We start from the raw sequence: 56,134 nt of genomic DNA on the forward strand, positions 1-56,134 counted from the left end.
AGCAGAGGGGTTCCAGCCCTCGGAGCATTTTTGTGCCTCTTCTGACCCTGTTCCAAGAGGTTTTAATTGTGGAGGGAGAAGTGCAGGGCCAGGCAGGGCTTTCACCCTGTACCCCTTGGTTTGAGGCCGGAATAAAGCCCCAGTTTGCCTACACCAATTATATTTTATATATATTTATATCCATATATACACTCATACCGAACACCAGGCTGAGCTTTCCACCTTTCACACCAGAGGCTGTGATACTTCCAGAGAAATATCTCAAGAGGAGAAGGAAAAGGAGGAGGAAGATGAGGAGGATGTAGGACTGCTCTGGATTGCAGCCACATCATGTAATCCCTTCTCATGGGTTAATCAGGTACCGTGGCATTTTAGCTTTGTGGGCAGCCAGTGCAATCAAAGTCACACCAGAATTACCTCGGCCTTGTTGGGACTTGTCTCCCTGGGCTCACTCAGGTCAAAAAAAAAAAGCTGCTGTGAAACTGCAAAGTGGAAAGCATTTATAGCTGCCTTTCCCAATTATTTTCAGCAGAGCAGCTGAAATTCTGGGCAAAGCTCACCTGTGGCCTCTGAAATTAATGCTGAACAATTTAAGAAGCCCAAAGGTGGGGGATAGGGAGTAGAGGAATGCTGGAATTTGCAGTAGCACTCACTGCACAGAGAATCATTAGGGCCTGAAAGGAGGTGTGATTTTCTAGGCGTAAAAACTACCACATACTCAGCGCAGGAAATACGTCTGCAGAAGTGAGGTAGAAAAAAAAAATTTCAAATGGATGCCAGATGTAGGAGTCTCTGGTGTCCGGCATTGGTTGTTTCAGAACAGATTCTGCTTCTTTGGCAGCCACACAGCCCAGGCAGGTCCAATGTAATGACAGTGTAGCCAGGCACTGATCCTGGGTTTAAAATGGAGCCTGGCTTTTGAACTTGCTCTTGGATTTAGAAATCCCACATGTAGTACCTGACAGAGTGGTGTGGATTGCATAAGATTTTCCTTCAAACCACAGGCTCCAATAGCAGAATTCATTAGGATCTGTGGTGCTTTAGGTTAAACTCAAAGGCAATGTGTGTAGACTCCTGGGAATTGCATAGTGGCCTTTGGGTTTATTGGGATTTATTTATGGGCTCGTTTGGGCTGCAAAATGTAACCTGCCCCCCCTTCCAGGAACAGGAGAGCTCAGGGCTGCTCACTTAAAGAGATTCCCATTTAATTTCCCCTTGTACTCTCCAAGCCTTCTGCATCCTGTACGTCCTTTCCAACATAAATACCTAAGTTTTCCTGAACCCCCAACAAATAACAAACTATTTACCCTTTAGAGAAGTTGTATTTCCTCAAGTGAGTTTTAACAAAGCAATTACCTCTCCCCTCATAAATCAGCTTCCTGTGCTCCCGATAGGGAGCTATTTGTGTCCTTTTTCTTTCCCCTTCCTCAGCTGAAGGGTTTGGATGCTGCTTTTCACTTTGCTGACTTGCTGCTCCTGACAAACCATCAGATGACAGCACAGCAAGAAGGACATTTCATTTTCCAGTGGCAGATGGTGCCTTAAGACTTGGCCTCCTACAACATCTCTTAGATCTGAGGGGCTGCAGTTCACTGCAAAAGCTGCTGTGTTTAGTCCTTGCTGGGTTAAGTTTCACTTCCCAGCTGGAGGTGCAGTTTCTTATCCCATCTTGCCAGTGGTGGAGAGTGAGTTCTCATTGCCCATCTCGTGTTCTGAGCTTTAATCCACCTTTCCCAGCTGGAAAAGCACATCTGGGAGGTGTCCATAGATAAAAGCAGCACTGGGACTGTATTTATTGTTACCATTTCATCATTAGGAAAATGGAGGAAACTGCCTGAAATTGCGCCAGGAGAGGTTGAGGTTGGATATTAGGGAATATTTCTTCAGGGAAAGGGTGGTCAGGCATTGTTTGCCCAGGGCAGTGGTGCTCAGGCACCATCCCCGGATGGTTTTCAGAGCAGTGTGGATGTGGCACTCGGGGACATGAGTCAGTGACAACCACGGCAGTGCTGTGTTAAGGGTTGGGCTCAATGGTCTTCGAGGACTTTTCCAACCTTAATGATTTAATTAATGATTCTAATGAGTTGTGCAGAGTTTTCAGTGCAAGACATGGCCCCTGTACATACCAGGCCTGTACTCCTGAGCACACACTGCATTTTCCACCCCAGACCACGCTGCTCTTCTGGTCAAGCATGTTCAGGAATGTGCTTTTATGCTGCATCTTCCATGTGAACGGGTCCCAGCCTCAAAAGGAATGTTAAGTGGTTTTACATAAGGCATTACGTGGGTTTGGAGAATGTGATCTGTTTGTGCTGTAGTCTGAGCAGGAAGAACAGCCATGGTTATTTTAACAAGGCACTGAGGTTCACCAGGTAATGGTGGATGCAGAGCTGGAGAAATTCCTAACTGAACGAGATAATAAAGGTGGTTTTAAAAGCAGTGAAAATACCTCAGCCCTAGTTTTTTACCTGACTGCTGAAATATCTTTAATTTTACACAGTCTAACAAACTCACATGGAAGGTATTCATAACTGCTGCAGCACCTTCAAGAAGATTTGAATTTTTTTTTTTTTTTTAAAGTTTGTGGTTTGTGTTTTTCAGGCTGGTTTTCCTCCTCAGTGGAACACACACTTGCTTCACCATAGCTACAAGTGAAAGGCCTGCATTGGAGCCATTCCCAGGCTTTCTGTGGGCACCTTTCCACCCCTGAGTCCAGTTCAGGATGCTGAACCTCCTAAAGCTCCTTGGCAGCTTTCAGTGCTGTTTGTGATGCTTTACCTGCTCTGTTATCAGAATCCAGAATGAGAAGGATAGGGAAGATTCTGTGGGATCCTGAATGGTTTCTCACTGCTGGAATGGCCCCTTTGGGGGACAGTTGGGATGGCAGCAGATGTGGGCACATGATGACAAGTACAAAAAAAAAGCCTTGGAAAAAAAATAAAGAGCAGAAAGAGAGAGAAGTCCTAGCAAGATGGATGGAGAGAACACAGCTGAGGGCAAGAGAAGGAGGAAACATCCAGACCTGTTGGATGTTTCTTATGTCCAGCTTGAAAATTCGCTTGCTCAAGGAAGCATCAGTCTGCTGTAGACTGAGGATCTCTCCAGGGATTGTGCTGAGATGCTCTGGGAAAAGAGAAAAGACACTAAAGGGAGAGAAAAGCCTTTTGTCCCTTGCAGGAGCAGGAGGATTGAACACAGCTCTCTGTGCAAGGATTTGTTTTTCACGGAAGGAAGAGGGGCACTGTGGCTATACATTATGTTTGTGTCACCCCATTTACGTAGATGCATCTCAGGAGACCTTGCAGCTGATTGTGCTCTTTGCATTCAAAGGAAGGAAACCAGCTGGATGCCCTTCCCTCCCACGAGCACGCACAGGAGGGCAGAGGTGAGAGCAGACAGACACTGCTCAGCACAAAGATGCAGGAAAACGTGGCCATTTCCACGAAAAACAGCATTAAAAAGGGAAATTCAGAGCGCTGCCTGGAAACCCGGATGCTTCCCCCATTTCCAGGTGCACAAACCTGGCTGGAAGGTTTTGCAAGTATCCTGCTGAATCATCCAGGCAGGTGGATTCAGTTGGTTCTGCCAAGAGGAGCTGGAAGCTTTTTCTGGCTGAGGTGTATCTTCAGGGGGAAGTCCTGGAAACAAACTTGGCACACACAGATTTTGGCTTAGGCTCACTGAAGCCACATTGCAAACAAATAAAGAGGCTGGTGAGGAAGGGTGTTTTCAATAGTGTCCATGTGCCTGTCAGTGCAGGAGAGAGGGGGCAAATCAAAAACAGTATCGGAAATAGATGGGAAGTTTGGCTTAGGAGAGATCCTCTGCTCTTGCTGACCTCTAAATTGTAGAATCATGGAATTATCCTGAGGATCATCCAGTTCAACTCTTAGCCCTGCACAGACATCCCAACAGCCCCACCCTTGTGCCTGAGAGATCTCCTGGAGTTCTGGCAGCCTTGGGAACATGACCATTCCCTAGGGAGCTTCACCACGCTCTGGGAAAAGAACCTTTTCCTCATAAAGAGAAATAAGAGGATCACAGTTAGATGGTGCCAAGGCAGCCACTGAAGTAAAACCAGGCCTGGGCTGATGATTCTTTATCTCCATGGCTTTTTTTATTCTTAAGTATCTCATTAGTTTAAGGAGCATCTTCCAGAAGGAAGAACTTCCACACTGATTGATTAAACAATTAATTTAATTAACTGCTGGAATTCTGTCTCCTCCATGGTGAAATACCTCCATGCAGCCCTGGTGTGCAATCGTGTTTACAGGAGCAGCAAAGATAATTCCTTTGGCTGCAAAACCCATGTAAATGTAGGCGGTCACAGCACAATTCGGGGTGAGAAATGGGAGCTGCAGGAATAGCAGGATTTCCTAAGCAACAAAGATCTGCTTCACTTAAAATATTTCAGGAAGAAAAGAAAAAAAAAAACAACAAACCAAAAAACCACAACAGAAAGATGTTAGGAAGGTTTTAGCTTCAGGACCGGGGGAAAAGCTGATTCCGTTTTATCCCTTTTTGGTATTTCCAAGGAACTGAGGCCTCCTAACCTTAGAATACGGGTACAGAAATGAAAGCAGTGATGAGGAATCCCTGCCAGGCAGGGTAACATCCCCTTGCAGCACTCTTCAGACACATTTCACATCTCAATCCCTTTGACTTTCCCATGCAATTCAGCAGAAGCAGTGAAAGAGCAAAGCCCCAGAAAGGCAGAAGTGATAATAAAAACTAACACGTCCCAGAACCTCGGCTAAGCACTGCAAGAACAGATCTGTCACCTGGGGGCTCAGGCAGCTCCTTCTCCAAGGAAAACTCGTGTGGATGGCAGTGTTTCCCTCAGCAGCAAGTCCCAGTGAGCCCGTGGTGGCACCTGAGCAAGAGCAGAGCCTTGGCAGCGTCCCTTTGGCACCTCTTACATAAGCGTTGCACAACGCGCCCGGCTTCTGTTTGCGAAGGGCCAGGGATATGAAAAGCAACTGGAAATGCTGCCTGGGTAAGTGGGACACTAGAATCAAGGTAAATTATGAAACAACTCCTGCCAGTGGAATGCAGGATGGATTTAAATCCGGGTTTTCTCCCAAATCTGGGGCCTTTTCTGCGCCGTGGCTCGCGGTGTTGAGCACCAGCTCTGCTCTCCCTTTATGGGGTATTTTCTCTTTTTGTCTTTCCTCCATTTAACATAGTTTTTCCTCAAGAATCCTTCCAGTCCGTGACCATTCAGCACATCTACTGTAAAATCAGCTCTTTGTGATCTGGCAACTTGGGCAGCAAGAATGTGAAGATGCTTCCCAAGAAGGGCTGTTGGCAAATGGGAAAATAAAGGAAGGATGAATCGGTGGAGAGAAGAGATGGATGAAAAGGAACAAATGCTGAGTCACTCTCTGGAAAAAAAGATCATGCCCCTGACTTGGGATCATAGGAAATAATGCAGGAAAAGGCCTTGGGAGTTGATGCAGAGAATCCCCACAGCACAGGATCAAACCTCTTTCTGGGATACCACGTGCTATAATGGCCAGAGAAAAGGAGAAAATGCCAGTAAATGGGGCAGTACAAGCTTGACCTTAGCAGAAATTCTCAGAGGGAATGAGGAAAACAAGACCTGAACCCATCTCTGTTTAATTAGACTTTCAAATTAACAAATTTCCTTTTCCATTTTTTTTTTTTTTCCCTCCCCTGTCCATTTCCCAGCTGCTTTTCTTTTAATCTCTCCTTTCAACCTGAACCCCTCTGACAGTGTCCAGTGTAAGAAATCCCTCCTGACACCACCTGTTCTCTTCTCTGCTGCATCAAAGCATCAACAGGCCCATGCAATCTGAGGGATTATTTATAAAAACCCTAATGCAGCTTCTGCAGAGCCCAGTGAGCTCCTCGTGGTCGCAGTGCCCAGCAGGGGTGGGCAGGATTCAGCTGCCTGCCATGTGAGAGAGCCAAAATTATATGTTTCCTTCTGATGCTGTAAACACAGGGAAGAGGCCAACGGGAGGCAGTCACAGAGTGTTGGAGGAGGCACTCAGGAATTAAGTATCAGCATATCAATGGGAGCACAACAACACGTGGCTTTGGGAGATATCAGATGCCTGGAACTGAAAATTGGTTCATTTTTGAGTGTTCTTCCCACTGTCAGGAGTGAAGGGCAGATCCTGCTGCCGCCTGTGAATCCAGCAAAGCTGGATGACCACTGGCTGTCCCTGACTGCTGGGGGCCAGAGTGGAGAAATGATCAGCACTCTCCCAAAATCTCTTGCAGATACAATCTGGGGCTCATTTCCCTTCCCATCCCAGATCCTGTCCCTCTGGTGACCACATTTCCAGTTTCATCAGCTCATCTTTGAGTGCTGTGCCAGGTGTCTTCCAGAGAGCAGCACTGGCCTGTGGCTTCAGACTCGGGTGTGGCTCGATTCCAGCAGCTCGTTGGCATCACAAGTGTGGGCAAACAGTAAGGACAAGTGTGTTCACTCCCATGCTGCTCCACATGGAGTGGCTGGGAGTGGGGAGGCTCCCTGTGGAGCCCAGAAAGTCAAACACAGCATGGGCTGCGTGCCCAGCAGGGTGGGCAGGAGGCTGAGGGAGGGAATTATTTCTTTTTACTCTGTTTTTGTGACATACCCCACCTGCAGTGCTGCCTTCAGCTCTGGGGCCCCCAACATAAGAAGGGAGAAGTCCAGAGGAGGCCACAGAGATGCTTTGAGGGCTGGAGCCCCTCTGGAGCCAGGCTGGGAGAGCTGGGAATGTTCATCTGGAGAAGAAAAGCACCCCAGGAGAGCTCAGAGCCCCTTGCAAGGCCTAAAGGGGCTCCAGGAGAGCTGGAGAGGGACTGGGGACAAGAGATGGAGGGACAGGACACAGAGAATGGCTTCCCACTGCCAGAGGACAGGGATGGATGGGATATTGGGAAGGAATTCCTGGCTGGGAGGGTGGTGAGGCCCTGGCACAGGGTGCCCAGAGAAGCTGTGGCTGCCCCATCCCTGGAATGTTCCAGGTTGAACAGAGTTTGGAGCAGCCAGGAATAGCAGAAGGTGTTCCTGCCCATGGCAGAGGGTGAAATTACATGAGCTTTAAGGTCCCTTCCAACCCAGACCATTCTGGGATTCTGTGTTATCAACTGTGCTGCACCTAAGTCCTCCCCAGAAGTGTCCAAGTCCAGCACCTTTTGTGCTACATCTGCATGTGCACAGTTAATATCTCCTGCTGCCTGTGGATGCTGCCAGAGCACAGGTGAAATTGGGGGAACAGGGCCTGGCTGACCCCACCCTAGGGCAGGATCCCTGTGGTTATTTCTCAGCTCAAGTGTTCCCACATCTCCTGGTTGTGCTGGGTCCCCCAGCCATGGCCCCTTGTCCCAGATGAGCCTGGGCTGGACGTCTGCAGGGTGTGGATGCCTACAAGGTGTATCCAGTGCCCCCAGGTTTGGATCCTCCAGGTGTGGGTGCCTGTAAGTGTACCCAGTGCCCCCAGGTTTGGATACTCGGGGTGTGGGTGCCTACCGGTGTACCCAGTGCCCTCAGGTTTGGACACTCCAGGTGTGGGTTCCCCAATGATCCCGATGCTCTGGCAGGAATAACCTGGATGCTGGAGCATCCTCCCTGCTGAGCCCCCCCATCCACATCCCCATGAATGGCCACCGGTTTGAATACCCATCCCAGTGTCCCGGCAGGGCTAAACCTGCCCGTTGGACCCTCCTATTATCATCCCACCACCACCCCCGGCGGGTGGGCATTCAACACCCGGCCGTGCTCCCCCCGAGCGGCGAGCGGTGTCCGGGGCTGGCCCCGCGGGTGCGGTGGGCGGGTGTCCCGGGGGGCCGGGGCCGTGCCGTGCCGTGCCGTGCCGGGCCGTGCCGGGCCGTGCCGTGCCGTGCCGTGCCGTGCCGTGCCGTGCCGTGCCGTGCCGCGGTGCCGTGCCGTGCCGGGCCGGGCCGGGCCGTGCCGTGCCGCGGTGCCGCGCCGAGCGGCGGGCGGGGATGCTGCTGCTGCTGCCGCCGCCGGCTCCCCCGCCCGCCCCGCGCCGCCGCCGCCGCCGCCGCAGCCCCGCCAGACGCAGCGCGGCTCGGAGCGCGCACGGAGCCTCCCGCAGGCGCCGCCATGGCCCGGAACCGCCGGGACAGGAGCAGCTGGGGTAGGGCGGCGGCGGCGGCGGCAGAACCGGGGGAGGAAAGCGCGGACAATGCCGGGCCTGAGGCGGCCGCGGGCCGCGCCGGGGCGGGGCGGGGCTGCGGCGGGGGGAACGCGGGCGGGGGGCTGTCCGGTGCCGAGGGGACACACACGGGTGTTTGGGATCCTTCCCGGGTTATTCCCTGAGGGGGCCGGGGGTCCGCTCGTTCCCCGCCGGCCTGAGGGGGATCGGGGGCGCGGGATGGGGCGCCCCGCGTTCCGCGGCCTCCTGAGGGGAGGTGTCGCTGGTCACCGCCCTCGGCCCGGCTGCAGCGGGACCCCCGGGCTCAGCCGGGGCCAGACAGCCCCGGCAGCTCCCTGGGGAGCCTTTGGGCTGCCCCGGCTTTCCTCCGGCTTGCCCTGACACCCCTTACCCCGGCCCTGCTGTCCCCTCAGCCCCTGAGGGGAGATGCCACCTCAGCCACCACCACCCCACCTCAGCCGGGAGCGGGGATCCCGCTCTCCCCACCTCGGGGCAGGGATCCCGCTCTCCCCACCTCGGGGCAGGGATCCCGCTCTCCCCACCTCAGGGCAGGGATCCCACTCTCCCCACCTCGGGGCAGGGATCCCGCTCTCCCCACCTCGGGTCAGGGATCCCGCTCTCCCCACCTCGGGGCAGGGATCCCGCTCTCCCCACCTCGGGGCAGGGATCCCGCTCTCCCCACCTCCCCCAGGCACAGCCACAAGGCCAGCCCTGGCTTGTCACCCCTCCAGAGGGTTTTTCCCCCGTTTATGGAAGCTGTAGGGTTTAGTTGTCGAGTCACCCTGCAGACAGGGCCCGTTTTACAGCCCCCCGGTCCCGGGGGAGCCGGGGCAGGGAGCGGAGCGGGGTGACAGCAGGAGGAAGTTCTCTGGTGTTTTCCTGCGAGGCTTCGCTTCCCTCCGGAGGATCCTCCAGCAGCTGCTGCTTCCCCTGGAGCCCAGGCTGGTCCCACAGGTGGGCTGCACCCACCCAGGGGCTCCTCTACCTTCAGCGATGCATCGCTTCACCCTCTCCCACCGACACGCTGTTCCGTAGGAAATCGGATTTTTATCCAGCCATTTCCCGTTATTTGGGGAGAGCAATTCGCCCTTTCCTGCGGAGTCCCGATTCCATGTGAGCTCTCTCATGGTACCGGCGGCATCCCCGGCTCCTCAGGCGGGGCGGGTGAGCTGAGCTGTGATGTTTGGATACACAAATTACATTTTAATTTGTGTAGATGAGCCTAGGATTTCCCATGGCAATGATTAACACGCCGGAGGAAGCCTTGGGATAACGGAGTGCCTGAACCACTGATGGGCTTTTTTTTGGGATAGAGAGAGAGAGGGGAGAAAATGGGCAAAGCTCGTTTGGTCGGTGTTTGGCTGGTGACTTAATGAAGGTCCTTGGGTAAAGCGGAGGGAAAAGTTGCCAGGGAATGTGGTGCCGTTCTCAGCTTTGTCTGGCGGAGCGTGTGACAGACGTGTCAGCCCCGGGAATGGCACACACGGCCACACGCCCGTGCCTTCCCCGCACATCCTGGGAGCAGGAGGAGGGAATGCAAATCATGCCGGATGGAAGCGGAGAAAAGCATCATCCTGGCAACTACAGCCTTGGTCCAGCAAGGGAATGAGGCAGTGCTGCTCAGCCCTGCTCCAGGGAAATGTGATGTGTCACTGGTGGGATGAATTCTTCCTGAGCTTCTCTCTCTGCAAGGATCTGGAAGCGTCCATGGATCCGAGTGGATCTCTGTGGGATCGGCTGCCTTCTGCTGCCACCCATGCACAGCTCAAAAATCGTTCCCTGTATCCCATAGACGTTCACCTATTCCTAGAGGATTTCCTGGCTCTTTGCCAGGCTGGTTGATGATGCCAATAAGAAATTAAGAGAGCGAAATGCTTCAATTATTTTTTTTTTCCCTAGGAAAGAAAAAGAAAAAAAAGCTGCCTTTAATAATTTTATTTATTCTATTTATACAACAAAACCTCACTGCCTTGAAAGCTGTGTTTACATCCAGTGACTGCAGCATTGTGTGGTGACATCAGTCCATGGGGTGACTCTTCCACTGCTACATTTTTCAGCTGGCAAAGGAGGAGGCTCAGGCTTTTCCTGAAACTAAGGCAGAAAGGAGAAAGTCCTTGCCTCGTTCTAAAAATGGGCTTATGGGTCATTAAAAATATTAACGCTATTTTGAAACAGATCAAACTTTGCCCTAGTTACTCAGGCCTGGAAACTGGCAGCTGCTTAGTGTGACCCTCCTTTGTTTCACCAAAATAATTTGCTTTTTTAAAGCTCACAGAGCAAATTAAGGTGAGTATGTGGGATTGCCCCTGGTCATAGCTGGGTCGGTGTCACATCCCTGGGAGCTCCTGTAGGGGTGTGTGATGCATCCAGAGTAGGATTTAGCCTTGGGCTAAAGGTCAGCACAGGGTTATGCCTCATTTAAGGCTCTTCCTGAATGTGCCAGGCAGTGCACAGACCTCACAACTGCTGCCAGGTGAATGGTTGAGGATGAAAAAAAAAAAAAAAATCACAAATAATTTCTTGCTGTGAGTAGTGGACCCTGCTTTTCCCAAAATAAGGATTGTTACTCCAAGTTCTGCTTGGCACAGTGAAGTCCAGCCACAGCTCATGGAGGTTTGGAATAGAGTACACTGATTTTTGTCTGAAATTCTTCGTGCTTGGCACTTGGAGATGTTCAGCAGCCTGGTCCCTCTGATCCAGTGAGATCCCTGCTCCCAGTCACTCCTTTAAACAGCACAGACTGGAACAAATCCTGTGAAATCTCATGTTCCCCATCATGGCAAATTTTGTGTTGAAATTGGAATGACCCACCTATCAAGAATTCAGTTTTAAAACCATAAAAGGGATTACAGAGGTTACAGATACTTCTTGGTGAGGGTTTTCAAGCTGCATAGGGGATTTAGGAGAGTTCCTAAAGGGAGCCAGGAAAAGCCAAGGATCTATTTTGAGGAGAAAGGGTCTCCTCTCCATCACAGGCCAGGGATCATCACTGCCACATCTTAGACTGCACACAATGGGTTAAGCTGAGAAGAAAACTATGATTTAGTTAGGTTGTTTTTCATTTTAACCATGTTAACATCCTTTCTGTTTGTTGTTTGATTTCTGCCCTTTTGTGATGGATTTTCAGTTTCCAGTTCCTGGCATGTCTTTGTGACTCTGAATGCTGGGAACCTGAAAAGTGAAAGCTGAGATGTTTCAGACAGAGGGGCCTTCACACAAAAAGCCAGAAATATTTTACACAGAAATATTCACAACCAAATGACTGGCTTGTAAAAGAGAAAAGAAAATAAAATGCTGGGACTTGAAAGAAGAGACAACTCAACATTGCAAGCTGAATGTGATTATAGAATCATGGAATGGGCAGGGACACTTTCCAGTAGATCAGGTTGCTCCAAGTCCCATCCAACCTGGCCTGGAACACTTCCAGAGATCCAGGGGCAGCCACAGCTTCTCTGGACACCCTGTGCCAGGGCCTCCCCACCCTCCCAGCCAAGAATTCCTTCCCAATCTCCCATCCATCCCTGCCCTGTGGCAGTGGGAAGCCATTCCCACTTCATGTCCTTATCCCATGGTTGTTGTGCAGGCAGCAGTGTTGTACAGGGAATTGGGATAACTGGGATCCACAGGATGAGCAGGAGCAAGAGCAGCCTGACTTTCTCTTTTTGGGGAAAAACCAGGATGGCCTGAGCCTGCCTCGGAGTGGTGACATGGTGTCCTTGTCCTGCCTCATGTCACATCCATGCCACGAGTGGCTCTGGCCTTGGCTGTCTCCCTGGTTAATGGAATTGGGAAGCAGCACTTGGCGTTGGTTGTGTCTTGCTGCATTTTCCCTGCTGAGCCCATGGGTGACAAACAGCACATTTAAATTTGTTTAGGGCCTGGGTGATGTCCAGAGGCGGCAGGTTTTATATCAGCTGCCCTGGAGCACTGACTGGAACCTGAAGGAGGCTGGGACAGGTATTTTCATGCTCTGTGAGGCACAAGGCAAAGCACAGGTCACTTCTGAAAGTCACTTCACTCTAGAGACCCCCCAGCTCTTAGAGAAACACTCCCATTTGCCATCAGTTCAGGAAAAGTGAAGTTTTACAGGAAGATAACTGAACACAGATCTCCCAAATAGGGTGGAGGCTCTGGAGAAGGGGCTGAGTTCTGCCAAGCCCATAAAGTGTATTTAAAGCACTTTATAATCATAAGCATTTCATGCAGAGTGTAATTATCTTTCATGTTATATCCTAAAATTTCATGGCATGTTTACCAGACTTTATTTTCAGGCAATTTTAGCAACAAAAGGGTAAAAATAATTTAATGTCAGAAAAAAACTAAATCCAATACTGGTGGTGGAGATGAAGGGAGGCTGTTGGTGACAGACAGAGCAGATGAAGGACCATGCAGAAAATGTGTGCTGGGAGGGAAATGGGAATTGTGATGTATCCCTGGAAGTGTCCAAGGCCAGGCTGGTGGGGCTTGGAGCAACCTGGGATAGAGGAAGGTGTCCCTGCCCTGGACAGGGTGTAGAATGAGATGTTTTTAAAATTCCCTTCCAACTCAAACCATTCTGGGATTGTGTGTTACCCTGGAGCCTGGCTTGGCTGAAATGTGGGAAAGGGAGCAGGCCCAGGGTTTGCACCTGACAAACAGATTATGACTTTTTGCTGGTGCTTTTCCACCAGTGTTCTGACTATGGGAGGTGTCCACCTTGCCTCTGACTCAGCCATTCCTGCTGTGTGAGCTGTCGTGGGCACAGCCACATAACTGTCCAACCTGACCTCAAACTTGCTGAAAAAATTCTACAAAAAAACTCTCTGATTTGCTCCATTCCTGCCTGTGTCTCCAAAGCTCAGCCTGGGAATTAGGAACTGCTCTTGTTTCAGAGCCAGCTAAGCACTGGAGCTTCACGTAGTAGGTGTTGTAATTAAAAAATTCACATTGCACTTTGGCATTTGAGATGTTGTAAGAGGCAGGTTTGGGGGGCAGTTATCATCCAAACTCTTGCTCCTGTCAGCAGTGGTTCATGTGGGAAGGTCCCAAACCACTCCTACTATCAGCAGAATCATCCATCCCCTTGTTCCCTCTGCCAAAGGGAGAAGGGGCTGAGCTGGCCACGCTGGAGCTGAAGCTGTGCTGCTGCCAGCTGGGTGACTCAGGGCTGGCAGGAGGAAGGTGCACTCCACATCTCCACTGCTCCAAAAGAAGCAAAAGGGTGAGGATGAAGCCTGGCAGCAGCAGCAGCAGCCACCCTGCTCAGCTCCCTGCTCCAACCATCCCGCGGTGCAGAGCAGGGTCCCTGCCAGGAGGAGGTGGGAGTGCAGGTTGGATTGGAAGGGTTTGCCCTGGCTTTGGAGAGGACAGCTTGGGATACCAAAGGGGGACTGCCAGGTGTGGCCTTTTACAGAATCACAGAGTCATTTCGGTTGGAAAAGACCTCTGAGATCATCAAGTGCTCAAATACCACCTTGTTAACCAGACTGTGGCACTGAGTGTCACATTCAGTCTTTCCTGAAGCACCTCCAGAGGTGGTGACTCCACCACATCCCTGAACAATCCATTTCTATTCATCTGCCATTCTTGACTGTTGAATGACAGGGCTCCTTTTTCCACAACAGTTTTCTTCACCTGTTTCTGATACGCTGCAGCTCCAGGGGTTGTCATTGATCCATCATTTCCACAGATTCATGGCAGCTGTGATTACATCCAGCCTGAGGAGGTGCTGATGATTTCCTAGTTGGGCACTATAAATTCTGGCTCTGCCATTCCCTTCCTTGCTGCATTTCCCAGATGAGCAGCCTCAAGTGTGAGGGGACAGCACAGCAAGAGATAAATGTGTCACTTACCAGGTCCCAGTAGTCCTGCTTAGTGGATGAGGCAGCATTTAGTGTTTCTCCTGCTTGGATCTGGGGTCCTCTGGCTCTGTAGAGATGTCAAAAATCCCAGCAGAGGTGTGAGCAGAGTGGAGGGAAGGTTGTGATGTCAAAAATCCCAGCAGAGGTGTGAGCAGAGTGGAGGGAAGGTTGTGATGTCAAAAATCCCAGCAGAGGTGTGAGCAGAGTGGAGGGAAGGTTGTGATGTCAAAAATCCCAGCAGAGGTGTGAGCAGAGTACAGGGAAGGTTGGGTGTCTGTGAGATCAACTGTGCCCTGGGTGCAGGAGATGCATAGAGATTTATTTACAAGACTACACAGAACCAAGATAGGGGGAAATGGCTTCCCACTGCCAGAGGGCAGGGTAAGATGGGATATTGGGAAAAAATTCTTCCTTGTGAGGGTGGTAAGGCCTGGCACAGGGTGCCCAGAGAAGCTGTGGCTGTCCCTGCATCCCTGGAAGTGTCCCAGGCCAGGTTGGACCAGGCTTGGAGCAACCTGGGATAGTGGAAGGTGTTACTTGTGTAAGGGTTGAAACTGGATGAGCATTGAAATCCCTTCCAAGCCAAACCACTCTGGGATTGTGTGACACAGCAAAGGGTGGTGAATGTGTGTGTGTGGTTAAACCCAGCTTAGGAGCATTTCTGACCTGCTGGCCAGGAGCCTTTGGAGGGTGTGGTGCAGGCAGGACTCAGAGCAGGGGTGGCTGTAAGACAGGGCTTTGGCCAGCGAGGTTTCCCTGCTCCACCCTCTGCAAGGCCCTGTAGTCTCTGTCTAGACACCTTCTGGCAGCCCCTGCTGAGGGAATTCACCAGCTCTCAGCTGCCCAGGCCAGGCTCAGCTCTTTGAGGTGCGTCCTTTGTGCAGAACCAGGGCAGGTTATTGCTGGACAACACCCTGCTCTGACTCTCAGTGCCCATGCTTTGCTTCCACGCTTCATTCCCCATTTTTTCCTGCTTGGATGAGGTGCTGAGCTCTGTGCCAGCCTGTCATGGAGAGGAGGAGAAGATCCCTGGTGTGTGCTCAGAGCTCCCAGCCCCTCCCAGCCTCCTCAGAATCGTGTGGCACAGAGAGCAGGACTCGTGTGCCAGCAGCAGGCAGGCTGGACGTGCCCAGGGCAGGGGAGATGCTTGGGGAGGGATGGCTGTGTTCCCCAGAGCTGTTGTGGAGGGCAGATAAGCTCCCTGCAAGCTGCAGCTCCCTGGAAAACGTCCAGAGAGATGGAGGCTGACTGCGAGCTCTGTTCAGGGCTTGGCTCGGGGTGCTGTTGGTGGCAGTGTGATACGTTTGGGATGGAAACTCCAGAAAGGACCCACACAGATATCTCTGCTGGTCAAAGTGATCCCCTGAGAGGGGCTGATAAGCAGCCTGACACAGCGATACAGGATACTCTGTTCCAAGGGAATAACGGCAACTTCAAGCTTCCCATCTAAAGTCAATTTTTCTACTCCTTGGTAGTTTGTTTTCCATGCAGGGACTTGGTTTGAATGGCCTCAGAATGGCACTGGGGTTTTTGTGTGTGTGACATCTGAACTGGTGTTGTTTTACTCTCTCCAAGGAGCCCTCACCGTGGCCTTCCAGTACTTGGAAATGGCTTATGAAAAAAGAGAGTTACTTTGTACATGGGCAGATAGTCATAGGACGAGAGGAAATGGATTTAAACTAAAAAAGGAGAAATTAGATTAGATATGAAGAAAAAATTCTTCCCTGTGAGGGTGGTGAGGCCTTGGCACAGGTTGCCCAGAGAAGCCCCTGGATCCCTGGAAATGTCCAGGTTGGACAGGGTTTGGAGCAACCTGGGATAGTAGAAGGTGTCCCTGCCCATGGCAGGGGGGTGGAACAAGATAATTTTTAACCTTCTAACTCAAACTCTTTTAGGATTGTTATTTCAGTGGAGGAATTGGAGCCCAGGCTGCAGCTCTTGCTTTCCACAGGCAGTGCTTGGATAGCTGAGACTTGTGGGATCCAAGAGGCCTTGAGAGCTGGGCTGGCAAATTGGCATCCTCAGGCTCTGGTCAGTGTTTGCACACATGATGGGACATGGCTGTGTTTCATTCTCTGGAATGAAATGTATTTATTGTGCAGGCTCACTGGAGGACAAGGCTGATTCCTTAGTGGGACTCTGGGATGCAGTCAGCATTTCTGTGACCTGTTCTTCCATGGCAAAGGGAGAACAGGCTTCAGCAAGCACTCACCAAACATTGCACAATTAGTGGTGTGTAATTAACTCCTAGAGAAGAATAAATTAAGTGAATTACATTAGGCACGTCTGTCAGTCTACACACAGGCACAACGTGAAATATACTGTTTCAGTTTAATTAATTTAGTCAAAAGCAAGTCTTAGACCAGTTAAAGAATTCTCTGCTTTTTTTATGCTGTCTGACAGCCCAGTAAGTACAAATCCTGCTCTCCTTCCCCTTCCCACTTGGAATCACCATATGGAAAAGAGAACGTGGCTTCCACCCTGCTCCAGAGTCATGGAAATGAGCTGTTATGAAATGGGCAAAAGGAGCTGGATCCTGACAATTTCTGAATGAGCAGCTGGAGAATTGACGTAATTGCAGGGCGCCGGCAGAGAGCTGAGAGAAAGGAGGAGTCAGCTCAGAGGAGGAGTGAAAACAGGAGTGTGTTTAGGAAAGCTGAGCTCTCCTTCCTTTCCTTTTTGGCTGTGTGAGTTTTGGCCACTGCCAGGTACAGCTTCCTTCAAGGCAAATAATTCATTTATGACCAGAAAGACCAGTTAAAATCATTGATTTCCAGTAGTGTGCAGCCATTTTATAAAATAATCTGTAGCTCTGCAGTGAGGTGGATAATCTAAGAAACAGAACCTGGAAGTTGCATCACATGGAAATATGAATATAAATATGAAAAATATAGTTTTGTCTGCAGATGGCCTATGTGAAAGAAGCAGAGATAGGGATGACATTAGCTCAGAGACCTGCTTAATATAATCCCTCTTTCCTGCTGTCTCCAAGGAACTGTGGAATCAACATATCCTGCTCATAGTGCTTTTTGTGGTGCAAACAGCCTGGTTTTCCTGGGGCAGGTGATGGAAACAAGGATGTCCCCTAGGAGACCATGGCCACTCCTGTGTTGGGAGACATTATCCCAAACTCTGTTAATACCTGCTTAAAAAAATTACTCTCCTACAGATTATGATGATTTGAAGGGACTAAACAATCTCTTCTCCTCTGCACTGGTTGTTGGTTCAGCTGCTGGAAAGAGCAGAGGGAGAAGAAGATGTAGAAGATCTGGTCCAGGTGCCAGGAGAGGGGATCTGGCCCCAGGTGTCCCTCTGGCAGAGGGATGGCAGGGGACTCTCCTCAGCCCCCTGTGCTGGGGCTTGGATCCTGGGCCTGGAGCTCCATTCAGTTCTCTGAGCCAGGGACATCCAAGGATTTGTGTCCATCTTGGTACCCACTGCTAGTGCAGGATGAGTTAAAACATAAATCACGGAATCCCACAATGGTTTGGGTTGGAAGGGACCTTAAAATTCATCCAGTCCCAGCCCTGCCATTTGCAGGGACACCTCCCACTATCCCAGGATGCTCCAAGCCCCATTGTCCAACCTTGGACACTTCCAGGGATCCAGGAGCAGCCACAGCTTCTCTGGGCACCCTGTGCCAGGCCCTCCCCACCCTCCCAGCCAGGAATTCCTTCCCAATCTCCCATCTTTGGCAGTGAGAAGCCATTCCCTGTGTCCTGTCCCTCCATCCCTTGTCCCCAGTCTCTCTCCAGCTCTCCTGGAGCCCCTTCAGGCCCTGCCAGGGGCTCTGAGCTCTCCCTGGCTGATTTTCTTCTCCAGGTGAACATTCCCAGCTCTCCCAGGCTGGCTCCAGAGCAGAGGGGCTCCAGCCAAACTGCTGATCCCACTTCCCTCTGTCTCCCTGCCTGGAGATGGGATTTGTCTGGTCTGGGGAGGTGGCACAGCTGTTGCACCCTGATGGCTGAGTTAGAGTCAGAAATATTTAAATTTAATTTGATTTACAAATCTTTTCCTGCCCCCGCCATGAGTCACGTCCTATCCGAGGATCTCTCCACTGTCCTTTCTGTGCAGCTGGAAGAAGAAAATAGAAATAGGGCTTGGATTAGCTGAGGAGAGCTTTGGGAAACACCACAAGAGGCATTTCCTTATCCTTTATATGGCCCTTGGAGCTTAGCAGGGCTTAAAAAGAGCACATGAGTCTGTGGGCCTTTGGCACCTGGCTGTTCTCACCTGCTGGGAATGCCTCAGTGCTGGAAAAGGTGTTTAGTGTGTTCCTGCTCTCAGACACCTTCATTTGGCAATCTCTGCCTGGATCCTGACTCCATGGATTTGAAATAGGAAGGATTTTTTTTTTCCTGGAGGCCCCTAAACAGTGACACGGGGCAGGGGCTGGTGCTCAAAGGGATTTTAGTGCTGCAGCCTGGTGGAGAATCTCGTTTTTCACAGCATTTGGGACTTTTGTTTAGCTAAAAAAAAAAGCCTCCAAGCAATGGAAAGAAAAGATCTTTGTCTTTCAGCTGTGAGCAAAGAAAGCTCATAGTCTATGTCCAAGAGCCACCAGAAATCCCCTGGCAACCAGGCTTAATGATCCTGGTACTTCCTTGTGGGATCTTAGGAAATCACAAAAGTGCTGCTGTTATTTAAAATATGGAGTTACTGCTGGAGGCTTCTTTATAGAGAGGCCCGGAATGGGCAAACCCTATTCCTCCTGATATTTATAACTTCTCTTTTAGCCTGTGCACACACAGTCCTTGTGCTTTGAAACAGCTCAAAACTGGCTCCCCAAGGTCAGGGGCTGAAACAGAGACTGAGGAGGTTGAGCTTGAAGCAAAACTTGGGAAAGTTACAGCCCGAGCCAGCAAAAAGTGGGAAGTTTTTGTTGGAATGTTAGGGGAACTTTCCATCTCCTGCTCCTTTCCCTGTTCCAAGGAGGTTTCATGTGGCTGTAGGTGAGCTCACTGCCACATGAATCACCTTCTGCATCTCTTCCCTGTGCTGGAAGGTTTGGAAAGACCAGGAAAGGAAAATTACTGGAGCCAGCCTGTTCTTTGCAAATCCCAGGGCTGCAGGCCTTAAAATGCATCCAGGTCCTTTGAGATCCTCCTGTGTGATCCCACCAGAGCTCAGGCAGCAGCTCCACAGGGAGCTTTGCCATTTCCAAGCGGCAAAGTGGGCAGTGCTTGTGCTTTGTGTGTGTTTTCCACTGGGGAGCAGAGAAGTGGCTTTTATCAGGATGGGCTTGTGTCTGCATGGCCTCATTCCTGCTGGGAGTGTCCTGGGGGATGCTGGTGATGAGGCTTGATGGCAGGAACAGCAGATTGCACTTGGAGCATCAGCTCAGGCTGCAGCTGGAGCAGGAATGGGTTGCTACAGGAGCAGCAGTGGCACAGGATACACAAAGATAGAGATGTGAGATCCTTGGTCACCTCAGCTGGAGAGCTGCTTCTGTTTTTGAGTCAGCCTTCAGGAAGGACCTGGTGGGGAGTGTCCAGAGGAGAGCAGATCCCTAGGTAATGTGATAGAAGGGATGATGAGAAGGCTTGGACTTTGCTTTTCCAGCTGAGAAAGGGCTAAGGGAGGTGTTATGGTGGGAAATCACAGGGATCTGTTTCCCATGTAGGATAAAATCCAATGGATGTGTTTTACCACGGGAGATTCCAGCAGGGAATGCTCTGCCTGTGTGGAGCAAGGAGTCTCCGTTGAAATGTGTGATCTGCTCTTGATGATGCCATTTTGGGATGGATATTTGAGGTTTTGGATCTCTCACCACCCTGCCCAGCTCCGTTATCACTGACTCCTCGCTGTGCAGAGGAAAGCACCAAACCCCTCTGGTTTTTTTTCCCTGTTCTCACAGGTAGTTTTGCAGACAAGACCTACGAGTGGAGCTCTGAGGAGGAGGAATCTGTGAGGAAGGCAGGGCCAGTGCAGGTCCTCATTGTCAAAGATGATCACTCCTTTGAGCTGGACGAAGCCGCCCTGAACCGCATCCTCCTCTCCGAGGCTGTCAGGGATAAGGAGGTCGTGGCTGTGTCCGTGGCTGGAGCTTTTAGGAAAGGAAAATCATTCCTGATGGACTTCATGCTGCGGTACATGTACAATAAGGTGAGGCTGCAGCTCAGGGGGCCCTTCCCAGGGGGCTTTAGGGGTGCTCAAGCCTCTCATCAGTGTGGGCTTCACAAAATAAAACAGAGCGGATCCTTCCCCAGGCAGAAGTTCCTGGTGGACTCTTGGCTTTGGAGCAGGAATGTTCACATCTGCTGCCCTGAATCACAGAATCATTTAGGCTGGAAAATCCCTCTAAGATCATTGAATCCAGCTGCTAACCCAGCATCACCTTATTCACCACTAAACCATATCCTCAGGTGCCATATCCATGTATTTTGAACACTTCCATGGATGGGGACTCCACCACTGCCCAGGGCAGCAGCCTGTTCCAATGTGTGACCACCCTTCCAGTGAAAAAAAACATTCCTAATATCCAGCCCAAACCTTCCCTGGTGTAACTTCAGATTATTTCCTCTTTCCTGCTGCTTGTTCCCTGGGAGCAGAGCCCCATTCCCACCTGGCTGTCCCCTCCTGTCAGGGAGTTGTGCAGAGCCACAAGGTCCTCCCTGAGCCTCCTTTTCTCCAGGCTCAGCCCCTTCCCAGCTCCCTCAGCCCCTCCTGGGGCTCCAGACCCTTCCATGTCTTTGTTGTGAGGAGCCCAAAACTGACCCCAGGATTTGAGATGCCTTGATGTTAAAAGGAAGGAAAACTCTCCTTTATGGGGTTCTTAAACTCTTGCTCATTTTGTCACCTCCTTGTGTTCCTCCCTGCAGGAAGCAGTGGACTGGGTTGGGGATTACAACGAGCCCCTGACTGGTTTCTCCTGGAGGGGCGGCTCCGAGCGGGAGACGACCGGGATTCAGATATGGAGTGAGGTTTTCCTGGTGGACAAGCCCGATGGCACCAAGGTTTGTGTGTCTCTGTTTCTGTCAGCTCACCTTCCTCTTTCAGCTTTTGAGACTCTCCTGCCTTGCCTTAGGCGGCTCTGCAAGTTTAGGGAAGGTTTTCAATATCATGTCTCTATTTTAGAGTGGATGGGTTTAACAAAGTGATGTCCAAGTGTCCCTGATATGTTTTCTAAGTGTCTCAACTCTGAGCATCCCAGAGTTTATTTCTGTACTATTCCCAGAAATATCATGTCCTTGCAAACTACTTCTCTTTCCTAGAGCAGAAGTTGTAAAGTGGAGTTTCTTCATTCAGAGCTGTCACGGTGGATTTGGTGCACTCTGCAAATTCAGCTGATAGCCATGAATATTTGTGTTTATCTGCACTTCAGTGCAGAGCCTGGCACCCAAGTGACACTGAGTCATTCAGGCTGTGATTCCTGACGCTGGCTGAGTGTGTTTGGGCTGGGGAGGTGCAATTTGTGTTTGGTTTCTGGTGCAGGCTCAGGCAGAGCCTCCTCTGCCCTGACAGCAGATGTCTGAGGAGCACAGCAGTTCCCTCACTGCCTTGCAGAGCATTAATCTTGCTGCCTGCTGGAGTCACCCCACTGTCAGGAGTGGCTGGGGATGAGGTTTCCCTTTGTCCCCCAGCACTAAAGAGGCTGAGGCAGAAGCAGTGAGGCCCCAGCACAGGAATTTAGGTGCCATTCCCCTGTGGCACATGAGGGTGGCTTTGCCTGGGGTGCTGACAGGAGTTTTGTGCCCTGCAGGTCGCTGTGCTGCTGATGGACACTCAGGGCACCTTTGACAGCCAGTCCACCCTCAGGGACTCAGCCACAGTGTTTGCCCTCAGCACCATGATCAGCTCCATCCAGGTAAGAAACCTCTGAGCTGGAGGAGGTTAGTCCCCAGGAATTACAGAGCTGTCAGGGCTTCCCTTCCTCCCACTTGTACCTGGGACCTTTCCCATGTCCCCATGGGGATGTTGAAAGCTTTAGTCACACCAAACACGTGTCAGCCCCAAGGACAGGCTGTTCTCAGTGAGCTGAAGTTGTTTTTTTATTTAAATGCAGGTTTATAACTTGTCCCAGAATGTGCAGGAGGATGATCTGCAGCACTTGCAGGTAAGAGAAGCTTTGGGGTAACCTCATTGTGGCTGTTTACAAGGCCCTGCAGTGACAGGACCACGGGGAATGGCTTCCACTCCTGGAGGGCAGGGTTAGATGGAATATTGGGAAGGAATTTCTGCCTGTGGGGCCCTGGCATAGATTTCCCAGAGAGGCTGTGGCTGCCTCACCCCTGGAAGTGCCCAAGGCCAGCTTGGATGAGGGTTGAAGCAACCTGGGATAGTGGAAGGTGTCCCTGCCCATGGCAGGGGTTGGAACTGGATGGGATTTCAGGTCCCTCCCAACCCAAACCATGCTGGGATTTTATTCTGGGACTGGGAATTATCAGCCTGGATGTTGCCATCTGGTGCTGGCTCAGTACAAGTGACCCTCTAAGGGTGATTCCAGCCCTGACTGTTGGAGACAAGCAGCTAATGGGATTTTTGTGGCACAGGTGTCCTGCCCATTTCCTGGAATTACCTCCTGCTTTCTCTTCTGTTCAGCTCATTGATTGATTAGGTAGGCTTTTCCAGGAGCTTAAGGAAAGGAAAGAAAAGCAAAAGTCCAGCTGAAAAAAATCAGCATTTGAAGACTTTGAATTATCTCAGTCCATAAATATTATTAACAATAACACTTCTTTAACACTGAATTTATTCAGCGTAGCTCTGATCTTTCAGTTTGGATTTTAAGCCATGACTGCTTAACAAGTTGACCCATTTTTAGGCATCTGTGAAACACATTATTGTGCCTTCAGTTAGAAACTCGAGTGCAGAGAGACTGGAGAGTCTTCAAATCTTGCTGCTGGGCTGATTTTAGAGTCTTTGCACAGCAGGGGTTTGCAGGGAAAGTATTTACTTCTGAATTCATTTCCGCTCCTGCCCGGAGTGTTTAGAGGGAGCAGGGCTCCAGCAGCCCCCTGGAGCACGAGAAGGTTCTGGTTGGTATGAAACCAGCAGCAAGCAGCTGATCTGAGCCATTTTCCACAGATTTGGCAGCTGAAAGCTCCAGGCTGGGATCTCTCACACGAGAGCTCAGCAGGGTGATGGTTCCATAAGAGCTCCCTGTGCCTCTGGGATGTGAGCTGGGAGCCCAGAGCCGCTTTGTGTCCAGCTCTGCACGTTGTGCTGGGAGTCCCCACTCAGAAATGTCCTTTACTGCTTCAGAGAATCATGGAATTCCCTGCAGGGACCCTCAGGATTATGGAGTTCAGCTCCTGGCCCTGCACAGACACCCCAAAAATCCCACCCTGGGAATTCCTGAATGTCCAAACACTCCTGGAGCTCTGGCAGTTTTGGGAATGTCACCATTCCCTGGGGAGCCTGGGCAGTGCCCAGCACCCTCTGGGGGAAGAACCTTTCCCTGAAATCCAACTAAACCTCCCCTGGCACAGCTCCAGCCCTTCCCTGGGTGCTGTCACTGTCACAGTGATCAGAGCTCGGTGCTGTGCCCGTGTCCCACAGCGCCTGCTGTGACAAACTGTCCTGTCCTTTCCTTCCCCTTCCAGCTTTTCACCGAGTATGGCCGGCTGGCCATGGAGGAGACATTCCAGAAGCCTTTCCAGGTGAGTCCAAGGATCCTCCTCGTTCATCCCGGAGCCCCTTGGCTTCACCACGAGGTGTCACTGCAGTTTGCAGCATGGGAGGAGATAGCACTGCCTGGGATGGGAAGGGCTTTGTGATTCCTGGTTTCCAAATACATCCATCATCCCTCTTTCCTTCGTCTCTCAACCCCTGCCATCCCAACAAAGCTCTGCCCTGTCCTGCCAGGCTTGGAAAGCAGCTGGTTTTGCAGCAGGTTTGTCACTCTGTAGTCAGGAACTCTGCCCAATCTTTGTTCTGAGAGGTTTGAACTCACCTGCCCTGGGAATCCTTGCTCCTGGCAAAGTGAAAGGATAAGGATTAGCAGAGCTGTGGGAAAACTCGGTGTAAGTGGGGTTTTAACTTCAAATGAGGGACATCTGTTCATCCTTCTGCTCCCCAACCTGTGAAAAGCTGGTGTTTAAAAAAAGGGAGAGCATTGGGCTTTCACGGTAGTTCCTGATTTTAAAGACACAGGAGTGTTTTGATTAGTTTTGGATGAGGATTTGTGAGCTTCCTAAAATAAAAGCCAGCAGAGAACAAAGCATGCTGTAAAAGTCCAAAGAGTAATTGGGAATGAGTTACAGTTATTTTACATTCTCTTTCCCACATAAAAAGAGAATTTGTTGTCCTGGAAGGACTAAGGGGCTTAAAAGGTGTCTGTGGTCAGGAAGTGGAAATAAAATTAAAAGGTAAAAAAATATAACAAATGGAAAAATTGAGATTTTTGAGGATTCTGCTGTGGGATGGTGACTGATAAATGGTAAAACTACAAATATATATAGTAAAAATATTGACAGGCAAGAACTTGAAGGATGTTGTAACACGGTACAGCAAAAAGCCAGACGTTAAATAAATATTCCTGCTCCTTATTTAAAAACTGTGGGGATAATGTAGCCAAATATTCCAGTGAAACTGAGATACTTCCTACTCCATCAGTGAAAAGGAGGCTGTGAGGGGAAGCTTAAACATGCTTAAATCATTAGGGCTGGGTAATAGGCTCTGATTTTCTCAAACACAGAGTCGAGTCACAGTTTGTGGATGGTGAGTCTTGTCAAACAATCCCATTATCAATTTTTTGAAAGGCCAGAGTTGGGTTGATAAAGGTAACTCTGGCCATGATCTGTGGCTTTCTGTCAGCCTTATCTCTCCAGGATGCTGATTAAAAGCAAATGAAGTCAGCATTGTCTGGTTTAATCCATTGTTAATGGATTAAAAACTCATTAACTGATAGATGCCAGAGCACGCTGAACTAATTGTAGCGGGGAACCATCATCCTTCAGAAGTGTTTCCTTGGGATCCCCCCAGGCTCTCTCTGATTCAATGTCATCTTCATTAATGATCAGGGGAAAATTATATCAAACGATGCTGGGGACCCCTGTGGGTGTGACAAATGTGGCAGGAGGGTCAGTGGTGCTGTGGCCAGGTGAGAAATTATCTCCTGTCTGCATTCAGAGTGGGCTGGTTCCTGCAGGACACGTTTTTAAATGTGAGAGTGTTGATTAGAAAGCAGGAAAAGTGAGGGTGGGGAGTTTTCCCAGAGGAGCTGTGGCTGCCCCATCCCTGGAAGTGCCCAAGGCCAGCTTGGAGAGGGCTTGGAGCAACCTGGAATACTGGAGAGTGTCCCTGCCCATGGCAGGGGTGACACTGGATGGGAATTAAGGTCCCTTCCAACCCAAACTATTCTGGGATTCTCTGAGTGTGATGGTGAATAAACTGCAGTGGCTTTGATGCTGCTGGAAAGGAAAGGAAGTGAGACTTTTCCCTTTGTCTCCCTCCTCATTTCCCTTTGTCTCTCCTCACTCTGAGGAGCCCTCACCAGAGGCTGGCCCTGAACGTGGGGCTTTCACAAAGGCAGTGGTAAACACAGCCTGTCTGGAACAATTTTACTTCAGAAAAAAAAAAAAAAAAAAATCCCAATTCAAGGCGTGCATAATGTGTTTGTGGAAAAGTCCTAAACATGGACATGTCTCTTAAGCGTCTCCTGGTGTTTGAGAACAGCATGTCCTGAACCAGCTCACTGGGTGCAGTCACTGTGGCTTCTCTTGAAATTCAAAAAGGCCAACTCACTGTTCTCTCCCTTTTTTATATTTTTTTAAACTTTTTTTCTGATGTTTTGTGGAAGAGAAATAGCAGGAATATTTCCCCTCCCTCTGTTAGATTTTTGTTCTAAACATAGATAAATTTTAGGGGAATTCCAGTGAAATGGGTTCCACTTGCTGATTTGCTTATCCATGTGCATGAGAGGAACCCTGGCACCTCTGCCAGACCCTCCTGGGCTTTGACATTCAGGAATTCACCCTCCAAACCCTTTATTTCCTACATGGGATGTTGCTCCCTTCTGCAGATAAGGCAGTGGAGACCTGATTTATTTTTTTTTTTTCTGAAAACTTCTTCTTTTCAAAGATTCAAAGTTGACCGTTCTGGTATTTATTTATTTATTGCCCAGGAACTTTGAATGCCTCAATAAAGATTACAAAAGCCAATGATTTCTTATTCACCCTCATTCCTCTGCAGCTGCTTCTCATTAAAAGTCTGTCTGGAAGGCTGCCCAGTGAGAAAGGCAGAAAAAAAAAATGAGCCTGTAGAATTCCCATAGGATGGAACTAAATGTGGCTGGAATTAGGGAGCTTGCTGCCTTTTGTCCTGGTTAGCAATAATCTCTTTTTCTTGGCCAGTTGAGATGATTGATGTTGTTCTCCCAGCCAGGGATTCAAACTGGTGCAGCCATTTGGGGGGTGCTCCCCTTTTTCCTTGTAGGACAGTGGAGTGTTCTCAGTCCCTGCACACAGGGACCTCTGATTTCCACCAGGAAAGGTGGGAGATGCTGCTGGAGCTGGGAAAAGACTCAGGGGCATGTTTTGGTGTGTGAAATGAAGGTGAAGGTGCAGAAAGTGCTCAGGCACTGCTGTGGGCTCTGAGCAGCAGGTCACTGACCCCCCTGTTGTTTGTTTTCCAGTCCCTCATATTCCTTGTTCGTGACTGGAGCTTCCCTTATGAATTCTCCTATGGATCTGATGGTGGTGCAAAATTTTTGGAGAAGAGGCTGAAGGTATGTTTTGCCTGCTCTTGGATGGTGGAAGTGTCCCTGCCTGTGGTAGGGTGTGGATTGGGATGACCTTTAAGGTCCTTTCCAACCCACTCCATGCTGTGATTCCATTAATCTCCTGTTGAGCCTCAGCACTGCATGTCAGGTGTGAACTGGTTATGGTCACACTCAGTGCCTTAAAATCACAGAGGGTGAATTTCCTTGCCATGTTCAGGCTTCTTCCCATCCCAGCTTCCTGGGACTTTGAGACAGCAATGGGAGTCAGCAGATTCCCAAGAGACTGGGAATGATGTTTTAGTAATTAGGGAGTTGTACAATAAAAATGATGGGCAAGGCCTGCTTGGGATCAGTCAGGAAATTCATGGGTGATCTGGTAGTGGAGAGACCTAATTAAATGTGAGACAAGGAATGCCCCAGTGGGAAATCCCCAATGTTTCTGTATTCCAGTCATCCATGGCCATGTGCATTTTCCAGCTGATAATAACATGCTGCAGGGCATGTGGGCAGAGATACTCCAGTTCCTTCTCTTTGTCCTCATGCCTATGGAATCTTCTGTGTTCCTTTCCCCCAGTGTGAGCAGCCACAGTGTGGAGTATCCTGTGCTCCTGCCAGCTTTATCCCACAGTATTCCTAGCAGAAGGAAACTCACTGACCCCAAACTGGGAAGTTGAGGGCAGCACCAAATTCTTCTCTCTGGTGACCACTGAGAGAACCTGAAGGACCAGCTGGAGCTGTGCCAGGGAGGTTTAGGTTGGATTTCAGGGAAAAGTTCCTCCTCCAGAGGGTGCTGGGCACTGCCCAGGCTCCTCAGGGAATGGTGGCATTCCTGAGACTGCCAGAGCTCCAGGAGTGTTTGGACATCCAGGAATTCCCAGGGTGGGATTGTTGGGGTGTCTGTGCAGGGCCAGGAGCTGGATTTGATGATCCTTGTGGGCACTTCCAGCTCAGGATATTTATTGTGTGATTTATTGTCCCCACAGGTGTCAGGCAACCAGCATGAAGAGCTGCAGAATGTCAGGAAGCACATCCATTCCTGCTTCACCAAAATCTCCTGCTTCCTCTTACCTCACCCCGGCCTCAAAGTCGCCACCAACCCCAATTTTGATGGAAAACTGAAAGGTACAAAAACAAAGCTCTGGTTTCTACCCTGATTCCTTAGAAGCCCTGTCAGACTGTCCTGCTTGTTCCTGAAACCCCCATAAATGTTTTCCATGAAAAAAATAACTTCGGGAAGAGGAGTTGGATCCTCTTCCCAGTGATGTTCACACCCCCATCTGCTTCTTCCCAGTGCAGCAGACAAGATGTGGAGGGAGAAAAAAAGGTGTGGGAGGCTGACAAGGCCTGAGAGCTGCTGGCAATACCCAGGCCACTGATAGGAAAACTGGGAAGGACAGGGATGAGACTGGATGTTTATGGATGTGGTGTTAAGCCTGCAGTAAATTCCTGTGCCTCACCTGCACAGGCAGAGCCTGCTTGCTACAAGGCTGATGCTTGTGGCTGAAAGGCTGGTTCCACAAGCTCTCAGAACGTTATTTCACTTTGAAAAGCTTTCCAGGGAATATTTAATCTCCGTGACTTATCTGATCAGTGGTTTCCCTACAGGGCAGGCTTGGTTCAGCAGGTTAAAAAAAAAAGGGAGAAGGAGAAAAGAGCTGTGGTGAGACTCTGCACCCTGAAAGGAGCCACGTGTTGGGGATATTTTTAGGTGCTTGTTATGAACTCCTCACCAGCGCGGCTGGTTCCAGGCTGCTACATTCTTAGCAATAAAGTGGACCATTAGCTACTTAAAATAAATTAGCAGGCAAAGGATGTGAGTTTTCCCCTGGTTTTGTCTGGCTCAGACTTGCTCTCCTGGCAAACTCCACGCTAAACAGGAGGGACAGGGAGGCAGCAGGAGGGAGATGTGCTGGTGGAAACTGAGCTGATCCCTGGAGCTCCCCCTTAATCTCAGGTGCTGAGGAGCAGGGAACAAGTGCTGTGTGCAGACAGGAGCTGTCAGCAGCTTCTTGACACAATTTTCACAATTGTTGCCTCAGAGCTGTACTCAGCTTTTTCTGCTCTGATGGAAGAAATGTGGAGGATTGTCCTTGCTCTCTGTACCTTCTGAATTCCTGGTTGTTGCACTGTTTTTTTCTGCCTTCAATCCCATACAGTTTAATTTAATGGAAACACCAGAAATCCCACCCTGTGCATCCCTGAGAGCTTTGTCCAAATCCTCCTGGAGCTCTGGGCAGCCTTGGGGCTGTGACAATTCCCTGTGGAGCCTGTTCTTCCCTCTGGGGGAAGAACCTTCCATGGCAGGGCATTGGAACATGATGATCTTTAATGTCCCTTCCAAACTATTCTGGGACTCTGTGATGCCTCTTTTTTCTTTTTTTCCCCCCAGAAATAGACGATGAGTTCATCAAGAACTTGAAGATTTTGATTCCTTGGCTTCTTAGTCCTGAGAACCTGGACATAAAGGAGATCAATGGAAACCACATCACCTGTCGAGGCCTTGTGGAGTATTTTAAGGTATTTATTTGAGAGAAAGTGGATTTATTCCTCTGTGGAATTTTGCTGTAGCTAAAGGGGAAAGCAGCAGCAGCAGCACTGACAGTCCTGACTCACTACAGCAGAGGTCAAACACCTCATGGTCGTGTGTTTGACCACACAGCAAGCCCAGAAAGTGGGAGGAGCTGTTTTCCTTCCCTGGAGAATTGAGGGCTAGAGGGGGATAAGCTGAGGGCTGTATTCCAATTGCCTTTGGAAAAAAAGCTTATTTTTGTTGTCATGGCTACTGGGACATTTCCGTGCAAGACATTGGTGAGTAATTGTCACCACCTACTCTGCAGGGCTACCTTGGCTCCTTCTCCTTCAGGGAAGGGACAGAGGTAGGTGCAGATCCTTTGGGAGGGATATTGGGAATGAGAGCAGGAGGGAGAACCTCCAGTGAGTGACCCAGGCCACCCAAGGAGTGGCATTTTCTGACCAAAGCCAGCTCACGCTGGAACATCCTTCTCTAAATCCTGGCTGGAGCTGGGTGGGGGTGGTTGCTGTTGCTCCTGTGTGCTGCATTCCACATGATTCCCTTCTCCCTGTGCTTTTCCAGGCATACATAAAGATCTACCAAGGGGAGGAGCTGCCACACCCCAAGTCGATGCTGCAGGTAGGTGTTGAGTGGGAATTCCTGCACTGGAATTGCCATGAATTCCCAGGAATTGGCAGAGGTGTGCAGCACAGTGGCTCTGCTGTGACTTTATTCCAAATGCCTCAGTGTAGCCACCCAAGGAGCCTGCCATGGCTGAGGAATCACACCTGGGATGGACTGTGGGGAATTGCTGGCTGCACACAGCACCAGCCAGCTCAGCTGGAATGATTCCCTGCAGGTGAATGACATCCTTGGGGCCACACAGGGAGGTGACACATGGGAAGAAGTGGCTGCTGGAGCCAGCCAGTCCTTGCCAGGGGTTGCAGCTGGAGCTGTTTACTTGTGGCTGAGACTTTTATCTCTTTTCCTTGCTGCTTCCCACAGCTGAAGCCAAAGTTTTCGTAGCTCTGGCTTGGAGGGTAGGAATCCTCTCTTCATGCAGACTTTTGGATGTGTAAATATGGGATGAGCTTATTTAGGATCAGTTTGGGGCTGGGAGAGCCCCTTGGCTAATTCTGGGTGTCACACACGTGTCCTGGCTGTGTGTCCACATGTGGCCCTGCACTTGCACAGCTGAACCCTGTCCTTCTGCACCTAAATTTTGTGTCCCTTTTGCCCTTACAGGCCACAGCAGAAGCCAACAATTTAGCAGCAGTTGCCACTGCCAAAGACACCTACAGCAAGAGGATGGAAGAGGTGGGTGGTGCTGAGCTTCCTGCCCCTTCTTGTCCTTCTTTCTCCTGGCTCTCCTGCCATAGATTCATGGAATCCCTGGATTGTTTGGGTTGGAAGGGACTTTAAAGCTCATCCAGTGCCACCCTCTGCCATTGACAGGGACATCTTTTACTATCTCAGACTGCTCCAAGCCCTGTCCAACCTGGCCTTGGGCACTGCCAGGGATCCAGGGGCAGCCCCAGCTTCTCTGGGCACCCTGTGCCAGGGCCTCCACGTGCCAGGGCCTCCCCACCCTCAGAGCCAGGAATTCCTTCCCAAATCCTAACCCCTAATCCCTAACCCTAATTTCAGATTTCCCCGTGTTAAGAGTGGCATTTCCAGGATGATTTCCCTTTGTCAGGAGTGATTTCCCTGTGTCAGCAGTGCCATTTCTGAGATGATTTCCCTGTGTTAGCAGTGGCATTTCAGGAGTGATGTCCATGTATCAGGAGTGATTTCCCTGTGTCAGGAGTGACGTTTCAGGAATGATTTTCCTGTGTCAGCAGTGCCATTTCAGGGGTGATTTCCCTGTTTCAGGAGTGACCTTACTGTGTCAAGCAGTGTCATTTCAGGAGTGATGTCTGTGTATAAGGAGTGACATTCCAGGGATGATTTCCCATTGTCAGGAATGATTCCCCTGTGTCAGCAGTGATATTCCAGGGATGATTTCCCTGTGTCAGGAATGATTGTCCTGTGTCAGCAGTGATATTCCAGGGATGATTCCCCTTTGTCAGGAATGATTCCCCTGTGTCAGCAGTGATATTCCAGGGATGATTCCCCTGTGTCAGCAGTGACATTTCAGGAGTGATGCCCATGTATAAAGAATGACATTCCAGGGATGATTTCCCTATGTCAGGAATGATTGTCCTGTATCAGCAGTGACATTTCAGGGATGATTTCCCCGTGTCAGGGATGATCCCCCTGTGCCAGCAGTGCCCTCCCACCATCTCTCTTTCCCCCTCAGGTGTGTGGAGGGGACAAACCCTTCCTGGCCCCCAGCGACCTGCAGGCGCGGCACGCGGAGCTGCGGGACGAGGCCGTGCGGCTGTTCCGCGGCGTGAAGAAGATGGGAGGGGAGGAGTTCAGCCGGCGCTACCTGCAGCAGCTGGAGGCCGAGATCGACGAGCTCTACATCCAGTACATCAAACACAACGACAGCAAGAACATCTTCCACGCCGCCCGCACCCCGGCCACGCTCTTCGTCGTCATCTTCATCACCTACGTGCTGGCCGGCGTCACCGGCTTCGTGGGCTTGGACATCATAGCCAGCCTGTGCAACATGATTCTGGGCTTGACACTTATCACACTCTGTACCTGGGCTTATATCAGATACTCTGGGGAGTACAGAGAACTGGGAGCTGTAATAGACCAAGTGGCTGCAGCCTTGTGGGACCAGGTAGGATAAAAGAGATTTTGATTTCCAGACGGCACGTAAAAAACACCCTCCCTGCACCTCACTGGGGTTTCTTAACTTTGAGTTTCCAGAGGGGTTTTCCTCCCCCTTGGAGATGGGTTTGGGTTTTTTAGGGTTGTTAGATCCAGCTGCTTGTGCTGTGATCAGTGCAGGGACACCTTTCCAGTTTTAATTGGAGTTTTTATCCATTCCTTAGACCTTCCCCATTGAGAGAGGAATTGTTTGCAGATGGGTTTGTGGAGTTTGTTGTAAGGGGTGCCCTGTGGCTGGAGCTGTGTCCCTGAACCTCCAGTTCCTGTCCAGTGTGGAAAACAAGCTGTGTAGATCAGAGAAAACTCCCAGCAAGCTCTTTTGTTCTGCCTTTTTCTTGCCTTACCCGTCACCAGGTGTGAGTTTGGGGAGCTTTGTGGGCATGGGCAGCTCTGCCAGGGATGCCCTGGGGAGGATCCTGGTGTGTGTGTTTGGTGTGTTCATGGCTGTGGCTGCCCAAGAGGAGCTGCCATTGCTCTCCCCTGGTTCAGGGCAGGGGTTTTGGCTCTGCCAGAGCTCGTGGCCAGATCTTGGCTCTGCCTGTTTTGGCACCAGACCCTGATTTCCCATTGCAGCCCTTCCCTGTTCCCCCTGCAGAAAAGGGAAAGCCCAGCCCACACAGACTCCCCCTGACCCCTGCACCTCACCCAGGGGCACAATCCATGTGCCCAGAGAGCCAAAAGGGCTGCAGTGAGTGCCCTCCTGCTCTTCCCACAGCAGAGCTGGACGAGCTCATCCCTCAGGAGCCATCCCAGCTCTGATTTCTGGCAGGAAGGGCCCTTCTCCTTCCCTGCTTTTCCTCCACCAGTGAGGTTTTCATGGAGAGCAAGCACATTTCCCTGCCTCCCTGTGCTGCTGCAGCTGCCCATGCAGCTCTGAGGGAAATAAAGACATCCCAGTGGTGCTGCTCAGCAGGGAGGTGTCCCAGGTGGATTCATCCCAGCTGCCCTGTCCCCTGAGCACCCCCAGTAAATCCCCTGCAGTGACTCTTTGCCCAGGGACAATTCCCAGGGGCCTTTGGGATGTGCTGGAATATTTGAGCCCATCCCAGTGCAGGAAGCAGTGGGAGTTCAGCAAGGACAGGACACAGCAGCAGGAAGCCAGAGGTGCTGCCCACTTGGAATGTGTCCAGCTGGGGGGAAAATAAAGAGGGTAAAGTGCTTGGAGAGTTCCTGGCTTTCCAAACAGAGGAAAAGTTCTCCAGGAGGGAGCTGTGGTTGGGTGACTCTGCCCACCCCGAGCCAGCAGCTCTGCCCCATGGGAGTGGTGCAGGAGGGATGGACAGAGCAGGGAGGGCTCCAGTGTGGGCTGAACACCCCAGGGATGAGCTCCCATGGCCACTGAGATCCACAGAGCTGTTTCTCTCTCTTTCTGTCTCCCCTTTGCCAATGCCTCTCCCAGGGAAGCACGAATGAGGTAAGTGCCTCTTGTTCTTCGCATGCTCCGGGGCCAGCCCTGCCCTGGGCTCCTGGGGAATCATCCTGGCCCCAAAAGCACGTTTGGGAGTCACCAGGGCTCTGGGCAGCAGCTGCTGCCTCTGGCTGTTCCCTGGGCTGCCCATGCCTGGGGAAGGGTGTGGATGTGGGCACTGAGCTCCAGGAGCCAAGTGGGACAGAGGGTTGGCTGGGGAATGTCAGGAGACCTGTGGGGATTTTTATTTTTCTCCCATCAGTTCTGTTTAGGGGTTTTTCCTGTTGTGCCAGGAGGTCAAGCCCAAACCCCAGATTGTTTTGGGGCACCAACTGTGCGGGTGCAGGCAGAGGAGCCCCCCATGCCTGGCCAGGCCTCTCAGTGCTGCTGGAATTGCTGTGGGGGTTGTTTTTTGGAAAAAATCACCCCACATTGGATTAAGCTGAATGCAGAGCCCAAGGAGGCACAGTTCATCCCCCAGCATCTTCCTGGGCACCACATGGAACACAATCCTGCTCTCCCAGCATGGCAGGGGAGCTGCTCCAAGGGGAAATGGTCCCTGTTCCTTCCAGGAACAGCAAAACCTGGATGAGAGAGGGAGATTCTGCCCCTCTCAGGTGAGACCCCACCTGCAGAGCTGCCTCCAGCCCGGGGGTGCAGCATCAGAAAGATGTGGAGCTGCTGGAACAAGCCCGGAGAAGCCACAGAAATACCCCAAGGGCTGGAGCCCCTCTGCTCTAGAGCCAGGCTGGGAGAGCTGGGAATGTTCCCCTGGAGAGGAGAAGCTCCAGGGAGAGCTCAGAGCCCCTGGCAGGGCCTGAAGGGGCTCCAGGAGAGCTGGAGAGGGACTGGGGACAAGGGATGGAGGGACAGGACACAGGGAATGGCTTCCCACTGCCAGAGGGAGGGATGGATGGGATTTTGGGAACTGGGAATTCCTGGCTGGGAGGGTGGTGAGGCCCTGGCACAGGGTGCCCAGAGAAGCTGTGGCTGCCCCTGGATCCCTGGAAGTGTTCAGATCAGGTTGGACGGGGCCTGGAGCAGCCTGGGACAGTGAAACATGTCCCTGCTTATTCCAGGGGGATTGGAACTAAATGGTCTGTGGGGGTCCCTTCCAGCCCAGTCCGTTCTGGGGTTCTGGTTTATGGTCACAGCTCTGTGTGTGCCCAGCTCCCTGTGCTCATCCTGCCCAGCACTGCAGGATCCCACTGTGAGCTCCTGGAATGTTCCTTGGGCAAAGCCTCACCAGGATCTGATTAAAGCAAAAAAAAGAGACAAATTTCCTGCACAAGGACATTATTTATTCCAGCATCCTGCAAGGACATTATTTATATCCATGTGCCTCCCCAGCCTGGCCCAGGTGTGGCATGAAACATTCCCATGTTTTCCTGTGTCACCTCCTGAGCCACTGAGTTCTGTGGGGAGTTCCTTCAGAAGAAATTCAAGCTGTTAAAAACCTTCCCATCCTTCATCCCTCCCAGCAGCCCTTTGGTACCTCAGGGATACCAAGAAGCAGAGCACAGGATTTGCTGTGGATGAAGGTGTTGAACAAACCCTGACATGTAAAAATCAGCACTGTGGGACTGGTTTGGCATCACAAAACCCTCTAAAATGGCACAAAATGCTACAAGGTCACCTAGATGGGGCTTGAAGGTGAATTTTCAAGGAAGACAAACAGAGAAGCTGTGAGAAGTCTCCTCCAGCTGTCCATTGTGTTCCCAGACAATCCCAAACACCACTTCTGTTCCCAAAAGCCCATTTGGGATGTGATCAGTACCCTGTAGGACACTGCTGGAGGCACCTCATCCCTCACCCTCCTCCTCCTCATTTCCCCTTCAGCCTCTCCTGCTTCATTCACCCCCTGAGCACACAAGGAACTCATCACCCTGTCAGTGTGTGGGTTCCTGCAGCTCAGCTGCCCCTTCCCACCCCTTCCAGAGCTAATCCTGCCTTGCCAGTGGTTCCCAGCAGGAACTGGTGGGATTTGGGTTGGTTTTTTCCTTGCTCAAGTTCATTTGAAATGGGAATGTCAGAGCTGTGACAATCACACCAAATCCTCTGCAGCCAGAGCTGTGTCCTGGCAGCTCCTGTGCCGTTTGCTCTGGGACAAAGGTGGGGAGGAGGCAGGGAGGGACATGAGGGGTGTTACTGTCTTGGTTTGGAAAGACAAGTGTCTGCTAAGGAAGGCAGGAGTCCCCCTTGGAACAGAGAATGTAAACCCCTCCCTCTGAAATATTATAATTTTGAAATTAAGGGGCTCTCAGGGAAAGAGATGGGAATACGAATAACAGTTCTTTACTAGGAATATTAAAAATAAAAATATAATAGAACAAAAAACAAATAAACAAATTAAAGCAAACCCTGACAGAGTCATAACACAACCTGACCCCCTGTTGTTGATGAGGGTGTTGGTGCCAGCCCAGCCCAGCCCTCCTGCAGGGCCAGATGTGGTTCTGCTGGAGCAGAGATGATCCTGTAGAAGGGCCCAGTGGTGCTGAGCTGGGTCTGCTCTCCCTCTGGGAATCCAGTGCAAACAGGCTGTGCTGCTGTTCCCAATGCCAGGTTTGATCCAGGTGGGAATGCTGGGCTCCTCCCCCTGGGTGGAGCATCTCCCCATGGGCTGATGGAATTGTCTCAGCCCTGCAGTGAGCCTGGATGGGCCATGGACAGCAGAGATCCCCTGGGGGGAGGATGGGCCTGGAGGGATAAAGAACACGGCCCCAGCTGGTTTAACAGCTGGTGACAGAGCTAGGGACACTGCTGGGGACATCCAGGACACTCATCTGTCACCTCCATGGGATCAGAGCCTGCCCCAGCCCTGTGGCTGCTGCGCTGTTGGTTCCATGTAGGATGTGCAGCCCCACAGCCATTCCTGCCTCTTCTGAGCCTCATCTGGCTCCAGGACAAACAGAAAATTATAAAATTGGAAAAAATCCACATCATCTGCAGAAAAATGATGAAGACAATGACCTGTCCCACCCCCAGCCCTCGGGGTGATGCAATTAGAGCTGCCTGAAGGGGTAAAACAAACGCTGAGCCTGAAGGAATCAAAACTGTGTGTGTGAAACAGGCAGGGAAAAACACCCCCCTAATGCTTCATCATAGTCCAAATAATGGTTGGATACAGCTTGAGGGGGGTGAGGTGCTTTAAAAATTGGAATCGTAGAGTCACAGGATGTCCTGAGCTGGAAGGGACCCACAGGGATCAGACAGTGCAGCTCCTGTCCCTGCACAGACCCCCCAACAATCCCACCCTGGGCATCCCTGGCAGTGCTGTCCAAACACTCCTGGAGCTCTGGCAGCCTCGGGAATGTCACCATTCCCTGGGGAGCCTGGGCAGTGCCCAGCACCCTCTGGAGGAGGAACTTTTCCCTGAAATTCAACCTAAACTTCGCCTGGCACATCTCCAGCCATTCCCTGGGTCCTACACAAAGAGCTGGAGCCTTTTGTGTGTTGGACACTTGACCCAACCGCGCTGGTGCCCTGGACACTCAGAGGCGGCGTGGGCTGGAATGGATCGGGATTCCCTGGCTTTGAGATCCCCTGGGATGGGGATTCCCTTGGTTTGGGATTCCCTGGGTTTGGGATCCCCTGGGATGGGGATTCCCGAGGTTTGGGATCCCCTGGGATCAGGATTCCCTTGGTTTGGGATGCCCTGGGCGTGGGAAGGGCTGGGCAGTGACCGTGTGTCTCTCCGCAGGCCTTGTACAAGCTGTACAGCGCGGCCGCCACCCACAGACACCTGTACCAGCACGCCTTCCCCGCGCCGCCCGCCGAGCCCGCCGAGGGCCCCGACAGGAAGAAGGTGTAGGGAGGACGGAGCGATGGACGGCACCGGCAGCGGCCCCGGCTCCCCCCGGATCACTGACCCGTGTCCTCCCGCCGGGAGCAGGGGGAGCGGTCCCGCCGGGACACGGATTGTCCTGTCCCTGTGTTGTACATAGGGCGCTGCCGCAGCCCAGAGCTTTGGTTTGTCATAGCCAGCGACTCCCAGCTCCTTTATGAAGCCTTATTTCCCCCTTCTTAATTAGTCACCACTGAGGAAACGATAATTTACGTGATGATACTAAAAAAGCCGAAGCTTATCCAAAAGCCGATTTATTTCAGGTACTTGAAGAAGTTATAACATGTAACCACGTTTTTTTTTTTTTCCCCCTTCGTTTAACTGTTTAATTACGTAAACATAATTAAAATGTATTAACTTGCTTTATCAGACACTGTAAGGGCACTTCTGCTAATGGTCTGTGAACGGTGCTGTGAGGAACGCGGCCGTTTCTGTTTGTCTGCACAAAGTGTCACTTTGTAGCTGTGCTGGAGGAAGTTTCACTGTATTTCTGTACATATTTATCCATGATAGTGCATAGGACGTGTGGTACAGTTCTATTCTTTTATTGTCAGGACTATTAAAGTTTGCTTTTGGTTCCTAAGAAGTCGGTTCTACAGGGAAAAAGTTCTTTATTACCTGGGCAAGAGCTTCTCCTCTGGGGTTTTTTTAAGGTTTGGTTTGATTTGGGATTTCAGAGTTGGTGTTTTGGGGGTTATTTCCTCAATGACAGACCCAGAGCTCGGTGCCACCGAGAGCTTTGATTATCTCAAACCCGTGGGGCTTTTACTGCTGCTAAGAAAAATTCATTTCATGTTCTAAAAGGCCACAAATCACTCACACAAACCCTTGGTTCATCGAACAAAATGATTTTTATTGAATTCAGAGGATTTACAAGAAATGTACTTTTTTTTTTTGTCTGCAGTGTTTATTGCACTGAAAAGAACCCATAAATAACATATCAGGACAATTAATGAACGAAATGGAATTATTGGAAAGGGTAACAATTAAAAAATTTTCCCCAAGTGAGGAGCTTTGAGACAAAAGCTCATTAATGAAAACAGTAATTGCTGTTGCATCCCTGATTTTCCCCGTGGGGTGACACAGTGGGTCAGACAATGCTACAAATGCCTTGCCACTGGAGCGGGTCAGCTTTTGGGAAATGCAGGATCAAAACCACTTCTGCTTAGAGATCTTGGTCTTTAGGAAGGTACAAATGTACCTCCTGTGAGTAATCTGTGTGAAAACGAGGAGTAAATCTGGAGTACTAACGAGCTAAAGTAAAAAAATAAGGCAACTCAGGCTCGGATCCGGAGGGTGAAATCAGCTCCTGGTGTGAGTGAACAGGCCCGGGGTTGGTTCTGTACATTAAAGCTGTAAACAAAGGGCAGAGCTCCCTCAGGAGAGGGATCCCAAATCCCCAGGGAAACGCCCTGCACGAGGCATCTGCATTTGGACAACGTTTTGGAAAGCCAGGACACGACAGTTGCATCTCTTGCCCTTAGAAAAAAAACCACAATACATAGCCAGCTTTTAATACTGCAGCTGACTGGTGAGGAAAAGAGGTCAAGGACCAAGGGAACTGATGGAACTTGCTGGTTTTTCAGGAATATAACAAACTAATCCCGCCACGGGGCCAAAAAAAAAAAAAAAAAAAAAATTAACAAAACAAATCTCCCCCCTTATTTTTTCTTTTTTTGCCTTTTTTTTCCTTTTTCTTTTTATAAACAACACATAATACACGTAGAAAAATACTCAAAAAAAAAACAACAAAAGAGGATAATAACAAAGGTGCAACGTCAACCAAAAAAAAAAAAAAAAACAAAACAAAAAAAAAAAAACAAACCCAAAAAAAATAAGCTGCCTTTTCTCCAACCCAAACCAAACCAAAAAAAGCACTTTTCCTTTCAGAGTTAGTGTTGTGTGTGTTGTGTTGTGTGCGGTCAGTAGTTGGCGCCGTGCTGCTGCTGCTGCTGCTGGGCGTACCACTGCTGCCGCTGCTGCCGCTGCTCCAGCTCGCCCAGCAGCGCCTGCCGGAACGCCTCGTACAGCTTCACGATCCGCTCCAGCTCCTTCATGAACAGCAGCTTCAGCATCCCCTGGTACGTGTCCAGGTCGGCCAGCTGGAACAGCTCCCACTTCAGGATGTGGTCGTACCTGTGGGGGAGAAAAAAAGAGGGTTTTTCTCTCTGGGTTTGAGGTAAAAACAACGAGGAGTTGGGTTTGGTGAGGTGGTGAAATATCACAGAGAAATGGGATAATCTCTCGTGACACAGGAAAGAACTCCAGGGAGAGTTCTTTTTACAAGGAGATCCCCTTAAGTGACCAGGATAAACCAGAGCAGGAAAACACAGCTGGGAGAGCTGGGAATGTCCCTCTGGAGAGGAAAAAGCTCCAGGGAGAGCTCAAAGCCCCTGGCAGGGGGGACCAGAAGGACTGGGGACAAGGGATGGAGGGACAGGACACAGGGAATGGCTTCCCACTGCCAGAGGGCAGGGATGGATGGGAGATTGGGAATGAATTGTTCCCTGTGAGGGTTCAAGGTTGCCCAGAGAAGCTGTGGCTGCCCCTGGATCCCTGGAAGTGTCCAAGGCCACGTTGGACAGGGCTTGGAGCAGCCTGGGACAGTGAAACATGTCCCTGCTTATTCCAGGGGGATTGGAACTAAATGGTCTGTGGGGGTCCCTTCCAGCCCAGTCCGTTCTGGGGTTCTGGTTTATGGTCACAGCTCTGTGTGTGCCCAGCTCCCTGTGCTCATCCTGCCCAGCACTGCAGGATCCCACTGTGAGCTCCTGGAATGTTCCTTGGGCAAAGCCTCACCAGGATCTGATTAAAGCAAAAAGAGAGACAAAAAATGGATGGGATATTGGGAACTGGGAATTGTTCCCTGTGAGGGCTGAAGGGTGCCCAGAGCAGCTGTGGCTGCCCCAGGAAGTGCCCAAGGCCAGGCTGGACAGGAATTGGAACAACCTGGGACAGTGGGAGGTGTGCCCATGGCAGGGGGGAATGGGATGGATTTAAAGTCCCTTCCACACCAAACCATTCTGGGATTTTATGGAAATGCATTTTGGAAGCACTGAACAGCAATTCCATTCACAACACACCTGGAATATTTACTGTAAAACATCTGTTAAAATCAGCGTAACAGAGAAAAAATGAATGATTTCAGCAGCTCAGGCCCCTCTCAGAAGATGGGACTCTGCTGCCCTCCCTCCCCATCAGCTGTTCCCAATCCAGCTGTGACAAGAGCTCTTGGCTGATTAACCCCTCCAATTAACCCCTCTTGGTTAATTAGCAGCAATAATCCACAATAGATATTTAATGCAAACCACGATGAGGTTCCACCCTCACTGCTGTGCCCTCCTTTCCTGCTTTTCCCTCACACAATCCACCCACAATCTGATTTCCTGAGCCTGGAAACTGCTCTGGGTATTCCAGAACAGGAGAAGGTGGATTCACCTGAGTGGAGACTGAAATATCAGTGAATTTCTGGAAATAAACCCCATTCCCCACTGAAAGGTCACATTCCACAGGCACCAGAGAAGCACCAGGACTTGCAGGTGACTCCCAAAGATGCTCTGAGGGATTTTAAGGTTTTCATTAAAACTTGTCACAGTTTCTATAAATTCCTAAAGAGCAGCTTCTAATCCTGACAGGGCTGCATTGTTAAAAATCATTTTTTCTCCCCCCAAAAAAGGAGAAATAACAAATTGCAGCTGTTTGGAGTTTGAGCTCTGTGTTGATAAAGGAGAGGTTGAAGTTTTCCTCCACCTTTCCCTCTTTCTCCTTTCCCACTCATCAGGAGCCTCCCCACCCTCACAGGAAGGAATTTTTTCCTATAAATAGAGATTATTTTGGTTAACACCTATTGGACACTCTATCAGGGGTTTTTCTAATCCTAATTCTTCTGCTCTGGAGGAATTTGTTAAAACAAAATCTAATATTCCTTATTTTTTCCATAATTATCTACTTCTCTCAACAAAAACAACTGGGTTTTACAGCTAAATTGACAGTGCCAGGGGAAGTATCAAATCATGACAAAATAAATAATTTCAGTGCAAAACTGTGCTGATAATTCAAAATTTAAAAATTTCCCAGCCTGCTTGATATAAAGAAATCCCTGATGAATTGTTTAATTTGTTTCTTTCTCAAGAAAATATCCAAAATAATCCACACAACACAGAGGCTGAACTATTTCAATTTACATTGTCTGGATGTAAATAAAAGATGTAAAAACAAAGACCTAAATAAAGGAATGCAGCCAAAACCTGCCAAGTATTTGTAGGAAACAAATCTACAGGAACTAAGTGTGGAGCCTCAGTGTACTGGGGGATTTTAGGGCAATTTAAATCTTTATGGGCTGCTGGCAAACCCAGCAGTCACAAGAAGTCATAAAACTCACTCAAAAATGTAGTTCCTAGGAGCAGGTAATAAAAAAGGAGAATTTGTTTTAGTGGCAGTCACTGAACACCACAGCTTGAATTTGCAGTTACAGACTGACCTTGCTGCTGTAAAACTGAGTTTCTCCATTTTCTCCTTATGAACAGCACATGATTTAATAATTATTAAACCTTTTTTTTTTTTTTATTTTTATTGCTTTCTATTCAGTGTTACTGTTCTGCAGAGCTGAAGCCATTAGAAAATCTCATTTCCTTATGCTGACTCAAACCCTTTTTTTGGAGGAGACTCCCTGTTCCTGTAGCAGGTTTTTTTTTTTTTTTACAAAATGTTTTTTTATTACCCCTTAGTTTTTAATTTCATTTCTTGAACAGAAATATAGAAATAGAAATATAGATGTCAGTATTTGGTCTAAAGGAGCTGGAAAGGGACTCTGGACAAGGGATGGAGGGAAGGACAAAGGGAATGGCTTTAAGCTGGAAAAAAGATAAATTTTTGTTGGATATTAGGAAGAAATGGTTCTCTGTGAGGGTGGGGAGGCACAGGGTGCCCAGAGAATCTGTGGCTGCCCCAGGATCCCTGGAATTGTCCAAAGCCAGGGCGTGGAGCAGCCTGGGACAGTGGAAGGTGTCCCTGCCCATGGCAGGGGGTTGGAACTGGAAGATTTTAAAGTTTTTTAGTTCCTTTCAACTCAAACCATTTCATGATTCTATGATTTAAAACTCTTAAAGGTGAAGGAAAAGCTGTGCTGTTTATAAAGAAATAAAAAGAGACACGAGGAAGTTCCACCCTAAAAATGTTTCACATATTTTCTGAGCACGTGGTACCACTCTTGTAAATACCCTGAAAGCAAAATACATCCTTCACTCTCTGACAGAGCTTTCTGCCACTTGTGTGAGCTGCAAGAAGTGATCAGAAAGAAAGAAAGCAAATTAATGTGATAAACATTTGCTACAACTCCCTCACGCTGCCAACCTGATGCAGCTAAAAACCAAACGTGGCGCAATTTTTACTGTCAGTCGCAAAAATTGAGTTTTTTTGTTGTTTTCAGTGTGAAAAGAAGCCAAAGCAAAGGCAGAATCTCACTTGACAGGAGCCCTGGCATAGACCTGCAGCCAGTCAGGGATCTCAGCGCTGTGGTAGGGGTTGGCAGGGACCAGCAGGGCCTGGCTCCTCTCCGGGGGCTGCGCCTGGTACGACACGGGGGGCGGCTGATCGTAACGGGGAACGCTGCAACGACAGGACAGGGGTCACCTCATTAATTAATTCATCAATCAATCATTTCTCAACCTTACACAGACATTCAGCACTGCCAAGGCTGGTGGAGCAACCTCAGCAGGGCTGTTGCCCTGCCCTGAGCAATGTGCTGCTGTTAATTCTGGTGAAATTCACCTCAGCCCCACTGACCAGAGCACTCAAAGCACTGGGGCTGGTTTTAAAACACTTTAAAAAGTATTGGTTCATATATTTATCCAGCATTTAACATGTTAGAACAGATGTATTCAGAGTTATTAGATATAAAGATATCCCCATATATTTATCTTTTGTGCCACAAAAGATAACTTTCTCTCCCTGGGTATCAGCAGAACAGGCTGAGCAGCAAAAATTCACAATTAACAACTGGATTTGGTGCATATTGACTAATTAATTATTAAATTTGGTGTGTTTTAAACAATTAACAGTTGGATTTGGTGCATATTGACTAATTAACAGTTAGATTTGGTGTGTATTAACAATGGATTTGGTGCATGTTGACAATTAATTATTAAATTTGGTGTGTATTAACAATCAACAGATGGATTTGGTGCATATTGACTAATTAACTGTTAAGATTTGGTGTGTATTAACAGTTGGATTTGGTGAATATTGACTAATTAACAGATTTGGTGTGTATCAACAATTAACAGTTGCATTTGGTGCATATTGACAATTAACTGTAAATTTGGTGTGCATTAACAATTAACTAGTGTGTATTAATTTTATTTTACTCTAAAATTACCAGTAGCTGCAATACCCGTTATTCATTCCAGATGAGCCTTAATTCACCTTTCAGACATTCAGAGCATCTCCAGGCACATCAGCTCAAGTTTCCTTTCAGTTCAGAGCTGAATTCTGTCCTCACCAACTCTGCTGTTTTTACTGACAAGCTGCAGAGCTGCTTTTTTTCATTTGGGAGCAACATCCTGCTCCTAAACCTCAAAAAACACGAGACAAAACCTGAACTTTTGCTAAAAACCCTACTGAGAACCGGCAAAGCTGAAAATATTTTATTTTAATTTATTTTCTGCCTGTTTTATCTACTCCTAAACAGACTGAGGAGGGAGCAGGGGAGGTTGGAGCTGACCTGGGAGCACAGGGGTGTTTGTACTGAGCCCTTTTGTTGATGTGATCCACGTAGTAGACACCGAACTCGGAGGACTCGACGCGCTCCCAGCCCGGCGGGAGCCCCTCGCGCTCCAGGGGGTGGCTCCAGTGGGTGGTGTTGGTGTTGTGGTCGATGTAATATTTCCTTCCTCGGATAGTCCAGTCCACTGACCAGCCAGGAGGAAGAGGTAAATCTTCAGAACTATGATTTGTTAAGTTTCCTAAAGATGTAGCAGCAACTCTCCCGATGCCTGGAAAAAAAAACAAAAAAAACAAAGGGAGATTGGGGAGGTTTAGGTAAAGATTTATGAAAATTATAATTTTTGTTAAAAAATTCTTATGGCTGCTTCATTTATCAACAACAACAACAAAACTCCACAGCTCTCTTTCAAAAACTCTCCAGAAAAATCACTGAGTCCCAACAAAGCTTTTCAGGTGAACCAGTCAAGACCAGCAAGAGGAGGAGGTAGAACAGGAAAGGAGGGACAAGCAGGGTTGGGGTCCAAGAGCTGCTGAAATTCCCACTTTTTTTCCCTGGAAACAGAACTTTTGGGATTTATCCAGCACTAAATTTAAGAGATTGCTCCTCAGCACTTTGGGATTTGTGATTTGTTGTAACACAGAGAGAGATGACTACAGGAACATCCAGGGATACTTGGGAAATTGGGTGAAATAAAAGCCAGATGAGCAAATAGAGAAAATTCATTTAAAAAATCTACCCCAAATATACCCAACCACAAAAGCCCAGTGACATCAAGAATTTTGCAGTTTTCTTCCATCCCTGGGAATTCTCAACCTCCTGGATGTGCTGGGCTAAATTAAATTTTCTTTTAAAATTCATTTTAAGGAGTTCCCTCCAGTCTCTCACAGTTCTACAGTTAAACACTATCAAGTTTTAATGAAAATTTCAATTATTTTTTCATCCCACAGCCAAAGGCATCTGTTCAATCCCATTATCCCCAGAGTTTGTGTGTTACTATTTCCCAGAGCCTGCAGAAGGGCTTTGGGAGCCACTTTTCCTGCTTTTTTAGAAGTCAGAAATCATCCCTCACACATTTAGTGACAGGAATATATTCCCCTTCCTCCTTTTCTTCAGGAATAATATTTTTGTGGGATTGTTTTTTTGAGAAAAGAGAAAGGCAGAGTCTCTCTCCTCTGAAATCTGAAGCTATATCCTAACAAAACATAATAATAATTGAAAATAAAGTTACAGGAAGGCTCCAAAAGAACAGATACATAAAAAATAAATTAATCCCCTTCACAAACATCCTCTTGAGTACTGACGTTTAAAAATTTGTGCTCATCCATAAATCTTTCTCCAGCCTTGTCATGTTCTGAACTGTTTGGCCTTAAAGGATTTCCTCTTGTGTCAGGACTTACCTATTTGTCAGCATTTTAAAGGGAAGCTGATGGTTGTGTCCATCTTTAATTGGGATTTGACAATCTGGACTTTAATTCCAGAGAAAAGAAACATCCTGGAGGTTTCCTGATTTTTGGGAGGGCTGGGGGAGCAAAGCTGGTTCAGCTCCTCATGCCAGAGACAAAATAAAAACATTTCAGCTACTTGAAAATGCTGGAAAAATCCAGGATTTTCCCCAATGAACTGAACCTCTGAACACACAAACTTGACTAGGCAGGAAAAAAAATCAGTATTTTTATTTACTGTTAAAACCTGCACATTCCTCTATTTTTCTTACAGTTCTTCCTCCTTAAATTCTGGCTTTAAATCCACAGATATTTATTTTTACTGAAGTTTAATGCTTGCCAACATTTGGAAGAGGTGCCACCCTCTGCACTGAAGTTTTCCTGACACAGGATTCTCCCAGGGGCAGCTTATTTTTAATTTTCAAGGTGCAAAGAACAAAAGAAAAATAACACCAGATCAGAAATATTTTCTCCATCTCTTTTGCCATTTTGATTTCATCTATAAAGCAGCAAAGCCAAACCATTAAAATAAACTCGTAGAGTTGTAGAAATTACCAGTTTTGAACAATATTTCATGGACATAAAATCAAAAGCCAGACTTATAAACTGATGGTTTTAACTATAATTTTTTTCCCTTTTATCACAGATTATATTGGAATATTCTCTGTGCTGGAAGTTTTAAGATGTTGATATTTATAGGGCCTTAAAGCCATCAACCACTGTGGCATGAAAATCAAAAATTAGTAAAATTTAGACTTCTTTTTTTTTTTTTTTTTTTTTTCTCCTATAAAATTATTTTTTAGAGATGAAAAGGAATTGTTGGTTTTGGTGATAAACCTCAGATGTTCCTTTGTGGGAGGATGGATAAACACATAAGAGAAAAAAGCTCCTCCTGTAGTTTTGAACAGTAAGAGAAGAGGAAAAATAACTTTTGTATATATATTTTTAATATATATATACACACTCCTGTAATTTCAACACTAAGACTAAACAACACTTGGAAGAGTAAATTCCTCTGTGATCTTTTCCAAAGGATAATAACCCAAAGACGAAAATTCCAAGACATTCTAAATTCATGGATTACCTTTTTTTCCATGGCCAAATGCCAGGAATGACATTTTCTGTTTAATTCCAGGTAAACTCTGAGCCTTAAAGCATTTTCACAGCAGGATTTTCCTGCAAGCACCAGGGATATTCCCTGGATTAGGGGCTGGCACCAGATTTATGTCTCCCAAATAGAAAAACTGACCAGTTTTTATAACAAACATCTGGGATTTTCCTGGGATGGAGGATGTGATCCCTAAAAACAAGAGAAACTGAACACGTTCACTGGAATTCTCAGGGTTTTCTTGCTCACACACTCTTTTAGCTGTAACAAGATAAAAATTCTCATTCTTTCTGCTTCCCCCAAGAAATAGAATTGTTTAAATAATCCACTTTTTCTAAATATCTCCTTTTCCCTCCTTAGGGCTGAGCACTCTCTGGAGTGGCACTACCAAACCTCAAGGAAGGTCAACAATTAATTCAAATTTTTGCATTTGTAAAACCTTTTCCTAAAGGTCTCTTTTGAGTTTGTCAAGCTTTTTCTGATAATTCTGTTTATAATGATAGAATAGAATATATTATAACATATGATATAGTATTTTAAATATATATTAATACAATATAATATAATATAAATATAATATATAATGGAGTATTTTTTAGTTCAGCTGTGGCTTTTAAGGAATATCAACATTGAAATTGAGGCTTTAATTTTCCTTCCATTTCTAAAATACAAGATCTTCAATTTAAAGGTCTTGAATGATCAATTTGAACTTGGAGCACCACGTTCCAGTGCACTTTATCAATGCAAAAAAAAGTTCCTTCTCTTAAAAATCTTAATAAAGTCACAATTGTGAACAATCTGTGGTGTGTTTTTCACTCAAAAAGTTGTGTTTAGGAAGGAATAAAGGAACTGGAAATGATGTCAGTGCTTTCCCAGCCCAGTAAAAGGTTTTTTTTTTTTTTCTGAGGGAACTCTTTGGAGCAAAGATTTCCAGGGCAGCAAAGGACAGGTAGGAGAGAAATCTCATCACCACCATAAAGGGGAAAGAGCAAAACCAGAGGAGAAAAATCCCACAAATGCAGAGAAATTTCAGAGCCCAGGAAATCCTCCCAAGTGACTTCACTCAAATTTCCAAGTGTTGAAGAGCAAATCTTACAAAACACTATTTTGTCTTTAATGACCCCAATTGTCCTGAGAGAAGTCAGAGAGAGATTTTTTTTTTTTTTTGGATGCCAAAATCCTCTCCCTTCCCCTCATCAGAGCAGGAAGAGAACAAGAACAAACTGTTTAATTTTTCAAAGAGTTAAGTCAGGACAAAACTAACAAAAAGTTGCAACTTTTTTGCTCTCCTGTTTAGCCAGGTCTGCCAGTCCCAGGCCTTCCTGAGCCACTCCAAAGGATCTGGAGGAAATTCCTGAGCACGAGCACCTCTTCTCCTGGTGGGAATTTCCAGGCAAATTCACAGAGAGGAAATGACAGGAAAAGCTCTGAAAGGGTCAAGAGTTTTGCTGCAAAATTCCTGCAAAATCAGCACAAAAGGAGAAAAAGGAGGAACTGCCATTTGTTTAAAAGTGAGAGAAGTGCACACACAGAGAAATTATGGGTTTCGTGCTGTAATTTATATTTAATTTGCTCTAACATTAAACAAATCAGTGATTTTTTTCAGGGGTACAACTTAACAGAGGAACCAAAACCACCCTGGATTTTCTGTTAAATTGGTTTTTTTTGGGGTTTTTGTTTTTTTTGTCTCCTGTGATATCCCAGTGACCTCCTCACAAATGCACCAGCAGCCTTTACAGGGTTGATTTCAAGCTCAGCAATGTTCATAGACACAGAAGAATTGGTTCAGCTTACCCGTTCACACAGGTACAAATAACTCTGAGGTCTTGGTTACAAAGTTAGTTTTCCAATCTACACTGAAGGTATAACTTCAACCACAGACCTCCCCAAAAATCTTTAAACCTAGAAGAGAGGAAAGAGATGGCGAGGAAAGACAGGTAAAAAAGTCTCTTAGAATTAAAAAAGTTTTGAAAAGGATACTAATAGTAATAATAATAATTAAAAAAAAAAAAATTAAAAATTTAAGAAATGCCACGGAGGTAGCTAAAGGTACAAAATTAGGAGGGATCTCAACTGAAAATAGTGGTCAGGAAAATCAGCAGCACTGAGTTAGAAACAAAGTGAATGAAAATATGGAAAGGAGGAGATGGTAGAAGTGAATGACAATGAGAGAGAAAAGAGAAATGCCCATGGAAGGGAGGACATGGCAAAGCTGAAAGAAAAAACAACTCCTGGAAAACCACAGGACTGCCCCAAAGACTTGGCTGAACACTTGGAAGTCTTGATAAGAACATGTTTGGAACTTCTCTGCAATTACAAAGAGGAGAATCTTGGTTTTGAGCAAAAGCTGAAATTCACAGGCACCTCTTCACTTCCAGGCTGCTCCCAAAAATCATCTCAGCATGAAAATATCACCCAAAGCAGGAACACCTCGTGTTCACCAGGCAACATTCCCTTGGGAATTCACCCAAAACACACCAGAACTGACCCAGGGGATCTTTGGAGGGAAAGGGGAGAAGGCAGAATTTACAAACTCCAGCTAAAAAACCAGATTTTTCATTTGGAACTGCAGGCATCAGGCAATTCTGCCGTCTCAGTGAAGAGAAACAATAATGGAGATGAGTAAAGAAAAGAAATTTAGACAAAGACAGTGAAAGGCACAGGCTCTGGGAATGGAAGGAAAAGAAACAAGGAATTACAGAGAGATTTGGGTAACTCAAGGAAAACACTGAAGGTGGGAAGGCAATGGATGGTTCAAATAAAAAGCAGCTTAATGGTGAAGATGAAGGAATTAACAAAATCTAAATTTTTTTATTTTATTTTAGGCCACATAATTCTTAAAGAAAAAGGAAAAGAGGACTTGAAGAGTTCATATGGAGATGAAAAAAAAAAATGGAGGAAAGGGAAAACTGGCAATTGAAAGGCTCACCTTGTCTCTCCCTATGAGTGCATGAGATTAAATACTCACCCATCACAAAACCTGTGTAGGATTTGTTCAAAATATGAAATGTTAAAGCAGGAGAGTGAAAAGACCAAACCAAGCAATCAGGAGCAGCTCCTTTATGATTTCCAGGGCTAAGGGGGCACAGGTCAACAAACAGCAGGGAAAAAAAAATCTATTTAGGAGGATGTTGTTGAAATTTATGACAAAATATGGCTGTGGAGCTCCTTTTAAAAATTTGATATATGAAATTCTACTTTCGAGTCAGAGCTCCATTCCTGGGAATCTCCTTGGGAATCTCCTCAGCTCCTGTTTAATTCTGGAGGTTAAACTGATGGATTGGCCTGTGAAATCCTCCCCCTCCTGCCTCTCCTCCCTAAAATATCCCAAAAAAATGGACCAAATAAAGGTTTAATGACTGTTGGATGAGCAGTAATCGGCAGAGATGCAGGGATTGCACACAAAATCCACGTAGATCAGATATATTAATATTTAGGAAAATAAAGGAGGGTTGAAGTAGAATTCATGGCATTTCCATGTTTCATGGAAGTGTTTCTGTGGTGAAGAAAACACAAAGCACTGACAGGTTCTAATCCCACACACGAGGTCAGCAGCAATAAAAGCTGATGTTCTTCCTGGCAGATTTCTGGTTTTTAAACAGGAGATTTATTTTATTGGATACTAATTACTATTTTGTTTACAGATTACAAGTGACAAGGTATTTCATACTGAAGGTACATTATTTACAGGTTAGAAATGTTTGTTTCAAACTCCTCCTTGGACAAAGTTTTTTGAAATATCAGAGTCAAATATTTCAGAGAAGTAATATTTAATGGATTCTTCTTTCTTATACTGTTTTGTTTTAGAAAACAAAGTCAAGTTCCAGTGAAACTAAGGGGGGGAACAGGCACATTTACCAACAATTTTAAAAGCTAAAAGAAAGGAGTCAAAGATTAGGAAGTCAATTTTAACACTAATTAGATGCTCATTTGCTAATTACACAAAGCAGTCATTCCTCCCTGTTGACTATTTATAAGGAATTATTTTAATTATTGAGGTCAAATTCAAACGGTGAAATTAAATAATGAGATGGTAATTAAAATTTAAGGATAACAATAATAATAATAGTAATAGTAGTGCCGCAATATAATAATAATAATAATAATAATAATAATAATAATAATAATAATAATAATAGTAGTAGTAGTAGTAGTGCTGCAATATTGTAATTTAATAATAATAATAATAATAACAATAATAATGATAGTAGTGCTGCAATGTTGTCATTTAGAGCTGTTGGTTATTTTCTACATGATGAAAATAATGTCAATGAATAAATTTCCTTGCTAGCTAGCAATTGATGTGAATATAATCATAAATAATGTGTCAGTTGCTTCATCTCTCAGTTTTACAAGATATTCTAAGGACAACATATTGTACATATGTACATACATATGCCTGCTATCAAAAAACCCAAAACCTGCTTGACCTTATTTCATCTATTTAGGAAAACAATCCTGGTTAAAATCTGTTTTTCCTTTCTGGATATGTGAGTGCACAAACCTTCAATTCCAATTCCCCAGAAACTCCATGAAAAAGCAGCTCTGTCCTATCCACCTCCATCACCCAGACACACCCAAACCCCACTTTTAACAACAACAAAAAAAAAAAACCCCACAACATCAAAGCCTTACCTGAAGTGTGCCTGCCATGATTGTGGGACATCCTCTGGAAAAGGTCGCTGTTGTGCTCATAATACCTGTAGTCGTCGTGCAGGCGCTCGTTCAGCTGCCGCCTCCTCTGGGCGTCGTAGAAATGCTCGTAGTAATATCCGCGGGCTCCCGCGGCGTCGCCGTTCTCCAGCGCGGGGCCGCCCTCCGGCAGGAAGGACTGCGAGGAGGAGCCGTATTCCCGGGGCACCTCGGCCAAGCTCCGCGCCAGGTAGGAAGGGGCGGACAGTCTGTTGCTCTCTCGCCTCAGGATCTCGTGGGGAGGTCTCTGCACTGCAGCGCGGAGGAAGCTCTGGTTCCTGGAGACGAGCCCATCGGGGCTGTAGGCGGAGGGTGACGGCTCGGGAGGGCACAGATCGGTCCGTCTGGGGATGGTGGGGCCGTGCCGGATGAAGGAAGGCATCAGATCTGAGGGGGGAGAGAGAGAGGTGAGAGCCCTGGTTCTGATTTACACGCTAAAAGTGAGGGATTCACCCGCTAAAGGCGCTGTGTGAATGTGGTGGGTGAGAGTGAGGAGTGTTCCGCCACACAAACAAACCAACCCCCAAACCCATCAAAAAAACCAAAATAAAAAATAAAAGAACCCCAAAGCGCCCACGCTGTGCCGTGGCTGCATCAGGCAGGGTTTGTATCTCTCTATGAGAAGGGTCAAGAAAATTCACATATCCTGGCTACCTGTTGTTCTCATAAATTGGGAATGACAAGATGTTAATGCCCGCAGGAATCCAATACACAAACAGAATTCACACTGCCCCCACTAATCCCAAAGTTCAGCCACAAAAACGCTGTCGTTCCATACACGTTAAGTTTTCAGATTATCATGGAGATATTTCACTTTGTCCTTTAGAGTTTCTGGAGATATTTCACTTTGTCCTTTAGAGTTTCTGGAGATATTTCACTTTCTCCTTTAGAGTTTCTGGAGATATTTCACTTTCTCCTTTAGAGCTTCATTGCCTCCCTTCACTAAGTGGAACATTCCTCCTCTCCCCACTTTTACTTTCCAAATGATACAAATAAATAGTTTCCCTCCAGGTAAATCAACACAGACGACAACTTTCATTTAGAATGAGCTTATTCCTATTATTAAGTACTTTGTATTAATAAATCCTTACAACTCACAGTTAAAATCTGGCGCACCCCCACAAGGCGCACCAGATTTATTTGTATTTATTTACTTATTTATTGTGCAAACAAAGCCATTTCAGTCTCGGCTTCAAAGAGCAATAACCCCAAAGCTCAGAGCATTTTGTGTGTGTGTTTGGGGTGTTGTGTGCAGCCCCAGGAATACAGGAATACAGGAATTCAGGAATACAGGAATACAGCCCCAGGGCTGTGCCATCGGTGCTGCTGATCCCAGGTGATCTCAGCGGGCTGAGTCATGGACAGGACCTGCCTGGAGCATTCCTGCATTCCGCAGGGGTTTTATGCAACTTGCCTGGCGGGACAGTTATCTCATCCTAGGGAAAACAGCCGCTCTGGGAGGAGCGGGATGGCAGAGCCAAGGAAAGGCAGAAAGGTTCGGGTTGGAAGGGGAACAGAAGTTCATCCACCTCCCGCTATCCCAACCTCACCTTGCCATCTCTCCCGTTTATTTTAAAACAATGTAGACCGCCTGAACCCCGGCCTGCTGAAAGTGAGGAATTGGGCACCGAGAAAATCATAAAACCCACAAAAACCACCAAGTTGGGGCGCGCTGAGCAGCACCCGGTGGGGACCGAGGCGTGCAGGGCTGGCTTTGAAACTCGAGCTTCCTTTTGATTACAGTCTTCAATGCCTCATTTTCAGTTTTGACTTCCCTCCGTCATCTCCCAGGGCTCGTAACAGGATTAAACACGTATTTAGAGGGAGAAATAACCCGCTCAGGGATAACTCCCCCTCACACCCCTCACGCTGCCAAGGCCGCGCCGCTCCGGGGCCCGCCGGACCCGCACACACAAAGGCCTGGAGCTCGGTCCCCCGGTTCCCCCCGACACTCACTCCGCAGCAGCGGGCTCGTCTCCTTCTTCACGTACTTCCCCTGCACCTCGCCCGGCTTGGAGAGCTCCGTCCGCGTCTTCTTCCGCGACAGCATCCCACCTCCCGGCCCACCGCCGCCACCGCCCGCATGCCCGGCACCGCTCCCCGCTCCGCAGGGCGGGGAGGGGGGGTCCGGCCGTCCCCGGGAGGCCGGGCCGGGAGCAGGAGCGGGGTCGGGATGGGGATCGGGAGCGGGATCGGGATGGGCCGGGGGCGCTGAGGGGCCGCGGCGGGCGCGCGGGGCCTTGTGGGAAAGCGGCGGCCGCCGCCCTCCGGGCCGGGCCCGGGGCAGCGCAGGGGAGGGGGCGCCGCCACAGCGCCACCGCGCGGCCGGGAGGGAAAGCGGCCCGAGCCGGGAGAGCGGGAAACGAGCGGCACGAGGGGAGAGAGCGGGAAATGCCGGGCGAGAGAGACTGAGGGGAGGGAAAGACTGGGGTGAGGGAGAGCCTGGGGTGAGAGAAATCCTGGGGGGAGAGAAATCCTGGGGGGAGAGAAATCTCGGGATGACAGAAAGGCTGGGATGACAGAAGTCCCAGGATAACAGAAATTCTGGGATGACAGAAAGCGCAGAGGAACAGAAATCCCAGAATGGCAGAAAGCCCAGAGGAACAGAACTTCTGGAATGACAGAAAAGCCCGAAATGACAGCAAGGCCAGAATGATAGAAATCCCAGAATAACAGAAATCCCGGGAATGACAGAAAGAGCAGAGGAACAGAAATCCCAGAATGACAGAAATCCTGGAATGACAGAGTCACAATCACAGAATCCTTGAGGTTGGACAAGACCTCCAAGGCCGTCGAGTCCCAGCCGTGCCCCATCCCCACCTTGTCCCCAGCCCAGAGCACTCAGTGCCATGTCCAGCCCTTCCTTGGGCACTTCCAGGGATGGGCTCTCCAAACCCCCCTGGGCAGCCCCTGCCAACCCTTTCCGTGAGGAAATTTTCCTCAATATCCCATTTAAACCTCCCCTAGCACAGCTTGAGGCTGTTTCTTCTTGTCCTGTTCCCTGGGAGCAGAGCCCGACCCCCCCGGCTGTCCCCTCCTGTCAGGGAGTTGTGCAGAGCCACAAGGTCCCCCCTGAGCCTCCTTTTCTCCAGGCTCAGCCCCTTTCCAGATCCCTCAGCCTCTCCTGGGGCTCCAGACCCTCAATATCTTCCCATTCCAGGAAAGGCTTGCAACAAGCACTCCAAATTTCCCCTACAAAGGTGAAAAGTAGGGATGCAACTTCAGTTGAAAATAAGCCAAGGTGTGTCCACTACCTGTCAGGTTTTTTACACTTCAATTGCATATTTTTAATAATGGAAGACACTACTTTTTTAGGGCTGTCGACCCATCCTTTTTATTATTGTGTATGACTTTGATAAGTGTGCAGATATCACCTGAAGTATTTACAACATTCATGGGAAGAGAGGATCCCTGGAAATGTCCAAGGCCAGGTTGGAAAAACCTGGGATAGTGGAAGGCGTCCCTGCTCAAACCAGGGGTGGGACTGGATAGGCTTTAGGTCCCTCCCAACCCAAATTATTCTATGATTTTCATGTTGGATAAAAACCAAAAGACACAAGTATGCATCATACATTAATGTATTTTTTAATGCTCATTATAAATAATGTGTCAGTTGCTTCATGTCTCAGTTTTACATGATGTTCTAAAGACAATATATTACACCAGAACAAAACAAACTCGACAGAAAAAGAAAAATATACATTTGTTTTCCTTTATACAGAAGTTGTTTGTCATGAAATGACAATAAACAGGAGACTGAACAGGTAAATGATGGAAAACCTGAGTGACAAGGGATGGCATTTGCTGGAATTCAACAAAAGGATTTTACTTTTGATCAATCCAGACTGTTCCCCCCTGCTGTACCTAACACATAATCTGGCTAAAAATCAAATATGTTACAATCCTTTTTCTTTCCCCAGTCAGAATTCAAACAACTCAATTTTCCTTGTGTTTAAAGTACTACTTGGGGCATGTGCTCCAACACAGACCTTTAAATAATTCTAAATTGACAAGTAGCACTTCAACTGTGTGAATTTTATCCACCTGTATTTACCCTGGGGTCTGTTCCCTTCCAAAACCCCTCAACCTGAAATGTTTATGTGCCTTTATTTTCACAGTGATTCATAAAGTAAGAGTTGAAGACATTTAAAACACCTCCTGGTAATGAAGTAGTTCATATCTGACCTGTTGCAGGAACAAGGCCTAAAAAAAAAAGTTCAGTGATTTTTGACTGCAACAATAACATTAAATACTTTGGTTTTTTTGCCTATTCTGCATAGGAGACACATTCATGCACAAAACACCCCTAAAATACTTAATAAATTATGTTGTTTTTTCTATACTTATTTTTCAGTAGCCTGGACTTTGTAAAACAGCTGCTTCTCTTCTGAGCTGGCACAATGGATCCAGGAGCAGCTCTGCCTTTTTCTGGGATCCCTCCTTTTGGGAAGAGATTGTCCTGAATTGTCCTGTGGCAGCCCAGCCAGTACAGTACAGGAAGGCAAAAGGCACTTCTGAGAATTCATCCACACAATTCTTCCAGTGAAATTGGGAGTTTTGCCTCAAAAAAGTATTTACCAACAGGACTTTTTCCTCCTCCTCTCTCCTGTAGTTGAGTTTTATTTTGGAAGTTTAGTGAAAGAAAAGTACAGCAAGGTAGGATAGGAGAGAAAGGGAAAAGCCAAAAGTCCCTTTTGCCTATTTCTCCTTCTCCCTTTTTGCTGCTGTGCTCTAGCAATGTCTATGTTTGGTTTATAAAAGCCTGGTAACTACCAGGAGATTGAAAGAATTAGTTAAGCAGTCCAGCTTTTAAATTGAGCAACGTGAAAGTAATTGCACAATGATTTAAGTGAAATTTTCATTCCTTCCTTTCAGGCTTTGGTCACAGACACAAGTAAATCAAGGTCAAGGTATGAAGTAGTCTTAAAATGTACCAGACAATAATATTTTTTTCCAAATACAGCTCTGAAGCTCATTTCTTTTGTTT

The 56,134-nt window shown here is 48.1% G+C and overlaps 2 protein-coding genes across 3 annotated transcripts; one reads left to right on the forward strand and one right to left on the reverse strand.

The window, feature by feature from the left end:
* The first annotated feature begins 8,034 nt into the window (after positions 1-8,034).
* On the forward strand, positions 8,035-37,355 carry ATL1 (atlastin GTPase 1). 2 transcript variants are annotated; one of them, XM_083864261.1, is made up of 14 exons: positions 8,035-8,117; positions 19,833-20,080; positions 20,797-20,931; positions 21,678-21,782; positions 21,981-22,031; positions 23,518-23,574; positions 26,550-26,642; positions 27,620-27,758; positions 29,026-29,153; positions 29,731-29,787; positions 30,394-30,465; positions 31,448-31,879; positions 33,329-33,343; positions 37,038-37,355. In XM_083864261.1, the coding sequence occupies exons 1-14, from the start codon at positions 8,084-8,086 to the stop codon at positions 37,146-37,148; spliced, it is 1,677 nt and encodes a 558-aa protein (XP_083720387.1). In that variant the 5' UTR covers positions 8,035-8,083; the 3' UTR covers positions 37,149-37,355. The 2 variants fall into 2 exon arrangements, with proteins under 2 accessions (XP_083720387.1, XP_083720388.1); XM_083864262.1 differs by lacking the exon at positions 33,329-33,343.
* Positions 37,356-37,475: 120 nt separating this feature from the next.
* Positions 37,476-53,206, reverse strand: SAV1 (salvador family WW domain containing protein 1). The gene is made up of 5 exons (XM_083864263.1): positions 53,104-53,206; positions 51,091-51,534; positions 43,903-44,173; positions 42,645-42,788; positions 37,476-39,317 (listed from the first exon to the last, which is right to left on the reverse strand). The coding sequence occupies exons 1-5, from the start codon at positions 53,195-53,197 to the stop codon at positions 39,104-39,106; spliced, it is 1,167 nt and encodes a 388-aa protein (XP_083720389.1). The 5' UTR covers positions 53,198-53,206; the 3' UTR covers positions 37,476-39,103.
* Positions 53,207-56,134: the final 2,928 nt, after the last annotated feature.

The sequence above is a fragment of the Zosterops lateralis genome, assembly GCF_965231275.1.
Source record: "Zosterops lateralis genome assembly, chromosome: 6".
NCBI classification, from domain to species: domain Eukaryota; kingdom Metazoa; phylum Chordata; class Aves; order Passeriformes; family Zosteropidae; genus Zosterops; species Zosterops lateralis.

Coding starts and splice junctions, on each gene's coding strand:
- ATL1 (XM_083864261.1), top strand. CDS start 8,084: ATGGCCCGGAACCGCCGGGACAGGAGCAGCTGGG. Junction 20,081..20,796: donor TGCGGTACATGTACAATAAG/GTGAGGCTGCAG, acceptor TCCTCCCTGCAG/GAAGCAGTGGACTGGGTTGG. Junction 26,643..27,619: donor TTTTGGAGAAGAGGCTGAAG/GTATGTTTTGCC, acceptor TTGTCCCCACAG/GTGTCAGGCAACCAGCATGA.
- SAV1 (XM_083864263.1), bottom strand. CDS start 53,197: ATGCTGTCGCGGAAGAAGACGCGGACGGAGCTCTCCAAGCCGGGCGAG. Junction 42,789..43,902: donor AAACACCCCTGTGCTCCCAG/GTCAGCTCCAAC, acceptor CTGTCGTTGCAG/CGTTCCCCGTTACGATCAGC. Junction 39,318..42,644: donor TATGCCAGGGCTCCTGTCAA/GTGAGATTCTGC, acceptor TCTCCCCCACAG/GTACGACCACATCCTGAAGT.